We start from the raw sequence: 72,089 nt of genomic DNA, 5'->3' as shown, positions 1-72,089 counted from the left end.
GTTTTGAAAGAGACGAAGTTTTGAACGGTGTCAATAAATTGACCCAAAACGATGCCATTTTACTAAGATCAAAGACAATGTTTTGAAAATGTTGTATTTAATTAATCTATAATGGTGTTTTCATAAACTCCATAAAAGAAACGTTGCAATACCTAACTTTTCCTGTAGTGTTTCATAGATGATATATTTTGAGGGATCCATAAAATGAATGGTTTGAATTATCGAAACGGAACTTGTGATGGGCTCCACAGATTCCTCAAATTCTCTCATATTGAGTTGTGAACATGAAAGAAGGCTAACTCTTAAATTTGTCAAAAACAATTTAATTAACCATCAATTTTGAAAATAAATAGGTTGCCAGTGAATTGAAATAGCCAATGATAAAGTGAATTGATAATTTTTCCTCAAAAATCAAGTATCGGTTGGCCGCGAATTAAAACCACCAAAGATAACTTACATCGATAATTTTTAGGTTTATTGGTGATACATCATATTTTATGGGTGATATGATATTAGATTTAAGGATTAATTTTTTTATTGTGATAAATATATATTGAAAAAGTTGTTAAAAAATTGGCCAAAAAAGTCGTCATTAGTGATAGACAGTGATTGCATTGTGGTATTAAAGTGAATAAATATGTAACATTAGACAAATAGGTGAATAAATAACGTATATATATATATATATATATTGTGTGGGTAATTTTCTGACCGCACTGCCTGCCTAGTAATCAACTGGAGAGCACCGGTAGAATAGATGGCTTCAATAGACCTGTAACAAAAAGAAAAGGCTCCGGCGGTGGTTTTTCCACCCGGGGGCACTCCGACAATCAAGTCAGTATATCTCTCAAAGATAATCAAGTACTAAATTCACAAGCTTGAGTATCAAAAGCATCCTTTAGACCCATGGGGGTGCCTCTCTTTTATAGCCAATACAATCCTAGTCCCAATAGGAGCCTGGCCCTAATGGACTTAGGATTACTGCTAATCTGGGACTCCCAGTAGGATTAGGATAAACTCTCTAAGAGTCTCATCTTTACCCAAACTGAAGTCTTCTCCCAATCTAGGACTCTTGTCCATATCCAGGTTGAGTTCCCTCTTCATTCTAGGACTCTTGTCCTTTATCCGCTTATCTCGGATTTCGATATCTTCGGAGTCAACCTCGGCCTATCCAACATAACCTCGGCATAACTACCACGACATGTGGCACGTCGACTGACACGTCGGCGTCACCATGCCACGTGTTGGTACTCAGAAAATATATCCCCACAACTGTCCCCTAGGTTCTATTACCTCGGCATTCTGAGGTGATGGAACCTATATCGATGTTTCTTTCTGCATACTGGCCCAAAAACTGTTTAGCCGAGATCATTTATTTCAGGCCGACGTGTTTTCTTCGGAGAACAAGAACTTTAAACAAATTCCCTCACGCGCATGAGCTGTCATGCATTTCTTCTCAACCGTTCCCCTTACGTGCTCTATCTTCATTGGCCCGTGTCTATGACGCGCTTGTAAGCCGTCTTTCATCTGTTTGCGCCGTATGACACATACGTTCCTCCAGGCGCAATAAATGCCCTGTTTTGCCGCCGTTTCAAGTTTTTGATAAAACTTTTCTTTCCATCTTCATTTCTTTACTTTTGTATTCGATTTTCTGGCTCTCTCTCTCTCTCTCTAAACTTTCTCAAACACGCCATTGCTCTAGCTCCAAGCTCTGTAACCGTCTTCATTCTTCCATTCCAGCGAAGCTTTCGTCGTCTCGTCTTGTCTGCAACCGTTACCTTACTTCGGTGACTTTCATTCCGACTTCATTTGTTCTGGTAAGCTTCTGTTCCTCTCATTCCCAATTTCTTCTTATGTGCTTTTGTTTACTTACTGTCATTATTGCTTTGTTCAAACCTTTGATTTGCTGAACTATTCATCTGGATGCGTCTATTCCATGATTTTACTCATATCTTGAACATTTGCACTGTTTTAATACTTTTCTTGCCACTGTTCTTGACCTTTTACTTCTGTATTTCTTTCGCTCTTGAGAACCATACCTCTGTTCTTCGTTTTTAAAACGTCATTCTTTGTTTTTTGTTTTTCCTTTCCAGATCTGTGCCTTTGATCTTCATCTTCATAGTTCTTAGGCTTGGGATTTGTTTGTAGAACCTTTAATTTAGGAAAAACTGAAACAAGCCGTGCCAATACTCTTCTAGGTTTTTGCCGAGGTTCCAGTAACCCTTTAAGAATACCTTCTTTCTGAGACCTAGCCCTCTGATTTTAGCCCGACGTTATGGGTATGTGGAGACATAGGGTAGATACCCCGACCAAACTTGAGTACTTCAGGCGGGAGTTCTCAATTCCTGCCGATGTCCATCTGAGGCTGGCTAAAGATAATGACTCTATCATGCCTACCGAAAACACCATGCCTCTCCCTATTGTAGCCTTTACTGAGTGTGGACTTCGGCTTCTACTTAACATTCTTTTTCGCGAGATTCTGTATTATTATAGGTTGAACCCTATGCAACTTGCCATAAACTCTTATCGAGTGATTTTTGGTATTATCGCCTTAGCCAGACAAGAAAACGTTAGAATCACGCTAGCCGACATACAATATTGTTACACCATGTGCCCCCTTAACCTGAAGGAAAAAGTTTACGTCTACTACCTCAAGCCGAGGCCCACTGAATTCAAAATTGTAGCCGACCTTCCAGACTCCAACAAGGGGGCTAGAGATGACTACTTCATTGTCTCTGGAAATTGGGAATTTGCCTCAGACGAAGATGTCCATCTATACCCTCTTCCTCGAACGGTTAAAGAGGGCAAGGGTAAGAGCCCAGTGTTATTTACTTAGTTGTTCCTTTTCAAGTCTTCAATATTTTATATGTTTCTAATGTCTGTTTCTACTTGCAGACGTTCGCAAGCCAACGAAAGACTTTCGCCAATCTTACGTTCTTAGCAAGGATCTGAAAAAGCTCCTGGACTTACCTATCCACAAAAGGAAATCACCTCTCCTTCTGAACTTTATTCCGACATACAAATCCACATTGCCCGACATCCCAAAAAGAAAGAAGAAGAGCCTATCTCCTCCCTCTGTTACCACTCTACAAACAGCATCAACATCTCGGGCTGACCAAGGGTCAACCTCTGATCCAGCCGACCAACCATCAACTTCAGCCCCATACTTAATCCCAATACCAGAAAGAAAACGTCAACGATGACTCGTCAAAACTGCTAAGATGGGTCGCCCGAAGCTTGTTGCCCAAGATCTCCTAGCCGACCTTCCCACGGATGTTAACGCTTAACTGACGCAAACCATGCCCCCACCAAAGCCAAAGAGAGTTAAAAAGGCTGAGCCCAAGGCCAAAGCCACTGAGATTGAGGCTGAGGATGCTCTGGCCATCTCACAATTGGCTGAGAGTAAAAAAACTGCTTTTACTTATGCAAAAAGGTCTGCTAAGGCAAAGCCATCAGAATTCACCCAATCAAAGAAGCCGAGGTCATCGTCTGCGACGACCTCGGGTTCCAGAATACCAAAAGTCCCTTGGAGACCAGAGATTACTCTGGAAGATAAGCCAATCCTAGCCAACGACAGTGCTGATGACATAAACGTCGGCGTGGCCCTAAGTATTGCTCTACTCCTCCCAGGAGATCTTGAGCGAAATGCCAAGATGAGTGAGTATGAGAACTACGCCTTTATGCTGTGACACTTTGTCCAAGTAAGTGCCTTTGTGTTGAAATCTGTTTTCTTTCTTAATTTGTAGAATTTTGTAACAATTTGTGCCTTGTGTTCTTTCAGGCCATCCAACATGCCCACTCCCTCTCCATGCAAGCTTTTGAAACAAGGGATAGGTTGGTCGACATGAAGAGGGAGGTTTCTGCTCTTAAAAAGGAGAGCAAAACTCTTCAGTTAAAAATGAAAAAACTGGAAGACCAGGCTGAGGCTGCCACCAAAGCCCAAACCCTAGCCAAAGAAAAGGCCGAGTCTGCTGAGGCCATCAAAAAAGTTGCCGAGGCCAAGAAGAGAGAGGCTGAGGTCAAAAAGGCCCAGGCTGAGAAAGAGCTTCAGAAGGCTCTGGCCACCAAAGAAGCCGAGATTAAAGAAACTGATGAGAAGGCTTACTCCCAGGGAATGGCCGACGTCACTAAGGAGTACAAACTGCAAGTCAGGCAGGCATGCAACAGGGGCTTCTCCCTTAGTTGGATGGCCCTTGCCAAAAAACTAAACATTCCTGATGTTTCGCCACTGCACAAAGCCGATGCTATTCCTCTGCCGTTCCCCCTTCCTCCTCCATCAAGTCAACCTGGAGGAGAATCTGAATCTGAGTCTGAGGATGCCGATGAGGAAGAGGATGAGGCTTTGGTCAGAAAACCAAAGGATGCTGATGAGGCTAAGTCCCCTCCTCAGAATGAGCAAGTCCTTGACTTGACTCAAGATGAAGAAGGTGATGAGGTTATCCCTGAAGCTGTTCCTGACACTGTTCCAACCGTCATCCCTTCCGAGGTTAAGACTGTCGAACAAACTCTTCAGGAAATTGACACCGAAATAGCAGCAGAGAAGGAGGCCGAGGTTGTATCTGATCTCCAAATCCAACAATCTGGAGGAGAAGACCCTTAGCTTTATGTTCTTCTTTTGCTTACTTGTATTTTGTTTTTATCTTTTTCTGAACAATGTAAGCTTTTGCGTAGCCGATGTGCCTCCCAATTTTGTAAACGTTAACTCAACTTTCCTTTTCTTAATGCTTGAATCTCTGTCTTTTCTTTGATTGCTTCTGCGTGGTTTCTATACTTAGAATATTTTGCATGATTTACATACTTCTTTTCTTCCTTGTGCAATCTTCTCAGGGTTACATACCTCGGGTGCAATAACTACAAGCTTTGCTTCGGCAAGATACTGACCTACAAACTTTTCATAAATTTCAACAGGTGTAAAACATACACTATTCAATGTCAACTTTGCGAATGTTTCTCAATGTTTCAATCAAGTGTTTAGACGATGATCTTAGTCTAACCTACTTGTGAATTGCTACAAATTTCAACAAGTGTTATCATATACTGTAAACTTTTCTCAGGTTATGACAATGATCTACTTGTAAATTGCTACAAATTTCAACAAGTGTTTAAACAATATACTTAGCTTTTACCTCAACCTGTAAATTATTGCAAATTTCAACAGATGATCATATGTCGGCTTAACGTTATCTTGTAAATTGCTACAAATTTCAACAAGTGTTAAGCATCTTCTTTGGTTGGACCAACCTGTAGATTGCTATAAATGTGTAAACTATAACTTCGGTTTCACTTTGACTTGTAAATTGCTACAAATTTCAACAAGTGAAGAGAAACAGTAATCTCGGCTTAACTTCAGCTACAAATTTCAACAAGTGAAGATAAGGAATCAGCTTAATTCCAACTTGTAAATTGCTACAAATTTCAACAAGTGAATTAAGGAATAATCTCAGCTTAACTTTGACTTGTAAATTGCTACAAATTTCAACAAGTGAAAATAAGGAATCAGCTTAATTCCAACTTGTGAATTGCTACAAATTTCAACAAGTGAATTAAGGAATAATCTCGGCTTAACTTCGACTTGTAAATTGCTACAAATTTTAACAAGTGAAGATAAGGAATCAGCTTAATTCCAACTTGTAAATTGCTACAAATTTCAACAAGTGAATTAAGGAATAATCTCTGTCTTCTCTCTGCCCCCAATGTGAACCTGAGTTCTTCTTGGGTTCTCATTATTCATGTCTCAAAAACACCAATATGTAACTTTATCAATCGTATGTGTTTTAAAGAAAAAGGGAAAAGATTTTATTGATGACATCGGCCAATAATTCTGCACATCTAATGATAGAAAAATTTCAAATTACAAGTGTTCCAAGGTCTTGGCAATGCTTTGCCCTCGTTATCTTCAAGCCGATAAGCTCCATTGCCTAATACCGAAGTAATTCTGTAGGGTCCTTCCTAGTTTGGGCCAAGCTTGCCCTCTCTGGGATCTTTCTTGTTGCCGACGACTTTTCTCAAGACTAGGTCGCCAACTTGAAAATCTCTTGGATTGACCTTCTTGTTGTAAGCTCTGGCAAGCTGTTGCTGGTATACTGCGAGCTGAATTGCAGCTTTCTCTCTTCGTTCTTCCAAAAGATCCAGATCTTGGGCTAAGATTATATCATTGGTGCCATTCTTTACTCCCTGGGTTCTGATCCCTGGGATGCCGATCTCCAATGGGATGACTGCTTCTGTGCCATAAGCCATGGCAAAGGGGGATTCCCCTGTTGATCTTCTCGGCGTAGTCCGATATGCCCAAAGTACGTTGGGTAACTCGTCTACCCACTTTCCTTTTGCTGCCTGCAGCCTCTTCTTTATTCCATCCAAAATTACTTTGTTGGATGCTTCTGCTTGCCCATTGCTTTGGGAAAAACTTGGTGTTGAAAAGTAATTCTTGATCTTGAATTTCGCACAAAAGTTCTTGATGAGTTTGCTGTCAAACTGTGTTCCGTTGTCGGCAACTATTGCTCTTGGAATCCCAAATCTGGGGATGATGTTTCTCCATATAAAGTTCTTGACGTCCACATCTCGGATTTTGGTAAGGGGTTCTGCCTCTATCCACTTCGTAAAATAATCTGTTGCTACCAGCAAGTATTTTCTCTGCCCAGTTGCCTGGGGAAGTTGCCCAACAAGGTCCATGCCCCATTGGGCAAATGGCCAAGGGCTGGATACTGGGTTCAGGTCAGCAGCTGGCTGATGTATCAAATGTGCAAACCTTTGGCATTGTTCACACTTCTTCACGTAGGCTTCAGCATCCTTTTGCATGTAGGGCCACCAATACCCCTGGGTAATGGCCCTGTGGGATAATGATCTGCCCCCAGCGTGGCTTCCACAAATTCCTTCATGAATTTCATATAGGAAATCTTCAACCTGCAAAGGGTGTACGCACCTTAAAAGGGGTCCAGTGAAGGACCTTCTGTAGAGGTGTCCATCTGCTGTTAAACAGAATCTTGCCGATTTCAGTCTGACTTTGTGTGCCTCCTTATGATCTTCTGGCAGCTTTCCTTCTTTCAGGAATGCAACAATTGCATCCATCCAGCTTGGCCCCATGTCCACACACATTGCTTCCTGTTTTGTGCTCTTTGGTTCTACGCTCGGGCCCGACATATAGTCGATCATAATTGTCCTTGCTTTTCCAGTCTGCATTGAACTTGCCAGGTGCGCCAACGCGTCGGCGTGGGTGTTGTCATCTCGGATAACTTGGAGTAGTCGGCAGTTTTGAAATAGGGCTGCCAATCTGATGACCTCTTTTGCATATGCCGACATCCTTTCGTCCCTGGCTGCAAATTCACCTGTGGACTGGTTAACAATAAGTTGTGAATCATAAAAAACTATTACCTCATCTGTTTCTGCTGCTGCTGCCAGTTTTAGCCCTGCAATTAATGCTTCGTATTCTGTTTCATTGTTTGAGGCCTTGAACCCCAAACGGATGGACTGTTCTATTATTTCTCCATCTGGAGATATCAGCAGTACTCCTGCCCCCACCCCTTGTCGGTTCGAACTTCCATCGACGAACAATCTGAATGAATCGCTGATGTAGATGCTGCAGGGTCTGAGTTTTTCCTTCCTTTGTTCTTTTGCCCTAGGCTGGGATTCTTTTTGCTTGCTGGGACAATGCTCATCCTGGCTCAACGGAGCCCGATGTTCGATGGTTTCGGGTGTGAATTCTGCCACGAAGTCGGCCAAAACTTGGCCTTTAATTGCTGTTCTTGGCCTGAACTCCAAGTCATATTGGCCTAGGGCTATTGCCCATCTTGCTATCCTTCCTGTTAAGTCTCCTTGTTGCAACAAGGACTTCAGTAGGTGCTCTGTTAGGACCACAATCTTATGCGCCTGAAAGTAATAGTACAACTTCTTTGAAGCCATTACTAAGGCTAGCATTAATTTCTCCAGTGGTAGATACCTTGTTTCTGCACCAGCCAAGGCTTTACTAACATAATAAACAGCCTTTTGCTCCCCTTTTTCTTCTCGGATTAGTACTGCACTTACTGCGTATTCTGAAACTGCCAAGTACAAAAACAGTTCTTCCCCTGGTTCTGGATTGGAAAAAACCGAAGTTGTGGTCAAGTACTTCTTTAGGTCGATTAAAGCGGCTTCGCATTCTTCTGTCCACAGAAAGTCTGTGGATTTTTTCACCAAGTTGAAGAAGGGTCTGCATTTATCTGAGCTTCTACTGATGAACCTGTTTAGGGCTGCGGCCCTTCCAGTAAGCATCTGAACCTGTTTTGCCGACGTCAGGCTCTGAAACTCTAGGATGGCCTTGATTTGGTCTGGGCTGGCCTCAATGCCCTTTCTCGTTACTAGATACCCTAAAAACTTACATGATCCAACTCCAAACGCGCACTTTGATGCGTTGAGTCGGAGCCGGTATGTTTTGAGTATATCAAAGACCTCTTTTAGGTCGGCAAGATGACCCTTAGATTCCTTGGTCTTCACGACCATGTCATCGATGTAGACTTCTACCGTTTTGCCAATCAGGTGCTTGAACATTTTTGTTACTAACCTTTGGTAAGTTGCTCCTGCGTTTTTCAACCCAAAAGGCATTACTTTGTAACAGTACAGGCCTTTAGGGGTGATGAACGCGGTTTTCTCCTCGTCTGAAGGGTACATGGCAATCTGGTGGTACCCCCTGTATGCATCCAGAAAACTCATTCTTTCATGCCCTGAAGTAGCGTCTACGAGCTGGTCAATCTTGGGCAGAGGAAAGCTGTCTTTGGGGCAGGCTTTGTTGAGGCTGGTAAAGTCTACACAAACCCTCCATTTGCCGTTCTTCTTCTTCACCACTACTGTGTTAGATAACCAAGTTGGGTAGTGAATTTCTCAGATGGCCCTGGCCTCCAGAAGTCTATCTACTTCTTCTTCTACTGCTTCGACGTGCATCAACGTCGGTCTTCTGGCTCGTTGAATCACAGGTTTTGTCGACCTGTCGACATTCAGTCTGTGGCAAGTGACCTCGGGGTCAATGCCAGGCATCTCATAAGGTGTCCAGGCGAACACCTCAATGTTGGTTCTTAAAAAATCTTCCAGTTCTCTTTCCTCTTCTTCGGTTAAGCCTGAGCCGAGAAGAAAGAAGCGTTCTTCGTCGCCCTCCTGGACAAGGATTTTCTTTAGTGTCTCTTCACTTTTTTCGGTTGGCTCCTTGCCGACATCATCTAGGACCTCCATGTTCTCGTCTTCAATCTCTGCCTCTTTTGGCTTTCGAATGCTGCAAGTAGTCTTCATTGCTGCCATGGAGCAAGTTTTTGCCTGCAGTTGATCCCCTCTGACTTCTTCAATCCCATGCTCTGTTGGGAACCGTAGTAGTTAATGCAGTGTTGAGGGAACTGCCCCCATTGCATGCAACCATGGTCTTCCCAAGATGATGTTATATGGCGAGGGTGTGTCAATCACCATAAATTCTGTCTTGATCTTTTTAGTACCAGCCTGTACTTCCACGCTTGCTGCGCCCAGTGGCCATGTCGGCGTTCCATTGAAGCCGACCATAGGGTTGCTGGATTGTTCCAGGTCGTCAGGATGAAGGCCCAGCTCCTTGTAACATCTGACGTACATGATGTCACAAGGTCTACCTTGATCTATTAGGATGCGTTTTACTTGGCACTCCCCAACCTGAAGGGATACTACCAAGGCATCATTATGCGGATGCTGGACCGTCTTTAGGTCGGCTTCAGTGAAAGTTATCATCGATCCTTGGCTTTCTTCAAGCCGAGGTCTTTTGTATATGACCTGTTTTACGTGCTGCAGGTGTTTTACTCTTTGGGTTTCTCCCCGAATGTTGTTTTCGTTCACCTTTGAGTGGATGACATTAACCACCTGTGGTCCTCCTGCCTGTGGTTGTTATGCTGGGGGAGGCGGAGCTGCAAGTGCTTGAGGCAATCTTGCCTGTTCTTCTCTTGTCCTGGCTTCATCAATAAGGTCCCTCAGATGGCCTTGCCTTACTAGGTCTTCTAAGTGTGCTTTTAAGGCTCTGCAACCCTGAGTTGGGTGTCCTTCTTCATTGTGGTAAGCACAGCGCCTACCAACGTTTCTTCCCATAAATTCCCCTGGTGTTCTTGCCGGTGCCCTGAAATAGGGTTGATTTCGTATTTGGTCCAGGACTTTATGGATAGGGATTCGGAACACCGTCGTCACTGCCTGTTTACCCTTCAATTCTGTTTCCTGTTTGGTCGGCCTGTTGGTACCTCGGCCTCGTTTCGGCGAGCCGTTTCTCTTCTCCTGCTTTATCTCTTTGTTTCCCGACATATCTTCCTTGACTCTGGCGTACTTCTCGATTCTCGCCATGAGTTCCTCCATGCTTTTTGGCAATGTTTTTGCCAAAGACTTCCGTAGTGAACAGTCATCTTTCAGGCCATTCTTGAAAGACACGACCGCCACTTCTTGGTTGCATTCGGGTATTCGATTGAACACCTCGTAGTACCTCTTCACATAGGCCCTAAGGCCTTCTTCCTTGGTGATTCTTAAAGCCATCAGGGCGTCGACCCTCAAGGGTTGTAGTTTGTTTGTTACAAACCTGGCCACAAACATCTCGGCCAGGCCTTCCCATGTCTTTACGCTTCCCTTTGGTAGTTTATGGAACCAATCAGATGCAATTTCCTCAAAGGATGAGGGAAATACTTTGCAGAGCAACGGCTCGTTCCCACTGTATAATGCCATTGAGTTTAGGTATAGTCCAACATGAAAGTTGGGATCTGACTTACCATCATAAATTTGGAACCTTGGCATACTGAATCTCTTTGGTGCTTCAAATTTGTCCAGTTCCACCGAGAACGGTGTTCTCGGCTTAGCTGGGGATGTCGCCTCGGCTTCAACATTCTGCTGCCTCCTTTTGAGGTAATCCCTCAAGTCTTCCTTACTCCTCCCTGGAGCTCGGCTATCTCTGGACTTCAATCTTTTTGGCACACTACTTTCGGTCTCGTGGTGGGCCCGTTTCGATCTTTCTCCATGGGTTGTGTCAAAGCAGAATGCCTGCCCTTGAACATGCCGATGTTCTTTATGCCCTGGATCCTTCATTCGATGTGTCCTTCGGGACTCTTCTTGCCTCGGCTCCTCTCGTCCGACTTCCCTGGAAGGTCGGTGTGAGTGCCTTCCACTCCTGGTGTGCTGAGGGGCTTCGGGGATTGCTTTCCTTCCTCCCTTCTGGGTGTTAATTGCTGGCATCGGCGTATCTTGCAGCGGGTATGGTGGCTGCATAACATTGTTTTGAATCATGAAGTTGACCACTGACTGTAGGTCTGCCAACTTGTTTGCCAAGTCTTTTACTTCTTCATCTCTCCGTAGGCACCTATCCCTCCATACTTGAAGGTTATCTTCGTTATAATACTTGCTTTGGTCTGTTCGCTTCGAAGTACCACCCTCCTGGCCGACGTCTTTCTCTCCGTGGCCCTGGTCATGATTTTCTGTACTGTGGTTGTCTCCTTCAATGTCAAGATCAAGATCAATTGGTCTGCCACTCCTAGCAGGAGTGTCGCCCCCAATGTTTTCCCTCTGTCCGTCACTGGCCATCTATTCTTCTAAGATTCCCACAGACGGCGCCAAATTGTATGGGTAATTTTCTGACCACACTGCCCGTTTAGTAATCAGCTAGAGAGCACCGGCAGAATAGATGGCTTCAACAGCCTGTAACAAAAAGAAAAGGCTCCAGCGGTGGTTCTTCCACCCGGGGGCACTCCGACGATCAAGTCAGTATATCTCTCAAAGATAATCAAATACTAAACTCACAAGTTTGAGTATCAAAAGCATCCTTTAGACCCATGGGGGTGCCTCTCTTTTATAGCCAATACAATCCTAGTCCCAATAGGAGCCTGGCCCTAATGGACTTAGGATTACTGCTAATCTGGGACTCCCAGTAGGATTAGGATAAACTCTCTAAGAGTCTCATCTTTACCCAAACTGAAGTCTTCTCCTAATCTAGGACTCTTGTCCATATCCAGGTTGAGTTCCCTCTTCATTCTAGGACTCTTGTCCTTTATCCGCTTATCTCGGATTCCGATATCTTCGGAGTCAACCTCGGCCTATCCAAGATAACCTCGGCATAACTACCACGACATGTGGCACGTCGGCTGACACGTCGGCGTCACCATACCACGTGTTGGTACTCAGAAAATATGATATTTGGACAAATAAGCGGATAGTTAGGTGACACGTAGTTAACATTTGGATATATAGGTATGATTTAGACAAATATGTGTGCCTTTTTTTTTCCTTTTTTTTTTAACAAATGTCCTTTTAACTTGAAAAAATTTAAAACTTGTGCTTATTGGCTCAAAAATTTTGAAAATGAATCTGTAACTTGAGTGTCAGTGAATTTTCCTCAAAATCAACTCAATCTATTTTTAGCAGTTAGCTAAAATATGAGGCGAAAGTTTAAAAAGCGTTTTTGAATCACTTTTTGACTTTTTATATAAAAAAATGTAAAAAGAAAAATAGAGAGAATGGAAGGAATTTTTAACTTTTGTATACGATTTTTTGACATCCTAGTTATTTTGGATTTTTTTTTTTTTTTTTACTGAAAGTTATTCTTTCCAAATGCAATCCAAAATAGTCAAAAACTTTAATAAAAAAAAGTTAATTCATTCTCTTTATTTTTTTTGCATGTCTTTTGTAAAAAATAAAAAAAAATCACAAAAAAAAAATAATTCCTAAAAAAAACTTTTAAACCCGAACCCCTCATTCTTTCCAAGATATCCCAATGTGAGAATTTTTTTTTTTTTTTTTTTTTTTGGGGATGTGAAACACATGGTATAACAAACCAATCATTATCTCCCATGTATGTGTATTCAGACACACTATGTGTATCTCGACTTTTCACGCTTCTTTCAGAAGACGAGAAGTCCTACAGTTCGGACTCTACCTGTGGTTTTGAATCTGATTTCACAAGTGCAATCTAAAATAGTAAAAACACAAAAGGAGTCTAAATCCGGCAATTCTTTTTGAAAAATCAATACTTTGAATAAAATGCAAAAAATGGACTACTTTGCCAGATTTCAGAGTCGCCACCTAAATATTTTTGGAAAATTTAGGAAACCCAAGACTCGTGCCAAAGGCCATTAGTCCGTCATCACCAAAATTGTCTTGGCTCGGAAACTTAGGTACGAGAGGGAAAGGTCATGAATTGAGCACTCCCCCGAGTCCGATCAAATATCGGCTTCTACTATTCATGATGTGATTCTTATTTACATTATATGCTCTTGTTTTGCTTATTAGGCTAACTTTACTATGTGGTGCGCACATAAGTATAGACTAATTTTGCAAGAATTTGAACATTTGATTTCATTTTTTATTTGAAATTATTTTGTGAATTTGCCACTCGAAAAAGTGGGCTAAAATGGACATTAATCAAATTATCCCAAGTCAAGCAACTAGCCTTCATCCACAAGCATTCAAACAGTTATATCATTTAAGCGAGTAAAAGCTCACCTAGTACTCCAAACCAAAAAATATGACAAAGTTAGAATAATGCATGATCTTAACTATGCAACGCGACTAATGCAACACATGCAATATGTAATTGTTGGGCTCGGCTACTAATATGGCATATGAATCAATTTGATAGCATGCGGTCTAAGCACATATTCAAAGAAGTATTTAACTAACAATGCAAGTTAAAATGATGTGCCGAGCCCAATACATGCAAGACAATGGATGTAAGGCACGAGAGATGCTAAATGAAACATGATGCCCTAATCTAACCATCATAAGCTAGTAAATAAAATGGAGCAAGACGTGAGGTTAGAAGACATACACATTATTACAGTTGTGCCCTCGCGCAAGCGGGTCCAAATAAACTAACTAGCTAAGCTAATTAACTAGCTATTACAAAACGAATTCACTAATTATTACAAGTCGAATAAACTAACTATGCTAGCTATTTATTACAACATCACAACTAATTAATTATTTTATAACTAATTATTACAGTTTGGAACTAACTAATTAATTACGAAATTCTAATTAGCTAACTAATTAATTACAACATGAAATAAAGTAACTAAATTAACTAATTAGCCTCGGGAAGCAAGGGATGCTCATGCATGCACAGATTTCCACCCGAAAAAGCCACTGTTCTGTTGCCAGATGCCTCTGTTGCACAATAGAACACTTGCATTGCTTTTCACCTCAAAACCAACTATGTTTTGTTTCAAAAGGGCACTGTTGGGTTTTGCAAAGGTGGCCGATAGGCTAGAAGTGGTGGCCTGCTGGCCACAAATGATGGTCAGCTGTCCACGAAAGGTGGCTTGTCAGCCATTGATGCTTGGTTTTTTCTATTGCAACAGAGAGCAAACAAAGCAAGAACAGGATATTCTCAAAGGTTATTTGCACAACTTACCCCTCTTTATCATCAAACAGCTCAAAGGAGTGATAAACTTGATTCATAAACCATCAATCAATGCAATTTCAATGCATGATGGCTTATGAATCAAAGTGTACAAGTTCAATAAATACAACAAATAAGACTCTCAAACCCCTTCCCTATCATGGATTGATCAAGGGAAGTGGTTGACAATGACTCTTGAACAGTCTTCATCACTAATAAGTATAAAATGACTCAAGACTCAAGGGTTCAATTAATAACCGATTGAACCCAAGTTGATTATTATCTTGCTATAGACACCCCATTTTTGACCGACCTTAAAACTCAGACGTCATCATTTGTGCACGCGATGATTGCGCATGTTTGTGCTTGTTTCGAATGCCCGAAGATCTCGGTCGAGTGCCTTGTCATTGAGCCTCTTAACACTTGGTGTTTTGGCCTTGGTTTTTGTGCCAAATCTTGTTACCTTTTGCTTGAGGGAGGGGAAGGGCTGCCGGCCACTTATGGCATCTGTCGGCTACTTTTCTTCCTTATAGGCCACTTGGAGTGGTCCGCTGGCTAGGGGAGGTGGCCAGCCGGCCACCTTAACTGGCCGGCAGCCAATCTTTCTCCTTTTTAGATATTTTCAGATCTTTTGAGCCAGCTGTGGCTCACTGAAACTCATCCTCCATACACGTGTATGGAGGGATGAAGCAAGCCTTTTGCTTGCCTCCTCTATATAAGGGGAGCTCTCTCCCCCAATTTGAGGGTTCAGAATTTTCAGAGCAAAAAATATCCCTCTCTCTCTAGAATTCTCACTCACTCTCTATATGTGTGCTATATTAAGCCTTAAAGTGTGTTTTCTTCATACATTTGCACTAAGACACCTAGTCAAACACCTTCACTTTGGGGTTGAGGTCCTTAAAAGCTTGATTTGAGGTCTTGGAATTAATTTTGGCTCAGAATTCTTGCCATCTTGTTGTTGTCTTCAATGGTAAGCTTCTTCCCCTTTAAGCTTGTTTATTGTATACTAGTTTAAGCCACCTTTGCATGCTTATTTTGGCCTAGTTATCAACTACAAAAAAAAAAAAAAAAAAAAAAAAAAAAAAAAAAATCTATTTTTAAGTGTTAAAGATGGTTGTTTGAGGCCCTGTGGGAGTTAGGGGTGTTTCACTCCCTTGTATGCCTTATTTGCTAAGCTTTTGGGTCATCCTTTAAAGCTTTTGGAACCATCTCATTTTGGCCCTTTAACCACTAAATTCCAAAGGAATTTCAGTGGTGGAAAGTTGATTTTGTGGCCCAAAATAGGAGGGGGTGGTCCCCTCTCCTCTTGTCTTGCTTGCATGTTTTGTTGGCCTACCAAATGAGCATGTATTTCTACTTCTTTCTGGCTTTGTTCAAGAATATTTTTGTGACTTTTTAGACCTTTCATAACTCTGTTTTTGGCTTGTTTGATCATTGGTTGCTCACATCTTACACCTCTAGTGCAATCTTGCTTGTTAGCATAGTATGCTTCATGAGTTAGTCCATTGATCTAGTATGTTTTAGCTCTGTCTCAGCATGTTTTTACTCATGTTTTACCCTTTTTTTTGGCATGCTTGAGCTCTGTCCAGAGTTGGTTTGGTTGTTTAGGCTATATATTGCATGCTTCTTGTATAGTGCTCTTTACTAGCCTTGTGCTTTAGGCCTTCTAGCATACCTTATTTGTGAAGTTTGTATGATATGACATCATTTAACATATAATTTCAGAGCATATAGCATTCTCATACTCTCATGTATATCACTCTTTAATTGTGTTTAAGATTTGTGCCTTATGCCTTGTTGATGAGCCAATGCATGAACATCATTTTCTTGCCTTTCATGTTATCATTTTAGAGCATTTTGGCCATTGTTTTGGCATGCATGAGGCCTGTTTAGGGCTGGTTTGGTCCATTGAGCATTGTATTGCATGTTTCTAGTGTTGTGTGTTTCACTAGTTTCAATGTTTAAGACCCTTAACATGTCTTGCGTGCATTGTTTACATGATTGAGTCTTGTGCATACAGCTTTAGCATTGAAAGATAAGCATGTTGTTTGCATTGTATTGTGTTTGGATCGGATGTTAATCCAAACACAAGAAATGTGGCGCGTTTCATACTCATAAGTGATGAAACGTGTTATGTTTCTCGGTCGCCGACACCCTTGATCATGCATGATAGGGTGGAGGCTCTTCAAGTCTTGTTTGTGCATTCACTAACATTGTATAAACTTGGCTCTTCGACCATCATGCATTGAGATGCGTGATTGGTGGCTTGAGAGCCAAGTACTACGCTCCTTTAAGCTTGAGAAATGATCAGGAGAGTAGTTGCACACACATTTCCTTCCAAATGCATTGTTGTGCCTTTGTTGTTCTCTGTTGCAGCAAAATTGAAATTCTGGAAGGAGAGGTGGCCGGCCGGCCACTTACACCAGCCTACCGACCACTTGCACTGGCTGGCTGGCTAGTTGAGGTAGCCTACCGACCAGTTGAGGTGGCCGGCCGGCCACTTGTAGCAAAATTGTCCAAAATGCTCCTATTTTGGGGCAGATGTAACCTGGAAGTGTGTAAGATGTTCTGAGATTACCGCGAGTGCAAACAGAGACAACTCATGGCAAGGTAATGCATTTTCGAGCGAAGCAAACCGAACATACATGTCTCCCTCCCCTCGAGGCCATTTTAACTGCTTTGTTTAGCTAGTTAATGTATTGGTTTTGTAATTAATTAGTTAATGTGCTTAGCTAATTTAATTCATCTCTGTATTATTCTAATTAGCTTAGCCTAGCTAGTTTCAATTCGGTCTGTAACAATTAATTAGCTAGATTAGTTAATTAGTTTGTTTGTAATAGTTAGCTTAATTAGCGTAGCTAGTTGGCTTGTTTATTCGGACCCTCCGTCGAGACGGCAAATGTTGTAATAAGCGTGCGTGTGTGTGTGCATGTCTTCCAACCCCATTTCTTTCTCCCTTTTACTTATCAACTTTTGATGGTTAGTTTAGAGCATATTTTTAGCATACCTTATACTTGCATGCGTGCATCATTCATTTGTCTTGCATGCAGCGGGGCTCAGCGCATCATTCAAACTGTATTGTATTTCAATACCTATTCGAATACATGTATCAAGTGTTGCATTCATATGCCATTTTAGATAGTCAGGCATATCTCATTGCATTTTGCAGGTGTTGCATTACGCATTTTGTATAGTTAGGATCATGCATATTTCTAACTAGCTTCTGTTTTAGCTTGGAGTATACTGTAAGTGTTTACGCTTTAGCATACTGCATGAGATGTGTATGTTGCCAAGTTAGCATGCTTGCCATGAGGCTATTTGCTTAAATGCTAAACTGCATGAATGCCTGTGGACATGGATGGAACTAAGAGAACACTATGGGGAGCCATGGCCCCCATGTTTCTGTGAAAAATACTGTTTGTCACAACACTTTAAAAATATATATGTCATTTTATACATAAAATGGCCCCCTAGTATAAGAAAATGCATATCTTATTATTCTCCCATCTTGCCTTCTTTTTCTATTTTGCACTAAAAAAAATTTCTTCATTCTATTAGAAATTGCTTCTATGGTACTTAATTTTTTTTTCTATATATATCATATTGTACATACATGTGTGTTTGCGTATTTGGTGATTTTTTTTTTTCCGGCCCCTCCGATAATAAAATCCTGGTTTCGTCCCTGCCTGTGGATGAAGGCTTTGTTGCTTGAATTAGGATAATTCGATAAATGTGAGTTTTAAGCCCACTTGAGGGTGACAAATCCGCACTTTAGCCTACTTGTGAGTAGCACTTTCAAACCATGTTCGAAAAACAAACATGAATTGAGTTGTTCCAATTCTCGTGATTGAGTCTATACTTGTATGATGTGCGCATCACATAGTAAGTTAGCTAATAATCGGAACAAGAACAAATGTGTCTTTAAAACAACATATCATGTTTAGTAGAGACCAATCCTTTGATCGGGCGAGTGGAGGTGCTCATTTCAGGACCTTCCCCTCTCGTACCCAAGTTCCCGAGCCGAGGCAATTTTGGTGATGAAGGACACGTGGCCTTGGGCACGAGTCAGGGTTTCCTAAATTTTTCAAAACAAAATATTTAGGCGACGACTCTGAAATCTGGCAAAGCAGTCTATGTTTAGCGCTTTTTTATTCAAAATTGATTTTTCAAAACCAATTGTCGGATTTGAACTCTTTGGTGATTTATCAGTCTTACATTGCACTTTGTGAGATTAGATTCAGAACCGTGACAGGAATCCAAACTGTAGTAGCTAGAACCCAAATCGCACCCTCTCTGAAAAGGGAGGGACGCGCGAAGAGAGTTCGGGGCGGTCTACACTTGCATCACTTTTAGTCCCAATTTTATTAATTCATTTTAATTACCAACCATGCTTTAATCAATTGAATCCAAAAGTGAGCTTTAAGTCCTCTAATGGAAAGAAGTACCAAACTAAGTGTTGTTTTAGGCATGAGAGAAGTGTCATGCCATTGGTAATGAATCCCCAAACGGATTAAACCATTAAACACAACAACCTCAATCTCAAGCTTAAACAAACAATTGGTTTGAAACAACTTTCAAAGCAAAGAAAAAAGCCAAGAAAGAAAAGATGCTGCAGAAGTGATTAGAGGTGAAAATAAGTATGGAAAGTTATAAACAAATGTTATCAACTCAATTAGGTTGGTGGCTAAGGCCTAAACCACCAAACCTATGAAGACGATTACACTACAAGCATGTAATATAAAGCATAAATGACACAACCAGCCCAAAACAGTCCTAAAACAGTCCAAAACAATGCTGGAATTAAGCTAACAATAGCTAAAATAATAAGCTAAAACATAGAGCAAGTCAAGCTAGTAAACAAGCACAAGGAGGGGAGGCTACCCCTCCCATTTTTGGGACCTCAAAACAACATTTTTAGCCTCTGAAAAATTCTAAAATTCAATGGTAAAAGCTCAAAAAAAGTTGAGAAAAGAATGGGAAACACAAGGGCAAAAACTTAAAGAGCAAGGTTCAAAGAAGGGTGGTTAACCTCTCCACCTTTAGTAGCTTTAGACCACAAGTTTCAACCCATAAAAACAGTCCAAAAATAGTTCAAAAATAGCAAGAAAATTGTAAGAACCTGAATTTTTAGACAATTAATTAGTTTATTAATAATAATATTAAGTCAATCAATAGTGATTATTAAACTATTAAATTATAATGTTAATAGCACCATAATTAATTCCAATATTAAATTCTTTTAAATAAAATTATTTATCTTGCTGTGATTAAATTTCTGTATCAAAATACAGTTGTGAAAACTAAATGGATCAAATTAATAGTAAATAAAATAGTTAGAGTTTAATAGGAAGAAAACCATCCAGTTAAAAAATAAATAAATAAATAAATAAAGAAGTTATATATATATATATATATATATATATATATATATACTAATATTGTATTGGCATCAATTTCAATTCTATTTATATATATATATATATATATATATAAAAAGGAGATCAAATTGCAAGAAAAGTGGCTGACTGCCACTTCTTTTCCTCTGTTGCTTTAACGCATGCAAGGCATGCTTGTTTCCCAAGTTCACACCATGCATCCCTCAGAAAACAAGCATGGCATAGGATGGAATTCCAAGCCAATAGAATTTTTTTTTGCTAAAGAAAGGAAATAATAAAATAAAACAAAAAGGTTGCTCCCATATTCCCTACATAAAGGACCTCACCATCAGCCATATACACACACACGGCTGTGAGAGAAAAGAAAGAGTGGAGAAAAAGAGAGTAGAAAAGAGAAGAGAAAGAAAGGAAAAAAAAAAAAGAGAGAGAGAGAGGGTACTTGGTGAATACCAATTTCAACTCAGTTTGAGAAGTGTTAGCAAAAGCTCCTGAGGTAAGAATACATCATCTCTATCCTCCCTTAGATACCTCTAAGTGAATTTATATAATTTATATATGCAAGACTAAGCATGGTTAAGTCATAAATAGCAAAATAGTACCATGCATGTTTAAGGCTTTGATAGGATGAGGGTTTCTTTATGTTGTAATTTCATATTCCTTCTTGCAAACATAGATATATGGCTTAGCTACTGTTTTTGTTGAAATAATCTTGCAAGAGAGTAAAATGAGATGAAAATGGCTTCCCTTTACTTGAAACTTAGATTCTTCCTCACTGTTTCAGACTTTATTGGGTGAAAAGAGGGCTCTAATAAATTAAAAATAATTGATGTTAAAAATCTGTGTATACTGGAAGCATATATAGATGTTATACACTGTGTAAAATTTTTATAAAATCATTGGTCACCATCTTCTTATCGAAACAAATATTTTCCCTAAGCATCGCTTACAATAAAGCAGTGGCTTCAAACAGGTCCCATTTTCTCTAAAACTAGTATTTTTCTGCACAACCACTTGGAAAAGTTATATTTTTAAGTTACCTTTCAAATGCCACTGGTTTCATAATTTTTTATTAGTATTGAGAGAGAAACGCCAATTTTTTCAAAATGTGACAGAATCTGTCCAGTTTTCTTATAAAAATTATTGACCATCTTCGACTGGTTTTCAGTCTTTACACTCTCCTGGAAATATGTTCTAAACTCAAAAATTTAGCAAACCGTTCTGACCATGCCTCTTTTCGACACCGTTTGAGGACCCTTTTTATTTTTCGAACACAGAACACCTGTGCTGGAGGTGAATGTCACTCACTGTCCTAGAAAACCAGTTTTCTTCCAAAAATTATTTCTCCATTTTAAAATCGTTTTTAGCCCTAGTATTCTCTCGAAATACTTTCTTAACTCGATGAAATAGCACCAGTTAAAATATTATAATGGTTGAACATCGTTTGGTATGGGTTTCATATTTTTTTGTTTGACCATACAGTGCTGAAAGGAGAAGTATGTGAATTCTTAAGAAATCTTGTGATGACTCCTAAGACACTCTATCACATTTATTTTGGTTGCCATATATGATTGTGTTGTGCTATATAAACATTATACCACTGTGATTCTCAAACTAAAACTCGCATATGCATAAAAAAATAATGTGAATTCGACGAAGTAAAAAAATATGAAATTGAACCGATGATACATTAAAGATTTAAAAGTGATGGGTCGAGCCCGGTTTAGAATCTTGCGCAAGTGAGTTGCAAACCCTAACATGGCACGAGAATATATTTTGGTTCTCATCGGTGTAGGCGATATAAGGTTGGTGGTGCGGGTGTCACAACATAGACCGTTCCCTTGGAGCAGACCGTGATGTCACAACTCAGGTACGTAACCCTGGGGCGTGGGCATCATTGGTAATTACAGCAAGTAACATTTGAATATTTGACTAAGGGAGAGTTAGAATTGCCCGTGACCATTGCTTAGCGGTTGAGTGGGAAATAGTGCTCCGCAGGGAGTTACTTAAACTTACCTGTTAAACTAAATCTACGTGAACTAAAAAAAAAAAAAAGGTTGGCATTTTTCCTTATTATGAAATACTCTTTCCGCTTGCCATTGTATTTATTGTATATTGTTAATATTTTAACCATAGCATTCCGGTTATGTTTGTTAAATGCTACTTGCTATTCTATTATTACACAATATTTATTGTTTGTGAGAATTATTATCGGGGTGAGTATTTTCGGGTTGTAATATCTTATTGAGCTCGTCACTCATTGGCATTTCCATTGCCCTGGCGTTTTATGCCAAGTATCGAAGAAACCAAATGAGGCGCCGAGGCCTTGCAAGGCGACATCCAACCTTGGTCAGCTTGAAGAATGCCCAAGATTCCATGAACCATTTTCCTAGTTTTTTTTTTTTTATTTGTGTTTTTTTTTTTTTATTTATTCTAAGACTAAGTTTTAAGTTTATTTGGAGTTGTAACTTAAGAGCTTTTAATTTGTGGGATATTAGTTAATAGATTTTGGTAAAACTTGGTGGCGACAATTTAAGAAAATTAAATTTTAAGTTCCAAATCTTATTATAATGTCCTTAAATTTTGGGACGTCACAAAAATATAAGAGAGAAGTAGTGTAGAGATGCTCAAAATTATACCTCTTGAAGCAAGTTTACTCTTTTGTTCACAAACCACAAAGCTTACACTCTTAAGGGCTGAAATTTGGACTCAATAATCTTAGCAAAGAGAACTCCAATATTGGTTTAGGAAGTGTTTGGGTAAGGTATGTGTGTTGCAAGATAGAGATAGAGAGAGAATTTCAAGTTTTGGGACTTTTGGAAATTTTTGTAACCTAAAAACATGAGGGAAGGTCAAGTATATATAGAAAAAATAGCCTTTCAGTTGAAAATATCTATATACAAACAGCTGGAGCTTTTGGGAGACAACTGGCACAAAATATCTGGGCTTTTCACAAGTGGCCTGCAGGCCAGAAGTGGTGGCCGGCCGTCCACAAATAGTGGTCTGCCGGCCACAAAAATCTGCTTTCAGGCTCGATTTCAAATGGGAATATCTCCCTCATCCGAACCTGGTTTTAGGTCATTCTTGAGTCTAAATTGAAGCCCCGGAAGTCTAATTTCCAATGGTAGTAGCCTCACATCTAAATTCTAAGTATGAAAAGAGATATGCCTATTTTAGTGAAGGTTGCTCATTTTTGTTCTAACCGAATTGATGCCTAACTTCAAACAGCCATATCTCCTTCATCCGGAATCCGACTTAGGAGATTCTTGAGTCTAAATTGAAGCTCAGGAAGTCCATTTACAAATGGTGGTGGCCTTACAACTAAAGTCTAAGTATGCAAAGAGATAGGCCTGATTTAGTGAAGGTTGCTCAGTTCTCTCTTAACGATTTCATGCTCAACCATTTCCCCAACTAGTTTCTTCCCTCCACTCCTATTTTCTTCAGCTCCAAACCTTTAAATAAGATTTTTTAAAGATTTTTAAAAGAGTTCACCTCTCTTTCATTTATTTCCACTTTGTCCTTACTCGGTTTACCAAAAAGTGCAACTTTTAAACGAAATACGAGCCGCGGAATATCATAGAAACATTTTCAAAAATATTTTGAAAGAGAGGGTTTTGAGGTCTAAAATAGTTTTGGTCCAAAATGGAGTGTAAGATTGGGATTTAGAAGTTGTTCTTGCTGAAGAAATCGAACGTTTGTGCAGCATATCTTTTATCATCGAGTGATCAACCTGAGACACCCAAGTCTTAAGGGCGGTCAAAAATGGAGTGTCTACACTATGCATATGTGTCAATTAGTGAAATGAGTTGGATAAGGTACTTACAATTAGGCCATGTTTGATTGGGGGTTTAGAAAGAGAGATTGGATTAGTAACTCTTGGACTCTACCTATACTATTTTTGTTTGTAAAGGAATGTTATACCATTCATTTTAGTGACATGATAAAACAAACCAATCATTATTTCCCATGTACGTGTATTTAGACCCACTATGCATATGTATTAGTTGGTGAAATGAGTTGGATAAAATAGTTACAATTAAGCTATGTTTGATTGGGGGCTTGGAAAAGGGAATTGAATTAGTAATTCGTGAACTTTACCTATATCATGTTTGTTTATAGATGAGTCAATGGTATGGAATTACGAATCCTACGGGACTATCAATCCTCTCTCATAGTGAAATTAGCATTCTTATGAGACAGGTCGGATTGCTAGTCCACTCCCATGAATTGATGGCTAAAAGACTATTTTGCCTCTCATTTTACAAAATCCATAAAGTTATCTTCTATGTGATAAGGGTTTTTATGTATTTTGTACATTTAATTCCAACTAACTAATATAGTCACATCAGTATGCAAATAAACACACTTTATCGTATATCTCTAATTTAATATTACCACGCTAATAATCTCATCATTCAATCATATCGTACTCATAATCCCATCCGACCTTATCCACTAAAAAAGTGAGGCATAACATAGTGAGATTCACTTTTCTATGTGAGATATTATAATTGGACGGTGATACCATATAGCATTAAAGTTGGGTAAATTACATTTTGTACCCTCGCGCTTTGCACAAAATCTCACTTTAGCTCCACACATGAAATTGTGATAGTATTCAATTAAAACAATAACAAATTGTGAATGATTAAGGAGATGAATTAGGATTTTGTCGAAATTGGAATCACGAAACTCTATTTTTTACAATAATAATCTTCTATCTATTTTTCTTCCTTTCTCTGCTATATTTTTTATTTCAAATGTTCTATTTTCTTATTTCTTCGTCCCTATTTTCAACGTATGAACTTTTATATATATATACATACATTATATAGCTCTTATATGTTTATCACGTGGGACAAACTGTACATTAGTGAAAAATGAGTTGCCTTCATTTTATAATCAAATATTTGTTACACGATTGGTTTTCATTAAAAACTTAAATAATGAAGTAACATAAATGAGATATTGCCACTTGATTAAAAAATATAAAAATTAACTATCATAATTTCATATGTAAAAACTAAAATAAAATATAGGGTAAATTACAAATACACTGCTTGGGGTTTGCTTAAAATAAAGATCGCTCCATGTGGTTTAAAAAATTACAAATACTCATTTATTAGAATTTTTTATTTAACAGAATTAATTAAAAAAATGAAATTCATAATTGTTCTACTATACAATAATAATATTACTTACATTATTCGTTGAAACATATTTTTAACATCATTAAAAATTGTTAATTGACTTGATGATTTATTAATAAAAAGAGCGATTTGTTATGAAATTAAAAATCTCAATAAGTTGAATGTAATTTTCAAAATTATAACAAGCGATTCGTATTTTAATTAAATATCAAAGAATATATTTATAATTTATCTTAAAATATAATATAAAATACAGAGATACGAAATGTAATTCACCGAATAAAGTTTTTTTCTCGCAAATGTGACCTTGATTTCCCCACCACCGGGACTCTATGGGGAGTGTAAAACTACCCTCCTCACTTAATGATTTGTTTGGGATGTAAGTTGAGGTTTTAATTTTTTTTGTTATTTTAATTTGAGATTTTTTAGTGTTTTTTACTCTTATAAAAGAAAAAATAAATGATTATGGTTAGATATTTATTTTATTTAATTAAAATAATTTATTCTATTTTATATGACTGTTTTAACTTAAATAGACATCCCAACGGGGCTTAAGCTGAACCTAGCTGTCAGCCCCTTCCAGATTCATTACTCCCTACGTCAGCAACTACGTAACCAAAATAGTTTATGGTCAAGTTTAGCATGATTGAAAAAAGACAAAAAGTTAAAAAGTCATTATCCTATTTAAGTCACATCATTTTATTTAAGTTACATCATCTCTCTAACACATCACTTCAAATTCAATCCAAACCCAACTCATATTTCATAAAAAGTCAAAAAATACAGTTATTTAGTCTTTCCAAATTAGGCCTAAGTAATCAATCGGTGTGTGGAGCCCGCAAACAAGTCCAGGTTCAACCGTTGACTACTGACGCCAACAAAGTTAAAAACCCATGGACGAGGTTTGATTGTTTGTTCCTTTCCCAACTTTTGACTTTTCATGCACACGTGGATGGCAGTTACGTAAATTCCGATCTCAATCGCAGCCCATTCGTGTTGTCAAGTCCTAAAAAACAAACACACACACAACACATATATATTAATTATAATTAACAATAATATCATCAAATTCAACACACGTGGTCGGGAAAAAAAATAAAACACATCACATCAACAACATATGCCTATGCCCTTCCGAGTAGATCGCGAAATATTTTCTCTGTTTGGTTACTAAGAAAGTTCATTTCCCCGGCAACCAAACAGCCCGCATTACTAGTTAGTCGTCTTTGAGAAACACCTAATTTTACGGGTTTTTTTTTTTATTAATTTCTGGTTTTTGGTTCTTGGCATCATGATGACACTTGAGAGAGATTTTATTTCTTGAATGATCACCAAGAAAAAGGTGGGTTAAAATTTTCTGGTACATTGAATCTGGACTGGATTTGGGTGTCCCCTCCTTTCTCTGATCTTCTTCAAGGATTGGGGATCTCATCATTATTTTATTCTACAAACTCCTGGACCATCAGGTGTGTTACCAGATTTGATGTTTCTCTCTCTTTCTCATTCTAAAATTGAATTGTAGGTATACATACATATGAAGTGTATGATGATGACCCTATACTAGAATAATTTGAATGGACACCTTTCTTGTAGGTGGTAGTGTACCATCCACTATCAATGGCATTCATGAGGCTAATGAGATTGTGGACCTTATTTTTGGTTCTTTGTTCTCCAAAAAGGACATTGTAAAATACCCACTTCTACAAAAAGTTGCTTGGATTTCTTGGTTTTGATTAATATTGTTTTTTTAATCAATTTTAATCAAAATCAAGAAATGTAGGAGATTGCTTTACTTTTTATATGCTCTGTTTTTATTCTTTTGTATTAGTTAATTAGAATTAGGATAGTAAACGGGCCAAGCAGCCTTGTTTAAGATTGATTTGTTTTTTTTATTGACTTTAAATTGGGTTTAAATTTGACTTGTTTAGTATTTGACTAGCAATTTTTATTCAAGCTGATAATGAGTAGGTTCGAGGAGTTTGATTTTTTTTTTTTTTTTTTATAATACATATAAACTTATCTATCCAATAATACCTTGTTCAAGCTTAACTTGTAAATTTAACAAGTTGTAAACTCTATTCAAGTTTGACTTGTTTATATAGTGAGCCGGTCTCGTTGAGTTTTTATTGAGCCGAATATAAGTCAAGTCAAGTAGTTTGGCTTGTTGGACAATGTAGGTGGAACAAAGCATAATATCTTAGGCCCATTTCCTAATAGCTTGGTAGCATGATATACATTGTTGGGCTCATTTCCTAGTAACTTGATAGCTTGATATACATTGTTGAAGTCATTTTCTAATAGCATAGGGTTAAGGGTTGAAGTCTCTCAGGTAACATTTGATATTTTGTCCCCGTTTGGTTTCTCCCTCTTTGTTTGGTTATTTGTTTCTCCTTTTGTTTGGTTCTCTATTTGTCTCTCTATGTGCAAGATAGGGTGTTAGACCATCTCCAATAGTTATTCAAAACTATCATCAAATTTAAATTTGATGAAAAATTGCTTCTTTTCTTGCTCCAACGGTTTCATCAAATACCTATCAAATTCAGGATTTCACTTTTCTTTAATCAAATTGAGGACCAATGTGTTTTCATCAAATCACTGTTCATTGCCATTAAATTTTCACTATCAGATGTCCTCCGGATGACCACCTCAAGGCAAAAATTTGAGAAAAAATTACACTGGCCGGTCGACCGGTGGTTTGATGAAACCACAAAATCCTCCGTTAGAGCACTTGATATCAAAGGAAGCTTTTACTTAAATTTGGTGAAAAAATTGGTACACCATTAGAGATGCCCTTGGATAGCTTCATATATATTATTGAACTCATTTCCTAGGAGCTTAGGTGCTAGGCTAGTTGTTTATGTATTAATTTTATCAGTTAATTATGATCTATTTGACTGATGGAGTCAAGTTGGCTTTTACAGTTGTTAATTAGGTCTTTTAATTCCATTTTGGGTTTATAAAAATCTTCATTACTTCATTTTTAATTTACCTTGAATGCTGTTTTTTTGGCTGTACATTACAGTATCATGCCAAAATTGTAATGTCAATTTATACTAGATATAGCAATACATTTCTTTTCTCATAGTTTACTTATTGCAGCTGAATTTTTTATTTTGATTTTAATCATGTAAAATAATACATTCTTATCACTGATAATAACCGAAGCTACTCTCTCCTTTTCTCAAGAAAGATGAAATATGTTCTAAATTATTTAGTCAGTCTGTTGTGTTTCGTTTTCTTCGTTTTTGTTTTTGTTTTCGTGTTTTTGGAAATCAAAACAATGAAAACTTAAAGAAAACACCCATCATTTTCATATCTATTTCATTGTTATGCAAAAAAAAAAATTAATGTTTCCTAGAAAAAAGTAGGTTGTTTTAAAAAAAAAATCCCGAAAATAGTTATAAAAAAACAATTTACTCAACAAGTTTATTGTTTCTTTGTCCTAAAGGGCGGCTTTGCCCAATGCTACGCGCATAAGTTCGAGTCATGGAAACAGTCTTCTTCAGAAAATGAGGATAAAACTACGTATATTAATCTCACCTGATATTTCACATAAGACATCAGTGAATACTGGGAAGAAAAAGAAAAAAAAAAAGAAGCTCTTTGTGGTGGCCTCTTGTGATACACAGAAGTTGCTCCCCACTTTTTCGACTTTATTGGCTCAGAATTTTTAAAAGAGAGTTAAAAAGACTTTCTTTTGAACTTTTTATGATAGTAATAAGAAGCACTAATCAAAACAACAGAAAGGAGAAAAGGCTGCTATGTGACCTCAATTTTCCGCCTTCTGTCACCTTTCCTCTCAAAGTCAACACCTCCTCAAACTCTATTACCCCTAATTGGTTTTGTTTTTATTCAAATTTTGTTATCATTTTTCATGTTTTCGGAAAACAAAACATTGAATTCTTTGAAAACACCAATTATTTTCATTTCATAAATTCGAAAATAACTTTTTGGTATTTGTTAAAAAGTGTTTTGCTAAACAGTTTTCATAAACAACTCATTTTTATATGTTTTGCTCAAAAGCACAATTATGGAAGAGATGATCTACTGCTTACATCCATCACTACTTGTTGAATAATCCACGGTTGGGTTAGTCACAATTTTAAAATTTGCCTAAATTTGTCAACTCTGTGTATATTACAAGTAAAAGAGATCCACATTCATGCCTTATTTGCTGTTGTTGAGAGCCTCTCTTTCAGTTGGATAGTTTGACCTGTAACTTGCTTGAGAACTATATAAGAGCTTCCCAAGTGATTGTATTCTTCAAGAAAGAGTTGTGCACTTGAAACATTACTTGCCTTCCCTCCTTAGCTTGCTTCCATTCACTTTGTCATGGTTAGCTCTAATTTTCCTAACTATATTATCCTTCCTACTTTCAGAATCCAATTATAATCAATTTCGAATATGGTTTTCCTCTCTCAAAAAATAAAAAATGTAAAAATAAAGTGGATGTGATTATGTGCATTTGACATTGGAACTTGAAATTTTGGAGTTTGTTAGCCTCATTTTGCATGTAGAAAATATCACAGTTAATCTTTGTGGTGTACTACATTATAAAATCAGCAATTTTTTTTTTTGTTGTTTTTAAATTTTATTTTGTGTTGCAGTTGAATTGAATAGTCCTTTTCAATGGCTCATAACGCGGATAAGGAACTGGAAACAAAAGAGATGGCCACTAGAAGCTTGTCGTCCGCACAATGTCAGGTGCAGAACTCAACATACATTCACAAAGTGGGGGTTCCCCCAAAGCAAAAGTTTTTCAACGAGTTCACAAGCGCTGTGAAAGAGACGTTCTTTGCGGATGATCCTCTACGTCACTTCAAGGATCAAACCAAGTCTCGGAAAATCATCCTTGGCATGCAAGCGGTCTTCCCCATTCTTGAGTGGGCGCAAAGTTACAATTTATCAAAATTTAGAGGGGATCTTATTGCTGGGTTAACCATTGCAAGTCTCTGCATTCCTCAGGTAAATTAGATACTACCAGAAACATGAATGTAACAGAAAACTCAACTGTTTGGTGTCATTTTCAAAATATGTTTTCAGAAAAATACTAACATGAAAAGAGTAAACAATTGAAAGTGATGAGTGTTTTTGAAATTTTCATTATTTTTTTCACCAAATTAGTTTTTAGTATTTTTTAGAAAACAAATTCTGAAACGAATAATATATATATATATATATTCTCATATTTAGACATTTCTAACAATTCTTCTAACTTGTAAAACAGGATATCGGGTATTCCAAGCTTGCAAATTTGCAACCCCAATATGGGTTGTGTAAGTACTTATCAAGAAACCCGCTTGCCTTGCTATAACATGTTTGATGTTTTGTGAGATTTTTAATTGAATTTTTTTCTCATTTGCCCCTAAAATGTCTCAGACTCGAGTTTTGTTCCACCATTGATTTATGCCTTTATGGGTAGTTCACGAGATATAGCAATAGGACCGGTGGCTGTTGTGTCTCTCCTGTTGGGTACTTTGCTTCAGAATGAGATCGATCCTACTAAAAATGCAGCTGAATATCTGCGTCTTGCATTTACAGCTACATTTTTCGCTGGGATCACCCAAGCAGCCCTTGGATTTCTCAGGTGATAACGACATAAACAGTTTGTTCATGTTCTTGCTTTGAGCTCATTTGAAGTTTTTTATTATTGTTATCATATTATGATGGTGGTTTGGATTTTGTTTCAGATTGGGGTTTTTAATTGACTTCCTATCCCATGCTGCTGTTGTTGGTTTTATGGCCGGTGCTGCCATTACAATTGCACTGCAACAACTTAAAGGTTTTCTTGGCATCAAGAAATTCACCAAGAAAACCGATATTATTTCTGTGATGCATTCAGTTTTTGGCTCAGCCCATCATGGAGTAAGTCTCTCTCTTTCTCTCTCTCTCTCTCTCTCCAAGGTACTAAATCTTTTATCACAACATTGGCAGTGGAACTGGCAGACTATACTCATTGGAGCTACCTTTTTGGCTTTCCTTCTATTTGCTAAGTACATTGTAAGAGTCCCCAACTTGTTTTTTTTATTATTATTATAAAAAAAATTATTTATAATTGTAGGATCAAAAAGTATTTCTAGATTCTCACATTCTCACATGATTTGACGAGCAGGGGAAGAAGAACAAGAAATTGTTCTGGGTACCTGCAATCGCTCCACTCATCTCTGTCATCCTATCCACCTTTTTTGTGTTCATAACTCATGCGGAAAAGCAAGGTGTTCAAATTGTAAGTATATATTTCTATATTGTGACCTTTTGAACAAATAGTTTGTTGTCATAATTTTTTTTTAATACTTTTATTGATGACTTCAGGTGAACCATATAGAAAAAGGAATCAATCCTGTATCCGTGAATCAAATATATTTCACTGGTGACAATCTCCTTAAAGGGTTTAGGATTGGTGTTGTGACTGGCGTGATAGCGTTAACGGTGAGCCAATTTCACGTCCACATTGTTATCATGAGAAATTTTGATTTTCATTTCTCTGTACCTAAGTAGTTTTAATTTTAATTTCTTTTTGGTTGGGATTAGGAAGCAGTAGCGATTGGAAGGACTTTTGCAGCCATGAAGGACTATCAACTCGATGGGAACAAAGAAATGGTTGCAATAGGAGTGATGAATATTGTTGGCTCGATGACCTCATGCTATGTTGCAACAGGTGAGAAGTGAGCATGGAAATTAGACAATATGTACTTGTGAAAAATTAAATTACATTGAATCCAGAACTATTATCGATTGATGAGTATATAATAATGATTGTAATTTTTGTAGGTTCCTTCTCTCGCTCGGCAGTGAATTACATGTCTGGCTGCCAAACTGCAGTTTCTAACATCGTAATGTCTTTTATTGTATTCCTAACCTTGAAATTCATTACACCACTTTTTAAGTACACCCCAAATGCCATTCTTTCGTCGATCATTATATCCGCTGTCATTGGCCTAATTGACTTCAAGGCTGCAATTTTGATATGGAAGATTGATAAATTTGACTTCATTGCTTGCATGGGAGCCTTTTTTGGTGTGGTTTTCGCCTCTGTTGAGATAGGTCTCTTGGTTGCAGTAAGTTTTGAGACAGTGAAATTGATCATTTGTAAATTCTAGTAATCAACTAAAAGGCGATTCACCTAATTGATGTGTTTGTTGTTTGTCATGATAGGTCTCAATATCCTTTGCTAAAATCCTCTTACAAGTCACAAGGCCACGGACAGCGATTCTTGGGAGGATTCCTATGACAAATGTTTACCGGAACATACAACAATATCCGGAAGCAACTAAGGTTCCGGGTGTTTTGATTGTGAGAGTTGATTCTGCAATCTACTTTTCGAACTCCAACTATATCAAGGAAAGGTAATGGTGCTTCTTTACTCTCTTTTTTCTCTCCAAACTTATTGGAAGAAAACAATACGAACCTTGAAAATTTCCTACAATTATCAAGTTATACTCAGTTTGAAGGGATAATTAACCACAATTATTGATTGCACATAAAATTTATGAAATGCTATCATTGTTGAAGATGCTTTTGTTGCTTCACCTTAAAAGAGCTTGCATTTAGTTACAGTTGTAGTAGATTTAATCTAATATTTAACTTCTATGCAGGATATTGAGATGGTTGACTGATGAGGAAGAGCTATTGAAAGCTGCATATCTACCAAAAATCCAATTCTTGATCGTTGAGATGTCACGTAAGTACTATTGTTTTACTTGAGCCTCAAACCCTATATGTTTGATCGATTTAAACTGACTCATGATGTTTTTTGTTCATTTCAGCCGTTATTGACATCGACACCAGTGGCATCCAGGCCTTAGAAGAGTTACATCAGAGTCTCCATAAGAGAGATGTTCAGGTAATTGAATTCCTAAAAATGTATTCGATATGCACTTTATAGCATGTTCTTGAAGTTACCTTACAAAAGTCACTCTTCTTGTTGCACAGCTTGTGTTGGCAAATCCGGGGCAAGTGGTGCTTGACAAGCTACACACGTCCAATTTTGCAAGTTTGATCGGTGAGGACAAGATCTTCCTCACGGTAGCAGACGCTGTTGTGACCTGTTCACCAAAATCTGAGGATGAGGTTTGAGATGTGAAATGGAAAGGGCAAGAACTGTACAAGAGAAAATGCGGGTAAGAAAACTAAAAAAATGGAGCATAGGCATATATATAATGTGAAAGAAGAGGAGGGTTGGGTCAAGTTGAGTAGTGGCTGGTGGGGTTTGACATAAAAGTTGTTGAAGAGTGGAGTGTAGAGATCATAATCCACAAGAAAAAGGGTAACAATGCATATCTTCATAGAGCTTATGTCATTTTCCAAAAACAATATGTAACTTAAAGGAGATATGTCCAACTTCACCTGTGTGTATGTTTTGTTGTTTCTTGTTTTCATACACCAGATGCAAGTTCAAAAGTGATGGTGTAACAACAGATGAGATAATTGATGACAAAGGGTTATTGGGAAGTTGTGGAAGGAATACTTTTAGTTTGTGTGTTTAGATTATTAGTTTTTAACTTGTCAGAAACTGCACCATAGTGCAAATTTAATTTATTTTCTTATTTTACAAATTATTCAAAAATTGGGACACACAATGTGAATTTGCACTTAGAAGTATCTGCTACTACTGCTTGTTCAAACGATGAGTGTGCCGAACTCCCAGGCACCTGCACTTCCTTCTAGACAGCACACCGTTAATGCTTGTTTGGCTAGAGGGCACTTTAATACTTAAATCTGCGACTAGTGTGTGAAAAGAACAATACCAAAGACAGTGAACGCAAGAGCCGGAGTATTAGAGTGCCCTCTAATTGAAAAAGTATTGACGGTCGCTTATCACTTGTTCAAACGATATCACAATTAAGTATGCATACATATTCATTCCCTGTACACTTGCCATAATTTTTGAGGACTGATTTTTTCAATCTTTTGGACCTTGGTTCCGTAGTAGCCAGTCAAAAAGATTGAGAAATAGAACCATCTGATTTGATTCGTTCTCAATAGCCCTGAGATGATCATATTAGGGTGATCCTTTTGTCGACGGATGCTCCTATTATACTCGTAGTCTTTGAAGGATGAGAACCAACTATGTAGCATCTACATCGAGAATTCAAATATTGTATACGTCATTAGTCCGATCCTTTGTAGGAGTTTGTAGGAACTACCCGTAATAACGAACTTGCAAAATAGATCTGTTTATCATAGTGATCTGATATTCTACAACTACATATTTCTCCTTTGATTTTAATACTAAGGCCAAGTTTGGCAAGTCCATAAAAAGTCAAAAAGTCAAAAAGTTACTCAAAAATTTAAAAAGTTATCACTATTTACCAAAATTCAAAAATTACGGCTGCACAATTTTCAATCTTAATTTTTCCCTACACACTAATTTATACAATTTTTTAATACACATTTTTTCATAAAAAGTCAAAAAGTTAACTCAAACACCCACATTTTTTTTCTCAAGTTTTTTAGTCCAAAAAAATAAAAAGTACACTTATTTAGGACACCCAAACAACCTCTAACAAAAAGATAAGATTGTTGGACTAGATGAACCCCTAATTATAATTAGAAATGGAGTGTGCTGTGGGACATATGTTAGCATCAGCTTTCCATGAACTTTGCTAATGATGGATTGATATAAAAGAGAACAAAAACTGATGATGTGTTATTGAATTTTTTTTTTTTTGGATAAGACTCACGCTAATTGCAGTTTTATAAGTTATCTTTACGAGTGAAACTGTGAATTAAAGGTTGAAGGTGGGTTTGTCGGGCTTTATTGAATCGTTGATTTGTTGTTCCCCACAAAATTTTTCTCAGACTTGAGTCCATGAAAAGGATTCACACAAAATAAACTCTTATATAGGGACTATTCTATACAATTTTGATGTGATTAGGCCCACAAAGGTCATAGCCCACTATGAACAACCCAATCACATTACTTAGAGCCCAACACATAACTCAACTGACGAGATCCTGAACAACTGGAAGCCAACATGGCACGAAGAACTAATGATATTCAGACATGTGGCAGGCAAAGGACAAGCCACATCAGCAGATAAAGATCTGCAAAGTTACTGCCACTGCACATCGCAATTAATGCAATCCATCACAGCATTTATTACGACAACACCTCTCCATCGGAACAAAACCCCCTCACCCTGAACAAGGTAAGCTACAGCATAGACTTTCGGCCAAGGTGGCAGGTCGGAAGGGATGGCAAAATGATTACCAAAGGATATAAGCAGACGTTGAAGACAGAAAGAAAGTTAAGTTTTCTATCTCCAATTCATATCTCCACATTTCACTTCTCTCTCTCTCTAACTTGCTCGTCGGAGGGTTCGTTGGGGGACTCCCCGTTCCCCGTTGAACTCCTGTGCAGGTTCTTAAGTGGCCTTGGCCATCCAGATATCGATTGGAGAAGCGTGGACCAGTTCGACCCATTCCCTCTGGAACCCGTTGTATCGTAACTGTATTATCAATTGGCGCCATCTGTGGGAAGGCTTTGCTCCTCGCGCCAGTTGTGTTCACTGTCGCCGGAGACCCTATTCCAATAACCCTTTCTCATTATCCATCGAAGTGTATGGTCACGACTAGATCCATGGCTTCTCACCAAAATGTTGCCGACCACCAAGCCGACCCCCCCAATCCAAACAACCCATCACAATATTTCATCGAGCTTACCAACAGCATTAACTGCATGGCCGAGCAAAACCAAGCCATGATCAATGCCCTACTCCAAAGAAACCTTCCTATGCCCCCTCCACCGCCTCCTGATATTCCTCCCAACTACGAACAAGCCCCGAGCCATACTATCCCGCAACCTAATCCGCCCAACAGAGAAGGCTTACAACCCCCTCTCCTAGGTATAAACCTGTCACCCCGGGGCCCACAACCATCGATCCCAGCACCAATCCTTGAAGGAGAGGCCAGCAGCGTCCAGCCCCCGTTGCCCTCCAGAGGTGACCACATCCCTCTCTGGGACGCGGAACTCCGAGCCATGAAGCTCCAACTCCAAGGGGTCATGCAGAACAGCTAACATAAACCCTCTATCATAGCAAACTCACCATTTGTCGCCTCCATTCGCGACAAACCTCTACCCCCCAAGTTCAATATGCCCACCATCGACTCTTTTGACAGTACGACGGACCCAGTCGACCATCTGGAGACCTACAGAACTCTCATGATCCTCCATGCATTCCCTGACGAGATCATGTGTCGAGCTTTTCCCGTGACACTGAAGGAGTCAGCTCGGCTGTAGTTTAGCCAGTTACCAGCAGACTCCGTCTCCACTTTCCAGCATCTCAGTGACTCCTTCCTCAGCCATTTTATTGGAGCCCAGCACCAACGACGCCCGGCAACCCAACTCCTCAACATTTGACAGACCGAGGGGGAGTCACTACGCAGTTTTGCTACCCACTTCAACTATGAATGGCAACGGGGCGGGACGGGGCCGGGGATCACCCTCCCCGTCCCCGATCCCCGATGGCCAAAACTTCCTCATCAACAGATCAAAAAACAACATCACCACCACCAGATCAAAAAATCAATAACAGATAAAAAAAATAAATAAATAACAAATTTGTTTTGTTATGGTATTTCGTACAAACCCTCTACACAAAAAAAAAAATCGTTCAACAAAAAATAAAAAAATTCACTTACAGATTTGTTACAGAGATCTGTATTCGTTCAAAAAAAAAATTTGCATACACAAACAGATCTGTATTCGTTCAAAAAAAATTTTAAAAAAAAAATTTGTATACATACATACACATACAAACCCAATACACATATGTTAATGGTATTTCCAAACCCTCTACACAAAACCAAACCCTAGGGCATGAGGCTGAGGTTTGGTTTGGTTAATGGTATTTCATACAAACCCTCCACACAAAATCTGTTTCAAAACAAGATCTGTATCGGTGGAGGACGATCGGGGGAGGAGGACGACGGATGAGGACAATTGGCGTCGGAGGACGACGAACGACGGAGGAGGACGACGGAGTAGGCGATTGGCGTCGCGGAGAGGTGCGAGAGTGAGAGTAGAAGAGAGAGGAGAGAGAGAGAGGAAGATAAAAGGGAGAAGAAGAGGCTGCGGTTTGGTTCAACCAAACCCTATATATGTTATATATATATACCCTATATATGTTATATATATAAGGGCAAAACAGTAATTTTTTATCGGGGAAAACGGGGCGAGGATCTGGGCGGGGATCGGGATCGGGGTCGGGGTGGGGCCGGGGCTGAAACATGTATCCCAGTCCCCGGCCCGTATATCATCGGGGATTTAATTTTTAATACCACCCCCGGCCCGTCGGGGGTATTTTTCGGGGAATCACCACTCAATTCGGGGTCGGGGGATCGGTTCCCCGTCGGGCCGGGTTCCGATTGCCATCTCTAGCTTCAACACCGAGGCCCTGGAAGTAGCGAAAAATGATGACAAGGTCATCCTCACTGCTTTCATGGCCAGTCTACGGTCGTCCGACTTCCTGTTCTCCCTCTCTAAAAACCCCCCGACCCCCATGGCAACCCTACTCTCCAAAGCCCAAAAATACATGAATGCTGAGGATTTCCTAGCCGCCCGGCAAGATCCAATAACCAAAAACCCGACCCCCAGAGAAAATAGAAAAGACTCAGAACCAAGAAACATCCAGTATAATAGCCAAACACCATATTATACCGACCGACCCCCCCGAGCCGACCGGTCAGCACCAGTCCGACTGCCCGGTCGGTTCGAGCGGTACACACCCCTTAATTCCCCCATGGAACAAGTCCTCAATCAGATCCAGCGGGACTACCCCCTTAAATGGCTCCAACCTTCACGAACCCCTTCTAATCAGAAAGACCAGTCCAAATATTGCCGCTTTCACCAGGACCATGGCCATAACACCGATGAGTGCGTTAACCTCAAAGATCAGGTCGAGACCCTCATATGCCAGGGACGTCTTAGCCGGTTCACGGACACCCGCCCTCAGCAGAGGCAAAGAACTGAACCCCTCAGAAACAACCGCCGGCGCACCCCCCCTCGGCAGCCAGCCCAACCTAACCAAGGCCATGATCACCCTCCACAGCAACCTCGGCCGCCAGGCAACCCCCCTCTACCTGTTAGAGAAATCAGAGTCATTTTAGGCGGCCTTGCTTGCAGGGGACCATCCCGCTCGGCTCAGAGGGCAGAACTCAAAATGATAAGGCAGGGCTCAGACAAAGCAGTTGCCACGGTCGGTCGACCCTCCAAACAGCCTAAGCAGTGGGCCGAGCCTATCACCTTCACAGACGCCGACTGTACAGGCATCGGCTACCCTCATGATGACCCTCTCGTCATTTCTTCCCTCCTCTCTAACTACAAGGTCAAACGAGTTCTCATCGACAACGGCAGTTCTTCAGACATCATCTTTCTCAACTGCTTTCGCCAGCTCAAAATTGAGGAGGAAAGTCTGTCTCCTCTCCAAACCCCTTTGGTCGGTTTCACTGGCGACCGGGTCACCTCCATCAGCTCCATCGATCTTCCCATCACAATCGGTGAGTACCCACAACAGACTACAAAGTTGCTCACTTTCTTTGTTGTCGACTGCCCATCCGCCTACAACATCATCCTTGGCCGCACTGCCCTAAATGCCTTCCAAGCTATCACATCCACTTATCACCTTGCCGTTAAGTTTCCCACCAATCTCGGGGCCGGGACTGTAAGGGGAGAGCAGACCGTGGCCAGGGAATGCTATGTTGCCTCACTAAAAGAAGTCAAGCTGAAGGAAGCCATGATCATTGAAGGACTTGACGTTCGGGATGAGGACGAGCTGGTCAGAAGGGAGCCTGTGGAGGAGCTCGTTGAAGTTCCCATCGACCCTACCGACCCGGCAAAAACGGCCAAAATCGGTAGCCAATTGTCCCCCCAAGCAAAGACTGACCTTACTGCCCTTCTAATTGAGCACAACGATGTATTTGCCTGGACCCACTCAGACATGTTGGGCATTGACCCCTCATTCATAACCCATCGCCTCAGCATTGAACCCCATTTCCAACCTTACCGCCAGAAGCAGCGCATTTTCCATTTGGAGCGCAATACACTCATTGTCGCAAAAGTCGACAAGCTCCTTGAGGCACAATTCATCAAAAACGTAGACTACCCTAGATGGTTGTCAAACGTGGTCCTGGTCTGCAAGAACAATGGTAAATGGAGACTCTGTGTCGACTACTCAGACCTCAACCGAGCGTGCCCCAAAGACAGTTATCCTCTTCCCCGCATAGATCTGCTAGTCGACGCTACAGCCGGTCACCAAATGCTCAGCTTCATGGATGCCTTCTCTGGATATAACCAAATTCTGATGCACCCATCTAATCAGGAACACACCTCCTTCATTACTGACCGAGGCACCTACCATTACCAAGTGATGCCATTTGGACTGAAAAATGCTGGGGCCACCTACCAACGGTTGGTCAGCGCCGTTTTCCATCATCAGATCGGTCAAAACATGGAAATATATGTCGATGACATGCTAGTCAAGAGCAAACTCTCCGCTGACCATCTGACCGACCTGCGAGAGACCTTCGCCACCCTACGGAAGTACCAAATGAAGCTCAACCCGGAGAAGTGCGCCTTCGGCGTAGGATCTGGGAAGTTCTTGGGTTTCATGGTTAGTCAGCGGGGCATTGAAGCTAACCCTGAAAAGATCAAGGCCTTGATTGAAATGCAGTCACCTAGAACGGTTAAGGAAGTTCAGAGACTCACTAGCCGAGTTGCCGCCCTCAACCGCTTCATTTCCTACGCAACGGATAAGTGCCTCCCCTTCTTCAAAGTTCTTCGACAAACTTTTAAATGGACGGCCGAGTCCAAAGAGGCCTTTCAGCAGTTGAAGCAGTGCATGGCCAACCCCCCCTCCTTTCTTAGGCAATCACTAGCGAACCCCTCTTCCTCTACTTAGTCGTTTCAAGCACCGCAGTCAGTGCAGCTCTTATCAGGGAAGACGACTCTGTTCAACAGCCGGTCTACTACATCAGTCGGGCCCTCAGGGGCGCTGAGCAGAATTACCCACTATTAGAAAAATTGTCCTTGGCCTTGGTCACCGCCTCTAGACGACTCCGTCCTTACTTCCAAGCCCATTCCATAGTGGTCCTCACCGACCAACCTTTGAAGAAGGTAATGCAGCAACCAGGGCTCTCTGGCAGACTCATGCAATGGTCGGTGGAACTCAGCCAGTTTGACATCTCCTACCGACCTCGAACAGCAATTAAAGGACAGGCTGTCGCTGATTTTATCTTGGAGTTCACTAATCCTACCCCAACCACGGCCACTCCACCCCCACCAACCCCTACCGAGCCAGAGAACCCTTATTCTTGAACTCTCAATGTCGACAGATCATCCCGCAGAGAAGGCAATGGGGCTAGCCTCATCCTCACTGCCCCTGAGGGTGGTTATTTCAAATGTGCTCTCTGTTTCTTGTTCGATGCCAATAACAATGAAGCCGAATATGAGGCATTGATAGCAGGGCTCCGCCTAGCCAGGGACATTGGTGTCAGCCACATCCGGGTGTTCAGTGACTCCCAGCTCATTGTCGGACAAATTACGGGAGAATTCGATGCAAAGGAGGACACAATGCGGGCTTACAGGGATATTGCCCTTCCCCTTGTTCGCCTCTTCAATACCTTCCACATCCAGCACATTCCTCGAGTGGAAAACTCAAAGGCAGACGAGATGGCTCAGTTGGCTTCTGCAGACCAGTCTGACCTCAGTCATGGTGTCCGTCTCGAGTACCTAGCCCACCCTGCCATTTCTCTCCGATCAGCAAGAAGTGTAGTTCCTCTAGAATGAGCCCATCCCTTGGGCGTCGGACATCTTTCTATTTTTGACAACGGGGGAACTTCCAGATGACCAACAACAAGTCGCCAAAGTTAAGGCCCGGTCGTCTAATTACATTCTTGTCAGTGGTGTCTTGTACAAACGTGGTTTTTCACGCCTGTATCTGCGATGCCTCAGTCCAGCTCAAGCAACCTATGTGATGCGAGAAATTCATAAGGATATTTGCGATAATCATTCAGGCGGTCGGTCCCTAGCCCACAAAATACTTCGCACTGGATATTTCTGGCCTACTCTCAACTAAGATGCAACCGATTTCGTGCTCAAATGTGATAAATGTCAACGCTTCGCCAACATCTCTCATGTTCCTCCCACCGAGTTGATCACACTTTGCAGCCCTTATCCGTTCGCCAAATGGGGGATCGATTTAGTTGGTCCACTTCCCACCGGCCGAGGCCAGAACAAGTTCGCGATTGTCGCCATTGATTCTTCACCAAGAGGGTAGAAGCAGAGCCCCTTGCCACCGTCACCGAACGGAACACAACCAAATTCATTTGGCAGTCGATCGTATGCAGGTTTGGCATCCCTCCAACCATCGTCTCCGACAATGGCAAACAATTCGACAATGCCAAGTACAGGAAGTTCTGTGCAGACCTCCAGATCCAATCTTGTTTCTCCTCCCCAGGTCATCCCCAAGCCAATGGCCAAGTCGAGGTCACCAACCGTTCTCTTCTTAAGATCATCAAAACTAAGCTAGAAGCTGCTAAAGGACTTTGGGCTGAGGAATTACCGAATGTACTCTGGGCTTACCGTACTACCGCTCGGACTCCCACTGGGGAGACCCCCTTTTGTTTAACGTACGGCGCTGAGGCGGTCATCCCAGTGGAAGTCGGTCTGCCTACCCTAAGGGTTTTACACCCAAACCCAGAACTGGCTGAAGAGCTCCGTCGGGCAAACCTTGACCTAATTGAAGAGCTCAAAGAAACCACTGCTGTCAGACTGGCCTCCTACCAACAGAAAATGATAACACACTACAACCACAGGGTCCGACCAAGGAAGTTCGCCGTAGGGGACCTTGTCTTACGCAAAGCAACCCTCGCCACCAAGAATCCGGCTGAGGGCAAGCTGGCAGCTAAATGGGAAGGACCTTACGTTGTTAAAGCCAGACCTCGCCCAGGCACTTACCGACTTCAAGACATAGAAGGTCGAGACCTTCCCCATCCTTGGAATGCTGAGCATTTGAAGCGCTATTTTCAATAAAACTTGTATTTTTTTGTATTGTCCAATTGATGTATGCTCTTTCTGACAATCTGCACACCTGAATGTTCTCATTTTCTCCACATATGGTGTAAATTTATGATCCAACGGGCTACACTTTGTATAACAGCAAACTTATATCTCAACTATTTGTGGTATTCCAATAACGCTTTGATTGCAACCTCAGCCAGACTGAGCATGAAGAGCTCGGCCAAACCGAGTCACAAAAAGTCTCAGCCAGACTGAGCATGAAGAGCTCGGCCAGACCGAGTCATAAAAAGCCTCAGCTAGACTGAGCATAACAAGCCTCGGCTAGACTGAGCATAAAGAGTTCGGCCAGACTGAGTCACTTAAAGCCCCAACCAGGCCGAAGCCACCATTGCAACTTCATGATCATAAGCATAGTGGCCATATTTTCTCACTTTCACTCTGCGTTGAATTTTTCTTACAAGTTAAAATTCACTCTGCATTGAGTTTTCTCACTTTCACTCTACGTGGAATTTTTCTTACAAGTTAAAATTCACTTTGCATTGAGTTTTCTCACTTTCACTCTGCGTCGAATTTTTCTTACAAGTTAAAATTCACTCTGCATTGAGTTTTCTCACTTTCACGCTGCGTCGAATTTTTCTTACAAGTTAAAATTCACTTTACATTGAGTTTTCCTTACATTTTACACTTCACAATAATTTATGCATTTCAGATGCATAAGCAAAAATAATGGACTGAAAACACAGAGGGTCCTGCCCTCAATAACTTCTGCCTCAGTCCTGCCCCCAGCGGTCGTTCTCAACGAGCCCGCCCCCCTAGATACCTCTCTCGCTACGCTGCTGGCGACTGCGGCATCGATCGCCATCTAAAATTCAGCAGACCCCTTGAATTGTTCTATTGCTGCGACATACAAATCGGGGTATGCTGCCCTTTCAGAGGCTGCCTTGGTCCTCTCTTCCTCCAACTCCTTCTGCAGGCTCGCCCTCTCCTCCATTGCCTTAGCACGCTCGTCTTCCAGGTCCTTCTACAGCCCAACAATCTTCACGTCTGCTTCATCATTTTCTTTGATTTGCTGGGCACGCAGTTCTTCATTGCTGGTCATAGCCTCTTCATGCCGGTTAATGGCGACCTCGTAGGCCCTTTGAGCCTCCCCAAGCTTCTTCTGCTCGCCAGTCAGCTGGAACTCGAGCGACACAACCTGGCGGCGTTCGTCTTCTAGCTCCAACTTGACTACAATCAGCTCAACTTGGGCTCGGTCGGCAACATTGCGGTGAACAATGGCCAACACTTGCATCTTTTTAGCTTTTTCAGTTTCCTGCCAACCTCTGGAGCATGCGCTTCGCGCAACCTTCTTTCACCATGCACTCTCCCTTGTGAAGTTTGCAAGTTGAGCCTTGGCCTCATCCGACTTGACCTTTGTACCCGCCGCCTTTCTCAGCAGAGCCCCAGCTAAGGTGGTTACCTCAATTTGGGCAGTGTATAACCCCCTTAGTAGCTCAGCCTCATCGAACCTGGCCACTGAGCGGACGGCTGCCTCATCCACTATCCTCACAAGGCGATCTGCAGCTGCCTTGGCTGGGCCTTCTTCTCTCTCCAGCCACCCAGACACCGCGCGGGCGTGGTAGATAGCAGTCGTCAGCCTGACCCCCCCTCCTTGGGGCGCAGGACCCCTCTGGGGCTGTTCTTCTACCCTTGGCTCAGGGTCAGTTGCTCCACCCTCTACTTGAACTTCTTGGGCGATCTCCACCACTACTGGGACGACCTCCACGACCTCTGAGGCGACCTCCACCATTCCTGAGGCAACCACCCTTCCTGGGGCCTCCCCCACTCCCTCATCCTCTGCCTCCTGGGCCATAGGGGTCTCCTCTGCCGTCATCTCCTTCCTCCTCTTTAAGGCAGGCTCCCCCTCACTTCTCCTCACCTTTCTTTTATTCTTCCCCACACTACCCATCTCCTTGGCCCTCTGTTTCAAAGGATCAATCGGGGGCAGTCGTGGCTCAGATTCGCCCAAGTCTTTTTCCTCCAACAATTTTGGGCGCGGTCGGATCCTCTCCCCCGCGATCGGCTTATACGGTCGGTCTTCCTGCGACTCCTTGAACTTACTGGCTTTGGCAAGGATGGCCATATCCTCAACCTCTTGCGCTTTCCTCCTCGCCTCTAGTTTAGCCCGTCCCAGGTCTCCAACGCTCGGTTGAGGGCCCAATCCCGCTGCAAATAAGGCTAAAGGTTGAACGAGCTTGTCCCACCTGACTCCCTCCTTCTTCCTCCATGCCTTCACCTTTTTTATCCTCTCCTCTGCTGCCGCCCCCAGTTTTGGCTCCATAGATTTGGTGGGCACTCTCCACACCGTACGCATCCCAACTCCTCCATTCGCAGACACGTATAACCACCGCGGCCTCCAATCCTTAATGGATGACGGCAGCCCTGTCACCAGACCCCTCCCTGCTGCCGCCTGCAACGTCACCCAAGTCTCTTGCTGTCCTGAGGCCTTATAACACGCGAAAAATTCGTCCACCGTCATCGCCGCCCCTTCAGTCATCTTCGGCCACACGCTTGCACAGGCTAACACAATCTTCTACGCGTTGGGCATTAGTTGTCCCGGCGCTACCTCCAACCGGTTTAGGACATCAACCACCACCTACGGAAGTGGCAGCCTCAGCCCTCCTTTCAATGCTTCATCGTACAGGGCAAACTCCCTCGACCGGGCGTCGGATGGACTCTCCGTTGACGAAGGCAACAGTAACTCTATTTCAGCGAGAACCTGGTATTTTTCGCACATAGCCTCCAAGTCCGCCGCAGTAACCGTTGATTTGTCAACCTTCGTATGCCAATGATCTGGTTCCGCTTGGCTGATTGGCTTCGGAGCCGCTATCATGGTGGAAGAATGGGATTGTACCACTGACTCCCTTACCCTCTCCACTTGTCTCTCTGTCCGGTACTGCTCTGCCAGCTCTACCGCATCGTCATCTCCAAACGGATCAACCCTGGCGGTTCTAGTTTCTTCTTGAGCCATCTCTGTGGTGTGCCTGCGAATAGCTTCGGAAGCGGATGTAAGAAAATTCAAGAAATGTTGCAGAGGTGTATCGTCAACAACAAAGGAGTTAACACTTGGAATGTTTTGATTTTTTACAAAGAAGTAGGTAAATCGAATAATACCAAAAGCCCAAGGCTTGCCCGTATTCCAAGGGTCACAATTAATTTTCGCCAGTTTGAAAACTTTTCAAAACATCTGCCAAAACTGTCTTTTCAACACCCATCATGACCTATCGTTTCATTTCTAGCCCAACTCTAATCTTCCTTCCCACGAGATGCTGTCACGTGTACGATTACGATTCACTGTCACCTCCTTTTACCTTGTCTTTTCCACTTCAAGTCATCACGTGTCACGCCGCCTTTTGAGCCTCGCGCCCCCCCACCTCAACCTTTATGGTCGGTCCTCCTCATGGTCGGCCCTCCTACTCGGCCACCCTTCGCGGTCGGTCCTCCTCATGGTTGGCCCTCCCACTCGGCCACCCTTCGCAGTCGGTCCTCCTCATTGTCGGCCCATCCACTCGGCCACCCTTCGCGATCGGTCCTCCTCATTGTCGGCCCTCACACTCGGCCACCCTTCGCGGTCGGTCCTCCTCATTGTCGGCCCTTCCACTCGGCCACCCTTCGCGGTCGGTCCTCTTAATCTTCTCCATTAGTATTCCCTTCGTTGGGCTAAAGCTGCACTTGGGAATGAGGGACTACTGACGCGGTTAGGCCTACAAAGGTTATAGCCCACTATGAACAACCCAAGCCCATCACTTAGAGCTCAACACATAACCCAACTGACGAGATCCTGAACAGTTGGAAGCCAACATGGCACGAAGAACCAATGATATTCAGACATGTGACAGGCAAAGGTCATGCCACATCAGCAGACAAAGATCTGCAAAGTTATTGCCACTGCACATCACCATTAATGCAGTCCATCACAGCATTTATTATGACAACACCTCTCCGTCGGAACAGAACCCCCTCACCCTGAACAAGGTAAGCTACAGCATAGACTTTCAGCCAAGGTGGCAGGTCGGAAGGGACGGCAAAATGATTACCAAAGGATATAAGCAGACGTTGAAGACATGAAGAAAGTTAAGTTTTCTATCTCCAATTCATATCTCCATATTTCACTTCTCTCTCTTTCTCTAACTTGCTCGTCGGAGGGTTCGCTGGGGGATTTCCCGTTCCCCGTTGAACTCTTGTGCAGGTTCTCAGGTGGGCTTGGCCATCTAGATATCAATTGGAGAAGCGTGGACCAGTCCGACCCATTCCCTCTGGAACCCGTTGTATCGTAACTGTATTATCAAATTTAAATGAACCGTTTTAATCACAATGTAAATAAGTGTTGGGTAAATTACATTGACACCCCTTGAGATTTATATTTATTATAGTTTCTCCTCACCTTTTGAAAATTACATCCCCTCCTTGAAATTTAAAGTTTCATTACAGATTGTTCCCTCCAACAATTTAATTTTTTTAAATACCAATTTTGCCCTCACTGGATAATTACATTGACATCTCTCACAATTTAGAAATTACAATCCCCTCCTCCAAGGAGGTTTAAAGTAGTATTACCAATTGTCCCCTCGGTTAGTATTAGTTGAAAAAAAAAATTAATTGAAAAAAAATTTTGTTAGTCAAATTTTTAAATTTCTGTTTAAAAACCAACGTAAGATAAAAATTACATTGATACCCTCTTGAAGTTTATGTTTATTACACTCGAAAGATAAAAAATATATAAAAATGATAATTATTTTTTATTTTTATTTCTTAACCAAACTAATTTTTTATTTTTAAATTTTTTTTCTAAAAATCAAACCGTACATAGCTTAAGAATCTTTTGATAAGTCATTTCTTATGTTGGTAACTTATTTAATTATTTATTAATTTTACGATATTTTTACCATCTAAGGCCTGTTTGGTAACCATTTCATTTTCAGTTTTCAATATATATTTACAAAAATTGAAAAAACTGTCATAAAAACTTATTTGATAATTTTTTTAGTTTATAAATGGTTGTATTAGTTTGCAAATTTGAAAAAAAACCGTAAATTCAAAAAATGAATTTACGTTTGTTTTTAAACATAAATTTAAAAATTTGACTAATAATTTTTTTTTCAATTATTTTTTTTTAAAATAATTTTTTCCCAATGAATTTTTTTTTTCAACTAATACTAACCGAGAGGGCAATTGGTAATGCTACTTTAAACCTTAAGGAGGGGATTGTAATTTCTAAAATGTGAAAGGTGTCAATGTAATTTACCCAGTGAGGGCAAAATTAGTATTTAAAAAAATTAAATTGTTGGAGGGAACAATCTCTAATGAAACTTTAAACCTCAGGGAAGGGGATGTAATTTCCAATAGGTAAGGAAAGAACTGTAATAAACATAAATTTCAGGGAGTGTCAATGTAATTTACCCATAAGTGTTTGTCGAGAACAAGAATGATGATATGTACATTTTTTCTATTGAAACATTTTGAATTATAAAATGCGTAATTTTATTTTTAATCCACCCCAAGTCCATCTCAACAATTCAAATTGTTCATCTTATGAGTTTTGTCGAACATATTATTTATATAAAAAATTAAATTAACTGAGTATTGATAGCTACATGAATAGTATTTTTATCTTAAAAAAATAGACTAAGAATTTTAAAATCATAAAATCTACCTATTTTTTTTCCATAAATAAATATGTTCAAATTAAATGATTTTCAATATTCGATTAAAATTTTAAAATGAATAATGTGCTCAACTAATCTCGCAAAATGAACTATTCATATGGTGGACATGGGTCAAACTTTTAAAATGAATAATGTGCTCAACCAATCTCGCAAAACGAACTATTCACACGGTGGACATGGGTCAATATTTTCCTCCCAACCAAACACAGCACTGCCCATTTTTTTCATTCAGGCCACGCTCCTCCTAACGAGTGTGGGGGGTTTATCTTCTGAGCCAAAGAAAAATCAGGGTAACAGCAATGGCTCTTCTACCATCCTTTCGCCATCTCCTCAACAATGTCTTCTGGGCTTCTTCGAGACCAACAACAACCATGGCCTCATTGTTTCCCCAATTCTCAATCCACACCTCAAAAAAACTCTCTCTCCTCTTCTCTCCCACCCCCAATTCCAAAACCCTAGCAAAACCCCATCTCTCCCCTCAAGGTCCTCTCTCTCTCTCTCTACATATCTTTGTGTGTGTACAAGCTCACATATATGTTTTTGTCATTGTAATTGCAGAGAAAACACTGGTACTGACGAAAGATGAGAGATTGGGACAGAGTGCTGTGAATTCGGACCATGTTGCTGCGAGTTCAAGCACGATTGCAGCCATTGTCACTTCCTTGGGAGGTCCGCCCGGTGCGGTGGGGATTGTCCGGCTGTCTGGTCCGTCGGCGGTGGCTATTGTTGGCCGCGTGTTTCGTTCTGCGAAGAAGAAGGGGAAGCGCTCGGGTTGGCGGCCCACGAGCCATGTTGTGGAGTACGGCGTGGTTTCGGACTGCCATGGGAATGTCATTGATGAGGTACATTTTGGAATTTCCTACTGTTTCTTTAGAGATTCGAGGTTTTTCTTAGCAAAAGAATCAAATGCAAAAAGAGTATGTTGGAAAAATTGATCATTTTTGAATTGTGATGTCTTGTTTGTTTTTGAATGTAGGAATTGGAGCATTCATAGGGTTTGTTGGAGAACCCATTAGCTGTACAATGGATATCTGTGATGTTGAACTTTAAGGTCACCTTTGGTTGCCCGATTAATTTACGGGATTGAATACCATGGGATTGTGATTGGAATTGGTGGGAATAATAATACCACCATACTATTAGTTGTCTTACGTTTTGTTAGGGTGAGATAAATGATAAGCAAAAAAATTATTTCTAACCGTCTGTCAAGGGAGGGAGATATGTGGAACACTGTGGGGTGGAGGTATTACTTGTGCTCCATATGTGATAAGAATCCCATGTACACAATCTGAAAAAAATAAATAAAAAATAAAACCAAACAATGGATTAGCCGACATGAGGAGCTCAATCATATGTCAGCCAACCCACTAAAATCCTCCATTTAATCCCCAAACAAACTTGCTCTAAATGGCTATGCCTTTGGGGTTCCATTAGTTGTGTCATATATATCTTATGATACTTGAATATTGTTGAAAGGACACATTCAAGGTTTTGATCTAATTTTGGAATTGTGTTATTTAAGTTCTCATTGTTTGGGTCCCAGAAGGTCAGAATATATTAGAGCAGTTTGCTGAAGCATTAAATGTGGTGTTTATTATTGTGATTTAGTTTTTAATGTTTTTTTTTGGGTTTCCTCCTGTCTTAGGTATTGGTGGTACCCATGTTGGCTCCAAGATCTTACACGAGAGAAGATGTGGTTGAGCTACAATGTCATGGGAGTGAAGTGTGCATGCGCCGTGTATTGAGAGCTTGTTTAGAAGGTGGGGCAAGGCTTGCTGAACCAGGTCAGTTTCTTGATTTATCTTTTATTAGGACAACTGGCATTGCCATAATAAATGAGGGTTTTTCTATTTTGTTCACCTTATGATGTCATTAATGTATGACATGAATGTCTGTGTGTGTATATTGAAGACAATTGATACATAATAGCAATAAATTAGTTAGGGAGTTGGAGTGATACTAAGTTGTCAGCTAGCCTTCCGGTAATTTGGTAGGTGGTTGTATTGTATGAAACACTTGGGATGGACTGGATTGCTTTTGTTGCTCTAATTCAAAGGAAGAGAACGCAGAGGGAGTAGCATGTTTTGCTATTATTACTCTTTTTGTTGTTCTTGTCCTCAATAAAGAAGTCAGAAGAAACACAAAAATCAAAGACCTTGGTTGGTGTTTTTTCTGTATTTTAATTGTGTAGCTTGTCTTGGGCTTATGACCAAAAGAAACTAAAAGAACACAAGGGAGTTGGAACGAAACTTTCGAGCATTAGTGGTGAATTTTGCTCGAAAGTCAAGAGCAAATTTTCAAACTGTCAGCACTGGGCCCCCATATTTAGTATTCTATGAGTCCAGGTGGTTCACAAAATGCTGCAATCTGTGACTAAGGTAGTCAATATCATCATTGTCAAATTTATGAATTTTCAACTCATTTGAGGTACCTATCTATATGAAGTTTGAGAATTGTAGATAAAATTATAAAATAGCTAATATAAGATACAAATGTCACTAGATGGTTACTACATGTTGATTTGGTATGTGAATTTGTTGGATGTTTGACTTTTTTTAGAATTTAATGATTATTTTTTAAACTGTGGTTAACTTGCATAAGTTTTTGCATTTAATTCTCAATTTTTATCTCTTAGTGGATCTGGTCTAAAAAGAGAGCTTGCATATGGACCCTGGCTTTCTAGTTTTGAATTTGAGTGCAAATTAGATGAGTGATGATGTTGTTTGTGAAGCATGAATTCCATAGAAATTATACTTTGTGATTGGTCCATTTGGGTTACATCCAAGCTAGTTAATCCAGACTTAAGCTCAGTATAGATCTTAAATTATAACTGTGGCACATACATATATATGTATGTAAATTACATCCGGGCACGTGTGGGCGCGCACACACACAGATCTACATGTCAAATAAAATATGTTTTTATTTTCTACCAGGAGAGTTCACCCTCCGTGCCTTTTTAAATGGTCGCTTAGACCTCTCCCAAGCTGAAAATGTAGGAAAACTTATTTCAGCTCAGTCTGTTGCTGCTGCGGATGCTGCTTTAGCCGGAATACAGGCACGTCTTCTTTTCAGGACTGATTCTGTTGGCCTTTTTCTTCCAGCGAATTATACATTGCTTCTTTGATTAACTAAAGAGTTCTTAACATTTGCTGTATTCTCAATATTTAAACCTTAGTTGAAGTCATTGTAAATAATCCTGCATAACTTATTTGCTATGACAGGGTGGCTTCTCTTCTTTAGTTAAATCACTTAGAGCTCAGTGTATTGAGTTGCTTACTGAGATTGAAGCTCGTTTAGATTTTGATGATGAGATGCCACCACTAAACTTGAACTTAATTAAGGAAAAAATACATGCCATGTCGGGTGATGTGGAGAATGCATTGGAAACTGCCAATTATGACAAGCTCTTGCAATCTGGATTACAGGTATTATTTGAAACAGAAATCACTGGTATGCTTCTTTTCATGCTTAAAAGAATAAACTCTCTGCATTTCTCATAGTTGGCATGGATCCTCTCATAACTTCCTTTTCACCACCAGATCCTCATCTTTCTTCATTATTAATATGTTTGTGAATGATGCTTCACAGAATTCCTTACTAGAGTAAATTCTTCTTATTTATGCTTAAGGTTGCTGCACAGGTGTTTTTGTACCTCATTCTTTTTCTGTGTGGCATGATTTGGAATAATCATCTACACACATATTGCACTCTGATTAGGCCATTTTTATGTTTTTGGCAGAGTGTGAAGAAAGATGTCATTAATGTTTTCGTTTCCGCATTAGTGCAAATGTGAACTTTTTGTGATGTTCTTTTTGATAAAAATTTGCAGATAGCAATTGTTGGTCGGCCTAATGTTGGGAAGTCAAGCCTCCTTAATGCATGGAGCAAAGTACGTTTCAACAAATTGTTTCTGGCACTACTTATGTTTTGCTCACGTGACAGCTGAGGAGTGTCACTGCATTAGTATCTGTACATTCATTCTTCATCTATAGTTTTTTTACCTCTTAATTCTTTATTCCTGGGACAATGTTGATATGCATTTAGAGATATGTTTAGGTTGGTGAGCTGCTCCATAGTCTTGATCTTAGTGTCATTTATGTTAGTATCCTCCAAAAAAAAAAAAATTATTAGAGGGAGGGAGAGAATCAGCTGTCAAACTTCTGTACCTAGGTTTATCTTCTTTGATGGTATATGAAATTTATCATTGAAGAATTATAGTTCAGAATATTTCATCATCACAAAGAACATTCTATATCTTCTTTGACAAGAGTATGCAATAAGATGTGGGCTGCCATTTGAAATTTATCATTGAAGAATTATGGTTCATGTATAGTATGTTCTTTGTGATGATGAGATATTGATACTGGTAAGTATTCTGAATAGGTCTAGATGAACACTATATTTGACTGAATGTGGGTTTATTGTTTACCATCCTTTTCCTCTTTTACTCTTTATAAGCTTTGGCTTTAACACTGACCATGCGAACAATTATAATTGCAGCTCTGCAGCTTTACATCTTATTGAGTACCTTAATTACCTTGTAGCATGCAGAGTGAGAGAGCAATAGTTACTGATATTGCTGGAACCACGCGGGATGTCGTAGAAGCCAGTATTTCAGTTCGTGGTATCCCTATCACCCTTCTTGATACAGCAGGTATCAGGCAAACAGAGGATGTTGTGGAGAAGATCGGTATGGCTATCCTCTTTGCATTATCTTTATGGTTAGGACTTGTATGAGTTGATGTATAGAAACAAGATTAAGGCGAACACGTCAAACCTTCAACTAAGATTTCATTTTTGAGCTTGCCGCTCAAAAAATTTTAATTTGGTTTTCGTAATCATATTTTATTTTGTGGGCATGTCGACTTCCTATGCAATGGAAATTGATTTGGTTGATTATGCTTACATCAAATTTTTTTAGAATTGCTCTTTGATGTGAGCATATTATGGAAATATTTCAATTAGATTGCTTGTATATTTTAGATTGATTGATTGTATTGGGTTATTCTTATTTCCTATTTTAGATTAGGTTTAGGTTTGCTATATATATCGGTTGTAATCTTTGTATTAGACACAATTGAATATACAGTTTCATTCAAAAAACTTACATGGTATCAAAGCCGTTCTCTGATCCGAAACCCTAGAGCCGTCACCGTTGCTCTCTTGTTTGTATTCGTGCTTTCTTCTCTCAAGCTCATTCTGGTTCAACTTAGGTGTGTGACCCATCACTCATCTGTTCGTGACCCATCTGCCCGTGATTGTGCCTTGTCGCAGTCGACCCATCTGGATTTCCTCTTTGTTCATGCTATCTGGTAGTCGCACCCATTTAGTGGTTCGACTCGTCTAGTTGTTGACTCATTGCAGCTCGTCTTCTCTCTCTGGTTTTATTTCATGGTCGACCCATCTGGTTTCTACATGAACATCAGCATCGCAACTCTCTCTATTTGCCTCTGGTTTGCGATTATGTTCACACTCATACGCCTTCGACTTTGACTTCGGATTCTGGTTCTCCTTCAGTCTCTCTTTGGTTTCATCTCTCAGAATCTACTCTATTCCTCAACTTCGATCACCTTCAGCTTCGATCTCCATCGGTGGTTTATACTTAATACTTTATTTTCAAATTTATTCTCCTTCGATGGTTTATACTTAATACCTTATTTTCAAATTTATTACATTGTAACCCGCAGGTTTCTCGTTATTACCCTTTGCTCCCTGGTTGCCCATTTTGGATTTATTACACTTCAACCTCTCAAACTTCTGGTTATTACGATGTCTCTAGCTTTTGATGAGTGTGCCTTCTGCCATCAGAGGGGTCATTGGAAGTATCATTGTCCCAATAAGGGATGTTTGTTTGCTTTGCCTGTGTCTGCCTCGTTTTCTCGGTAATTTCCAATCAAGTTCTATGCTCCTCCTCTGAGTACCGTTCGGCCTCCCGCCGGTTCTATTGCATCTGCTCCGGCTCCTAATCCTGACTTGGCTTCCTTGACTGCTCAGATTAGTCAGCTTTAGCATACATTGTCTACCTTCCAGCCATCCCTGTCTATCTTTATTGTTTTCTTTCTTCATTCAGGTTTGCTTGGGTCTTCTTCAGGTATTTCTTCGTCTGTCTAGCTTTTTGACTCTGGTGCCTCTCATCATATGACTCCTCATCTCTTCTTACTTCAACATTGTACTTCTCCTCCCTTTCCATTACTATCAATGCTGTTAATGGGTCTCGTATATCTGTTATATCTGTTGGGTCTGTCCTATCATCTGCTATGTTTGTTGTCTCTATTCCATCTGTCTTTTATGTTCCTCAGTTATCTGTCAGTTTATTATCTATCAATCAGCTTGATGCCTCTGGTTTTGATGTTATCTTTTCCTTTTCTATCTGTTCCGTGCAGGATCGGATGTCTAAGCAGCAGATTAGGACTAGCCGTAGAGTTAGGGACCTCTATGTGGTAGAGAGCTTGCATTTGCCTTTGACAACTTCTCTAACTGCCTTTTCCTTTTTTCAGTTTGATTCTCTATCCAGTCCTTTCTACTTGTGACATTCTAGATTAGGGTATTTGTCTGCTAACCGCTTACGGTCTTTAGCTCAATCAGGTATCTTGGGTAAAATTTCTCCTAATGAACTTACTAAATGTCGGGGGTGTAAACTTGCCAAGATGACAACCTTATCTTTTTGTAAAAGCACTTTTATATCTGATACACCATTTTCTTTAGTTCATACTAATGTTTGGGGCCCTTCTCCTGCTCTTACCAAAGGGAGTTCTACATACTATGTGTCATTTGTTGATGACTGCACCCGTTACATCTGGGTTTATCTTATAACTCATTAGTCTAACTTCTACCAGATATACCATACTTTCTAGTCCATGGTCACTACACAGTTTAGGTCTACTATTAAATTATTGCGGTCTGACTTGGGCGGGGAATACTTTAAAACCGAATTCTGTGAATATTTGGCCAAATTAGGAATCATTCACCAAACTTCTTGTACTGATTAACCTGCCCAAAATGGTTGAGCTGAGTGTAAACACCGTTATCTCCTTGAGACAGTTAGGTCTCTTCTTCTCTCTACCTCTGTTCTGGCTCCGTTTTGGGGTGAGGCAGTTCTTACTGCTGCTTTTCTTCTCAACCGTATGCCTACTCCCCTTCTTTCTGTTCAGTCTCCTTATGAGGCTTTGTTTTCTCAACAACTTATTTACTCCCTCCTTCGTATGTTTAGGTCTACTTATTTTGTCCTTTTACTCCGTAAAGATAGGATCAAACTTAGTGTCCGGTCTGTCTTATGTGTTTTTTTGGGTTATAGTCTCACTTAGAAAGATTATCGTTGTTATGACCCTATTTCCCGTCGCCTTTATATCTCTCGCCATGTTGCCTTTCTCGAACGTCTACCTTACTTTCAGCTTCCTCCTTTCACCACCCCAGTTTCCAAAAAGGATTTGGTTCATATTGATCCGTTTCCTTCTAAGGCCCCGTCTGATGAGTACATCTCAACAATTCCTCCTGAGCTTGTTCCATCTTCTCCTTTTGCTTCATCTCTGGTTGCTTCTCCTCCTTCGGTTTCTTCTCCTCCTCTGTTGTTAGTTTATTCTCGTCACACGACTCCTCCTCCACCGGTTGTCTCTACCTCTGCTGCTGATCCCCCTGCTTCAGACGACTCTGATCTTGCTGAATATCGATATCCTACTAGAGCACGTCATCCTCCAAACAGATTGGGTTGGTCTAATACATGTTTTTCTGCTTCATATCATACTTTTTTGTCTGCTATTCACTTTTTTTCAGAATCTTAGTTTCACAAGGAGGCCTGTCAGGATCTTCATTGGGTTCAAGCTATGGAGGATGAGTTGTCTGCTCTACAGAAAACTAGTACTTGGGAGTTGGTTCATTTGCCTGCTGGTAAGAATCTAGTTGGTTGCAAATGGGTCTACAAAGTCAAGACTCATTCTGATAATTCTCTTAAACACTACAAAGTTCGTCTGGTTGCCAAAGGTTTCTCATAGGAGTATAATATTGATTATGAGGAGACTTCTGCACCTGTTGCCAAGATGACTACTGCCTATGCTTTGATCTCTGTCGCTGTTGTTTGTTCTTGGCCTCTTTATCAGATGGATGTTAAGAATGATTTTCTTAATGGTCATCTCACCGAGGAAGTTTACATACGTCCTCCTTCTGGCTTTCACCATTCCTTTGGACAGGTTTGTCACCTTCGGTGTGCTCTGTATGGTCTGAAACAGTCTCCTCGTGTTTGGTATGATCGCTTTCAGATTGCTGTTACTGAGTTTTGATTTCATCCTTGTGCCCAGGACTCTGCTTTATTTCTTCTCTACACCTTTGTTGGATTTGTTGCCTTATTACTATATGTGGATGATATGATCATCACTGGCTTTGACTCTTTTGCTATCTCTGAGGTCAAACAGTATCTTTTCCGCACCTCTGAAATGAAGGATCTGGTCCCCTTGCGGTATTTTCTTGATATTGAGGTAGCTTCTTCCCCCAAGGGCTACTTTTTATCTCAGGTCAAGTATGTCAATGAGGTTTTCATCGTGCCGGTCTTACTGATGCTAAGATTTCTGATACCCCTATTGAGCTTAATGTGAAACTCACCACTGCTGATGGTGTTCTTTTAGATGATCCTACTTTATATCGTTAGCTCGTGGGTTGCTTAGTCTATCTGATGGTTACTCCCCCTAATCTTGCCTATGCTGTTCATGTGGTTAGTCAGTTAGTTTCTGCTTCTCGTTCTACACATTGGGCTACTTTGGTTCGGATTCTTCATTATCTTCAGGGTACTATATTTCGGGGTTTACTGTTGTCTTCTACTTTCTCTTTGGACTTGGTGGCTTATATTGATTCTGATTGGGCTGGTGATGTCACTGATCGCAAGTCCACTTTTGGCTTCTGCATGTTTCTTGGTGATTCCTTGATTTCTTGGAAGAGCAAGAAACAGACTGTTGTTGCGCGTTTCACTGCCGAGGTTGAGTATCGTGCTATGACTCATGCCACTGCTGAGATTGTTTGGCTTCGTTGTCTCTTGATTGATTTGGGTGTCCCTCGGTCTTCTCCGATCTCCCTTTACTGTGACAATCGCAGTGCTATTCAGATTGCACATAACACTATCTTTCATGAGCGGACGAAGCACATTAAGATTGATTGTCATTTTGTACGTCAGCATCTGCAGTCTGGCTCCATCTCGCTTCCTTTCGTTTTTTCGGCCTTGCAACTTGCTGATTTCTTAACAAAGACTCACACCACTATCCGCTTTCAGTTTCTTCTTGGCAAACTCTCGGTATTTTCTGCTAAAACACTTTGAGTTTGAGCGGGGGTGTGAGCATATTATGGAAATATATCAATTAGATTGCTTGTATATTTTAGATTGATTGATTGTATAAGGTTATTCTTATTTCCCATTTTAGATTAGGTTTAAGTTTGCTATATATATCGGTTGTAATATTTGTATTAGACACAATTGAATATACAGTTTCATTCAGAAAACTTACATTCAGTATGTTTTGAAATAGTTTGATCACATGATCAAAATAAGGGAAGGCAAGTGTATCTTTAGAAAACATCATTTCAAAGATTGTTTTGGGTGATTATAAGCATACCATGATATGCTTTCCAAAAGAACTAAAATAAATCAGGCATACTCTAACAAAATGAAATTGTGTATTTTTTTTTTTTTTTTGTGGTAGCCGGATTGGAAAAGAAAGATTCATATAGCCGATCCCATTTGATGGGACTTAAGATTTGGTTTGGTTTGGTTTGGTTTGGTTTGGTTTAGAGGGATACCCTAGGTTTCGAGTATTTTTTTTCTTTATATATGTATCCTTGATGAGGTAAGTTTTGGCCCATTCAAATCAAGTTGTATATGTAGTCAAAGCACTTGGGAATGAAATTTTGAGGATATATCTGAACACTAGCTTGTGTATTAATTCTGTTAGAATATTAGTTCATGCAAGGTTGAAATAAATAGCTGTGGATAAAGTCAGTAAAAGAGATGACTTGAGCAGGGTAAGTTCATGAAGCATTTGGGAATAGAAAAATGAGGATATATCCCAACAATGGATTGTAATTTAATTTTGTTAGAATAGGTCAGTATAAAAAAGAGATGACTTAAACAAGATAAGTTCCTGAAGCACTTGGGAATAAAAAAAAATGCAGATATATCTAAACTGTCTTGTATTTTGATTCTGTTAGAATGCTAGTTTATACAAAGTTGAGATAAATAACTGTGGATTAGCAAGTCACTCTAAACTTAAACAAGGTAAGTTCATGGTCTGCCATAAATATTTAAATTGTTTAGAATGTCTTATTAAGTTGAAAAGTAAAAGATATAAAATGATTTCATGAAAACGATTTGACTACTCCCCTGCCAGATTAGATGACCATTGCTTTTGGTATGATCTAAATAAGCTTGTGCTATTCATAGATGTGAGGCCTATGGTTGCAGCTTGTGCCTGAGTGCGTTGACAAAGTTTAGACTTGCACCCTATTTATGGTTTTTTCTTTTACCTCTTTCTGAGTTTTTGTTATGCTTCTTTTGTTATTTTGACTGTAGAGAAGATATACAAGTCCTTGATATGCTATTTTGTTTATATACAGGTGTGGAGAGATCTGAAGCAGTTGCTATGGGTGCAGATGTCATCATTTTTACTGTAAGTGCTCCCGATGGGTGGACCGTGGAAGATGCGAACCTTTTTGATAGGATCCAATCCAATAAGGTTTTACAAGTTAACCAATCTCTCTCCTCACTCTAAATGTTGTGTTTAAACCAATTAATAGCTGAACATCATTAATTGGCTTTGTTTGGTCCGTATCTCAAATCATGTTGCTTCGTGTCTTTTTCCCTTCATTGTCTTTGTTCATCTAATTTTTTTTTATATTTACTATACTTTTGATTTGTTCAAAGTATAAGAAAGGAGTATCACTGCTGTTAGTTTCATTTCATTGCTTAGTTTCATTACTCTATCAAATAAAGTTACTGTGAGGGTTTACAGTGTTTTTTGTTTTCTTGTTAAAATTACAGTTTGCAATTGGTTCTTCTTCCCCCATGATCCTTGTAGTCAACAAAATAGACTGTGCTCCATCTGCATGCTCCGAGTGGAATACTCATGGAAACTCTTTCAATAAGCTCATTTTTACTTGTGCTGTTTCTGGACGAGGACTACCAGATTTGGAAATGGCTATATTAGAGATAGTGGGTCTTAACAGGATTCCTTCTGGGGGACGCAAATGGACTGTGAACCAGGTTAGCTGCTTTCATGGTGAATTCAGCTGTGTTAATTATTTTTGTTTCCCTTTTCAATTGTTTCCCCTCTCCTGTGAAGCATGGACACGGACATGGGACATGACACGGACACGTGGACACACAAATTTTTAAAAAGTGGGGACACGACATTCTAGGGACATGCTCAATATATATCATTTTTTTTTTATTTATTATATGTAAAATTAAAAATATGTATTATTTTTATTTATTTATATTATTTATTTATTTACTTTAATATCAAATATCATTCCCAATTTAATTTTTTTTCTGCAAATAAACATAATGTATTCTATGTGTTAATGTTTAGCAAACAAGAATATTAAAAAATATAGAAAAAAATAAAGAGCGGAAAAAAGTTTCTTTTATTACTAAAAAAAGGTAAAAAAAAAAGGAGAAATAAAGAATAAAAGAGAGAGAGAGAGAGAGAGAGAGAGAGAGAGAGAGAGTAACACGAAGAGAGGGAGAGAGAGTCGAACAAAAAAGAAGATAGAGCGTCGAACAAGAGAGACGAACAGAGAGAGAGAGATACGAAAGAAACAAAGAACAGAGAGCACCGAACAGGGAGAGAGAGAGTCGAAAACACCACAGATTGGAAGAACATACCTCGATCTAGGGCTTCAACATGTTCTTCACCCTTTCTCTTTCTCTCTCTTTATCTTCAATGGGTTAGGGTTTCTCTCTCTGTCTCCTAGGTTAGGGTTTCTCTCTGTCTTCAACGTGTCCAAGAGTGTCCGGGTGCAAAAATTCAAAAAAAAAAAAAAAGGGGGACACGTTAGGTAGAGTGTCCAACACGTGTCCATCATGTATCCGATGTGTGTCTATGTCTGACACCCATACATTGCCTCCGGAGAGGTGTCCATGCTTCATAGCCTGTCTCCCATTGCCTTAGTGATTGTCCTCAGTCAAGAAGTTGTGTTGATGAGTTATTGAATGAAAGGATGGCAATATGCTTTTGGATAAAGCATATCTGCGAGAGCACCTTTTCCTGGTTAACCACAGTTAATGGCTTTTCTGGAAATGTCTTGGACCCATCCATGATATTTTGTCCAACTGTTTTACTTATTTCCCTTGATTACCATTGCATTGCTGGAAATGTTTGGTTCCCATTAGTGGATGGTAGTAGTGCAACTTGTGTGGAGGATCCTACCTGGCATGATCAATGAGTTTGTTCCGGCCAGAGTCTTGAGTACTATTTGATCCCAAGTTTGAGAAATCTCAACTCAGTTCATTGGCAGGTTGGGGTTTAGCCTTTGACAACTAGATTACATGGATTCAAGTAAGAGTGTCGGGTGCCGGTGTGTATCTGAAGATCAGACTCATTAAACCTTAAATTTACGGGTACCTGGACTTGGCAAAAACAAGTTATATTTTTAATCTATTATACAAGATAAAATATTGTTATATGTTACATATAATGTCAAAAAGATATTTATTGTAAGTATACAACAATATGTATATAAAATAACTATGTTAAATACAAATATACGTGTCCAATGAAAAGTATCTACACATATACTGTCCAAGTGTCGAGTGTCCGACACGGATATTTGATTTATTTTGAATAGTCCGTGTAACATCGCCATTCACATTTACCAGGCTATTGTAGTATATTTTACTAGTTTATGGAAAAAAAAATCTAATTCATGATCAAGAATTTAAATCCAAGGTAACCTTTACAAGTTATTATCATATGTTAAAAATTGAAGTGTATATTTGTACCTCTAAAGAAGAGTTAAATGTCTGAAAATTCTGAACAACTTCCACAGTTAAAAGGTCGGGTGCCAAATATTTGTTCCTAGTCGGATGCTGAGAATAGTCTATGGTACTTTTGTACTATTCAGGATTACTTTCCTGGTAGGATGTTTATTATACTTGTGAATTCTTGGTTTTTCATGTCTAGGATGTCCGCTGGGAACTAGATAAAATTCTTGAGGCATGTCAGCTATGTTACACGGACTCGGGTACAGGTATCGGGTGCGGGTGCGGGTGCGTATCTAGGGGTTGGACACTTCAAAATTAAAAATTAAGGATACGTGGATATGTATCCAAATTTGGATACGGGTATGGGGATACGTTAAATAGTTTTTTAAAAAAAAATATATTTATTATAATGCGGAGACAAGACACGACAATTTCTAAAAAATGGAGATACGGACACGACAAGGGACACGGCAAATTTTTAAATTTTTTTATAAATATTTTTATTTTAATATACATTAATTATTTTATTTATTTATTCTATTTTTTAAATAATGTGTTTCAATTAATTTTTTATTTTATTTTGTTTTACATACATGTATTTATTATTTTATTAATATATATAAGTATTTATTATCTTATAAATATATTATATGATATATAATAATTATTATGTAATATATAATAATAATAGTTATTAGTATTTATTATTCAGTTCCGTAACTATTATTATTATTATTTATAGATAGATACGAATAGAGATATGAATCAAGAGACAGAGGAACGATAGAGACAGAGGGAGAGAAAAGCGAAGCCATCGATCGCGATCGCGAGGGAGAGAGAGAAGGCGAGAGAGAGAGAGAGAGGCTTTTCGAAGTCGTCTGGGTGTTCGGCTGTTCGATCGACTGATGGAGCTTCGATCTTTGACTGGATCGAAAGGATGGAGCTTGGATTGGAGGTCTTCGATCTTCGACTGGATGGAGCTTCGACCAGGCTCTCTTTTGCTCTCACCTCTTTCATTTCTTTTGCTGTCTGTAAAGAGCGTGTCCGAGAGAGGATAGGCGAATCCGACACAGATCCCACACCCGCACCCGTGTCGTATCGCGTCGACACGGGTACTTCGCCCCAAAGTGCCGAGTCCATGTAACACAGCATGTTAGTATCATCAGAGTTTTGAGGTAGCTCTTGATTTGGAAATGTACATCCTTTACCAAGGAAGTGTTGCTATTCTAAACAGTACTAAACATTCCACCATGTTTTGTTCTTTTTTCTTTAACCTGTTTATCCTTCTTGGAGTGGGGTTGAGTGCCTACTTCGACCTAACTCCTGAGTTGCACCATAGTGTTTAATCCAAGAGGGAATGCCAGGAATCTTTCTGGTTGTTTTTTTGGTGTATCTACTTCAGAGCCAGAGATGTTATTGGACTTGCTAATCATATTCCTCTGTTGGTATCCCAAATGAGGGCCTTTCTTGTAACAATTTTGTCTTGTTTGTAAGTTTGATTGATTTTTATGCATATCATGATTTGATTTATGATTCTGATTGACTTATTGATGTATCAATAAACTATCAGAGCTGGATTGATTTTGATGCATATCATGATTTGATTTATGATTCTGATTAACTTATTGATGTGTGGATAAACTTTTCAGAGACAATGTGAGCAACTTGTTCGAACCAAGGAAGCCCTTGTGAGATTGAAATCGTCGATAGAGGAGGAAATACCTCTGGACTTTTGGACAATTGATTTAAGGGAAGCTGCACTGGCCCTTGCGCAGATAAGTGGAGAAGATATCTCGGAGGAAGTTTTGTCTAACATATTTGGCAAATTCTGTATTGGTAAATAGTTTTTGTAGCAGATAAGTCTGTTTTAAAATATTTCTTGAATATGCAAATGGCAAAGCATAAAAACCCTTCCATTTCTTAGTGTAATTGCCATAAAATGTATAGGGAGTGTTTGAAATGTGCATGTACATGGTCTTCATAACTATGTATTGTTGCATGGAGTATTAGGTTTCCCTCACATCCATTGTGGTGATAATGAAGAGCATGTTTCTGTATTGGCATTGAAAGATAGAATGAACAGAGAAAATCGAATGTGAAAGTTATAGTCTTTGCATATTATGGTGGCTTTGCAAGTTTGATGTTGAATTTGTAGGCACATGCAATTTCCTAGGGATATGAGACTCTAGTTTAGGACTGCTGATTATAGAGCTTAATGAAATGTCTATGGAAATCATGAGTGACCTCATGTGTCCACACAAAGTGGCCCAAATGCGGGACTTGGGGATTCATACCAATGGAAAAAAGGTATACTATTCATCATTTGATCCCTTGGTGTTCACACCGGGAAGAGTTTATGGGCATTGACTCTCTAGGCGTTGGCATTCATGCCTGGACGTAGCAATGTCTCAGTTGGAGTGGCACTGTAATCGATGTGGATGGTAGCACCCATGTTTTCTTTGTTGCTGTGGATGTTGATTTTTCATCGGCTCATTTAGCTTTCTATTTTATATTTTAGTTGGGTTGCTATGGGTTGAACAAGGAAATCAAAAAATTCACAAATTGAATCGGTCCAGATTATCTGGTAAGTTTGGTTTAGTTTTTTTAATTTGTGATTCGGTCTTGATTTGGAGAATTGGGGAATTGGTCTTTGTGGATTGGTTTTGGATTTAAGTCTATGGTTCCGGATTTGAACTAAACCAAACCGTATAACTTAAATTATATATGTTTATTTGCTAAATATTTGTGTTCGGTTAAGCTAATGGTGGAATGGTGTGAATGTTTATATTTTGAAAGTTTATGTTTTGAAAAATTATGATAGATTAATGTTGAACAAAAATATTTGGGAAAATTATTGAAAACTCCCATTTTGGAGAGTTGTAGTCTACCAAGTCCCATTTTAAAATTAATAGACATCCAAGTCCTATTTTTTTGGTAATGTGATCCCAAGGATCTCATTATGTAATTATGGAATGATTTTTCTGACGTTCAAGTCCTTTTCCCAAACGTTACATACACCCACATTATTCAAACATAATATCACCAAACCCAAAACAGTAAGTTCATGGGCAAAACTGTCCACCCCTAAATAATGGGACCTTTAGGTATATAAAATTAAATATGGGACTGATTATATTACAATCCCACCTTCTAGGATTTATGGGTCAATTTCCCAAAATATTTTTGGTTAACCGGTGAATATTATGAGTAATTTGTTTGATGGGCATCTTATTAGGAAAATTTGGCTATAAACTCCTTTTACCTTCCTTTCATTATTAAAAGGACTAAGAAAAAAATTATACTCTCTAAACCCCCTCATAATTATAAAATCTTGCATAAAGGACAAAATTTATTATTTAAATATTTTAGTAGACTATCATACCCTCAACTAAATTTTCCCACCTTTTCCACCCACTCTCTGCCCACATTCTCTGTCTTTCTCCTCCCTCTCTCCCTTCTCTAACTCATTCAAGCTTCAGATCTGGAAGCTTCAGACCTCGCTAACGCTGCCAGCGTCCGATTCTCTTCCGACGCTCCCTCTGGAATCGAGCTTTGATTCAACAGGTTAACGAGAATCACCAGTCGAAGATGCCTGACAATCTCGTCAAGAACGTTGCCTTAATTCGAGAGATCAACAGCAATATATCCAAAGTCATATCTCTCTACTCCGATCTTTTCATTGATTTCTCTAACATCATTCAGCAACGACGTGCGATCAACAATGACGACCACGTGGAGAAGAGTGTTGGTGGAGTTGTTTGGTTATACATATTTTTTTAAACGCAGATTTGAGTTTTGAATATATGTATATATATATATTTGTGTGTATGAGTGTTGTTGAACACATGTATTCTTTTCATTGAGATTTGTGATTGTTGATCGAGTTTTAGAAATTTTTCTTCTCAATTAGATATGTTGATTTGTTGATTAATTTGTTTTGTTTTTGTTTGTTTGTTTGTTTGGCTTTTTTTTTTTTTTTTTTTTTTGATTTTTTTTTTGTTGTTTTTTATCTAATTTCATTTGACAGAACCAGAGTAAAATTTTACTCTGGTTCTATTGCTCTGTTTTTTGTTTCAGATAATGAGAGTAAAATTTTACTCTTGTTCTACTGCTCTATTTTTTGTTTGAGAGAATTAGAGTAAAATTTTACTCTGGTGTTAGAATGACAGTAAAATTTTACTATTAAGAGGTGGTCATTGCCAAACACTTCAGCCGCCACAAACACTGCCTTCGTTTTTTTACTTTTGTGCAGAGTAACATTTTAATTTTAACTTTAGAGTCTCACAGTTTACTCATTTTTCAGAATAAAATTTTACTTTTATATAGAGTAAAATTTTACTTTTGTGTAGAGTCTAACATTTTACTAGTTTTTCAGAGTAAAATTTTACTTTTATACAGAGTAAAATTTTACTTTTAACTTCAGAGTCTCACAGTTTATTCGTTTTTCAGAGTAAAATTTTACTTTTATACAGAGTAAAATTTTACTTTTGTGTAGAGTCTAATATTTTACTAGTTTTTCAGAGTAAAATTTTACTTTTATACAGTGTAACATTTTATGCTGCTTCCGCCTTCATGGTATCAGAGCCAAGTGATGTTGTATCCTGTTTCTAACTGTTTAGCTACTTCTGGTCAATCGTCTTCCTTGTTTGTTTAATTAATCCTGTTTTTCGATATCTTAATCACCCACAAGATCAGTCTGTTCTACCCACCTAGTTTAAGTCACCCACTTCTTCCCAGTCTTGTGAACGTCCTTCGGTTTAGGCACAGTCAGACTTTGGGGTTTAAAGATAGGGTATGTATGTATACTAGGTATGTGGTAAATTGACAAGAATAGGGTATGTATTAAGCTATCTGTAAAACTGGTTAATTAAACCAAAACAATGAATCGATTATTTAGAAGTAACTCATCAGTCAGTTCTAGGTCAACGACCTTGCCTTCCATACCTAATCCAGGAATCTTAATTAATGAAGAAGATGTTGAAATACAAAATGATTCAATTAACTCTGGATGGAATATTCCAAAACTGCCTATTAAAGAGATTTATCAAACTTCTTTTCTACAGAATGTTTTTAAAGTTACTCTCCATGTTAAAACTATTGAACAAGTATATGCTCTCGAAAAACCAAGAGAAACCTGTCAGTTATTTGATAAAAAATTAATCAAACGACATTTAGATCGTGGTTACAATTTTATGCATATTGGTTTAATTCAAATTGGTGTCAATCCATTAACTATGATAGGACAAAATACTTCTGTTTTACTCTGTTTAAGAGATGCCCGTTTTCTTAATTATAATGCTAGTTTAATGGGAATGATGGAAACTGGTCTTAATAAAGGTCCCGTACATTTTAACTGTTTTCCTGATTTTACATTAAGTTTACGAGATCCACATATTCTCAAGGCATTAACATTAAACATTCAATTACATGGCGAATATACTGAAATGTTAGATTCTTCCCATAATATTGCTTTGATTTATCGTGTTCATTATAAATGTATGCAAACTAATTTAAATGTTCATGCTCTACATAAAAGTCCCAAAGATAAAACTTTACTAATCCAAAGCAGTAGTACTAATGAATCAAACATTAACATTCCTCACATGATTGAATGGAAAGATATTAATTTACCTGATCAATGGGTTACTGTCAATGAAAATTACAAACATAATCAACAACAATCTTCGATCCAAGATATTAAACATATCCAGCAAAATACTGATGGATCCGTTAATATTAAATTTAATCGCAGTCAGTCTTCTAGACATAGTACATCTAGTGTCCCTTCTGAAATATCAACTGAAGACGAAATATTTAACACTCCGTTATTTCGAAAAAATAGTCAAATCCATTTTGGTCCTACTAATCCAATTTCCAAAAATAAATTAAAAGGAATTGATAATTCTACAACTTCTCAAATCAGTAAACCTGTTTATACTACTACCTCACATTTTCCTGAAGAAGAAATAGCTTCAAATAATTCCCCAACTCAAACTGATTTCGAAGAATTCATACCACCTGTCAATCCTCAACTAATGACAATCAAAAAAGATTTTACTCCTGATTTAGATAAACTACTTATTGACTTTAGATCCAATGATAATAGGACTAAGAGACATGCCTATCGTGCTAAATATGATTCTGCTCAACAATCTCGCATAACTAGAAAATGGTATGATTTTATGGTTCAATATGGTTTTGAATTATCTTTCTTTGATTATATGGATCAATATTATAAAAAGATTAATACAATCACCAAACATAAGTGGAAAACTTCTCCTAATACTTCTGTGAGCTCTAATCATCCTCCTTTAGAAAATATAATTATTGATCACCAAGGTTCTGAAGTCCCAGCCTCTCCTTTTAAGTTACCTGGTACTGATCCTGAAATCAAAAAAGTTATTGAACAAAATAATTATACTAATCAATGTTTAAAAACAATTGGTAAACAATTAGATAAATTAGAAATTAATCTCGAAGAACAACAATCAACGAAACCTTTTAAAATCCTTGAGCAACCTTTGCTTAATCTTTCTAATCATCGTTCGAAACGAACCAGCCTAGTTACTAATGATCAATCTACTGTCAAAGCTATCGAACAATTATTTACTAAATTAACTCCTAATGATACTTCTACATCTAAGGATAAAGGTCTTACTGTTTTGAATCAACAACCTATTACTAATACTATATCTGATCAATCTGAAACTGACACTACTGATAATGAAATAAATCAATTAGCTCAACAATTTCAATCTTCTCATCTGAATAAAATCCACTATCCCAAAATTAATCCTCACAATACCAAAAACTGGTATTCTAAACCAACTCCTGTCGACCTCCAATTTGAAGAGACAAATATTAATAATCAATTTTCTGTTTCTGCCAAAAAATTATACGAATGGAATATTGATGGTCTCAGTGAAGATCAAATCCTTCAAAAATTAAATCATTTATCTATGGTCGCCAATAGTTATCTCAGTAATTATCCTCAATACTCTCAACCTAAAGTTGTTTCCTTACTTACCTCTGGTTTTACTGGTATGCTCAAATCTTGGTGGGAAAAATATCTCACTGAAACAGACCGTGACTCTGTTATTTATGCTAATCAAACTGATGAAAATGGCCTCCCTCTTTTTGATGAATCTATAGGATGTTGTCACCCTGATGGAATTAATCAATTAATATATACAATCGTTCGGCACTTTATTGGTACCCCTACCAATATTTATTCTCGCATCCATGATCAATTAAGTAATCTCAACTGTCCAACCTTAAGTGATTTTAGATGGTATAAAGATGTCTTTACCTCTCGCGTCATGTTAAGAGAAGACTGCACTAAATCATTTTGGAAAGAAAAATTTATTAATGGATTACCTAGTTTATTTGCCCATAAAATTAGAGATGTTCTTAGCCAACCTACTGGTGTTATTGAATATGATAATCTCACGTATGGTGATATAATTAGCACTATTCAAAAAGAAGGTTTAAAAATGTGTATTGACCTCAAACTTACTCAAAAAGCTAATAAAGATAAACATAAAGCTAAGTATGAATTAGGAAATTTCTGTGAACAATATGGTTTACCTCCTGTTGCACCCTCTCGTAGGAAATCACACAAATACTCCAAACATAAATCATCATACAAACATTCCAAAAAATATAAATATAAGAAGAACTATACACCTTCCAAATCCACTGATAAATTCTATACTAAACCCAAAAAGAAATATTATAAATCCCAAGTCCATCCAAAATCTAAATCAACTAAAGATGTTACTTGTTATAATTGTGGACAAAAAGGACATTATTCAAATAAATGTAAAGACAAACAAAAATTAAAAGACAGAGTTAACCAACTCCAACTTGATGATAATTCCAAGAATCAATTATATGAAATCTTTCAATTAAATCAAACTATTAGTAGTTCTTCTTCTGATCATCCAGATACTTCATCTGACTCCCAATCACCTAGTGATGATTCTGATAATGATATTAAAATAGGTTGTAATGATGTTTGTTGTAAACCAATTAAACAAATTACCGTTCTCACCAAAACTACTCAAGAAGAATCCGCTCTAATCGATCTAATTAGTAAATTAGATGATCCCAAGTTAAAACAAAAATATACTGATAAATTAAAATCCTTATTAATCCATTCAGATACCAAACCAAAGTTTGATAAACCAATAATCAGTCTATCTAAAACTTTAGAAAGATTTAAAAATAAACAAAAAGAAATTACATTACAAGATTTACAACAAGAAATCAATCAGATTAAACAGACAATCAAAGACTTGCAATGTAAAGATAAAACACTCGAAGATGAAATTATTGCTCTCAAAATTGATAAAAGTTTAGATAATTTCCAAACTAATGAGCACCAATCTCCACATGAATCTGAACATGAATCGGATCCTGCTCATCCTGATAATCTGATATTTGACAACCGATCACACCCCTCTCAATCCAACAATCCTGAAGAAAAACGATTAAGTTTAATCAACAAACTTTACATTCAAAAATGGTATTCTAAAATCAAAATAATTGTTAATGATTTTGCATTAGAATTAATTGCTTTAATTGATACCGGTGCTGATTTAAATTGCATACAAGAAGGATTACTTCCTACTACATATTATGAAAAATGTCAAGAAAAACTAACCTCTGCTAATGGTACTAAAATGCATATCAAATATAAACTACCAAAAGTACATGTTTGCCAAGATAATGTATGTTTTAAAACCTCTTTTGTTCTAGTTACTAATATGACTGATAAAATTATTTTAGGATCTCCATTTATCTACTTATTATATCCTTTTACTACATCTAGTACAGGCATAACTACACATGTTTTAGGACAACCTGTTACATTCAAATTTTTATCTCCTCCTGAACTATTACACTTAAACCAATTAAAAGATTGTTCTGTTTCTCATCAAATTAACCGCCTAACTCGACATTTAAAATTTCTTAAAGAAGAAATAAACCACAAACGCATTGACCAACAATTAACTAATCCCGTTCTTGTTTCTCAAATTAATGATTTTAAATTAAAACTTGAATCCACTGTTTGTTCTACTTTACCTACTGCTTTCTGGCATAGGAAAAAACATGTCGTTACTTTACCTTATATTAAGAATTTCAATGAATCACAAATTCCTACTAAATCTCGACCTATTCAAATGAATCATGAATTACTTGAAATGTGTAAGAACGAAATTAATGAATTATTGAGAAATCGCATAATTAGCCCAAGTAAATCACCTTGGTCCTGTCCTGCTTTCTATGTTAATAAAAATGCTGAATTAGAACGAGGTGTCCCTCGGCTTGTTATTAATTACAAACCATTAAATTCTGTTTTGGAATGGATTAGGTATCCTATTCCTAATAAAAAAGATTTAATTAAACGACTTAGTCAAGCTGTTATTTTTATTAAGTTCGATTTAAAAAGTGGTTTTTGGAAAATCCAAATTCATCCTAAAGATCGATATAAAACTGCATTCAACACACCCTTTGGTCAATATGAATGGAATGTCATGCCATTCGGTTTAAAAAATGCTCCTAGTGAATTTCAACACATCATGAATGACATATTTAACCCATTTAGTCATTTTTCAATTGTTTACATTGATGACATCTTAATCTTTTCAAAATCCATTAGTGAACATTGGAAACATTTAACTGCATTCTTTTACACAATTAAAAGTCATGGTCTTGTTATTTCTGCTCCTAAAATTAAATTATTTCAAACAAAAGTTCGCTTTTTAGGATACGATATTCATCATAATACTATTTTACCCATTAGTCGATCCATTGAATTTGCATCCAAATTTCCTGATGAAATTCTTGATAAAACTCAATTACAAAGGTTCTTAGGTTCCCTCAATTACATTGCTGAATTTTATCAAGACCTTAGGAAAACTTGTCAACCTTTATTTGATAGGTTAAAGGATAATCCTCCTCCTTGGTCTTCTGTTCATACTTCTATTGTCCAACAAGTCAAACAATATGTCAAGTCCCTTCCTTGTCTTGGTATTTCCACTGAAAATTCATTCAAAATTATTCAAACTGATGCCTCCGATATTGGCTATGGTGGCATTTTACTTCAGCAGCTTACTCCTCAATCATCTGAACAAATTGTTCGTTTTCATTCTGGTGTCTGGAATAAAGCACAATTCAATTATAGTACTATTAAAAAAGAAATTTTATCTACTGTTTTATGTATTCAAAAATTTCAAGATGATATTTTAAATCAAAAATTTTTACTTCGTGTTGATTGCAAATCTGCTAAATTTATTTTAGAAAAAGATGTTCAAAATCTTGCTAGTAAACAGATTTTTGCCCGTTGGCAAGCTATTTTAAGTATTTTTGATTTTGATATTACCTATATACCTGGTTGTCAAAATTCCCTGCCTGATTTTCTTACCCGGGAATTTTTACAGGGGGGTAAGGGATGACTGCACCATTTATCGCTTACCATAAAACCCGCATTACCCATTTCAAAACCTTAATTAAACAACTTACCCATCGTATTCACCGCCTCAAATTAGCTAGACCCACTACTAAAAGAGCCCAATACATCAATTACCAACAGATTCAAGCTCGCCGTAATTTACTTGCTCACAACTACAATTGTTTACATCATCACCAAGATTATCTTGATCTCCTTTCTGGTTGCTAATCACTGTTTATTATTTCACAGATGTCTCGTCCAAGGCCTCCTTCCAAGGCTTTGGCCTCCTCTTCCACTAAACCAAATCAACTTATTGTCCCTCCTCCTTTGGAGTCAGTTACCCCCTCTTATTCACTCGACCTCATTAACCGTTACCAAACCCTTGGTACTATTCATCGTCCTGATTATTCATCTGCATTGGCTTCTGATCCTTTTGTATCTAGCCAATCAGTTTCAGTAACTCCATTCCCAGTCAACCCTGTTAAAACATCTAGATCTGAATACACCAATTCACATGTTACTAACCTGTTCTATAAAGAACCCAGTCACCCACGAAATCAAACCATTAATGACATTGCTAAATTCCATTTTGGCTCTGGATGCCATTTCACCCTTTCCCATCCAGAAAAAACCCTAGCCTACTACAAAGATATTCTAATCAATCACCATTCCATTTTGATCAAACCAATTCAAGACCGCACCTATGCCTATAAGGTCTTATATCATTCACTCTATATTCACAACATTGTTTCCATGGCTGAATGGGGCAATCCTAATCAGCTTCGTGATTTACCCGGCCATTCTATTCAATATAATTACCATGATTACGTTGATGCATGGTTCAAGATTTTCTTGTACCAAAATGAAACTTTTAGTCATTCTTGGTTCATCTCCTTTGATCAGAAATTCAAATCTGAATTACCCACCTGGTTTCTGCGATGGTGGACTCACTATGGCGCCATTTCAGATATCCTCCCTGATGATCTCAGTCACACAATTCATTATTTTGCCTCTGTTTACCCATTTTCTACTCACCAACGGCAATTTCCCTTATTACTCATAT

At 38.9% G+C, this 72,089-nt stretch overlaps 2 protein-coding genes across 11 annotated transcripts; both read left to right on the top strand.

Moving 5' to 3' along the window:
• The first annotated feature begins 26,012 nt into the window (after positions 1–26,012).
• On the top strand, positions 26,013–33,338 carry LOC114306529 (sulfate transporter 1.3). 6 transcript variants are annotated; one of them, XM_028251795.2, is made up of 14 exons: positions 26,013–26,350; positions 29,492–29,849; positions 30,112–30,160; positions 30,264–30,471; positions 30,575–30,749; positions 30,819–30,884; positions 30,997–31,110; positions 31,197–31,313; positions 31,416–31,542; positions 31,656–31,942; positions 32,040–32,230; positions 32,480–32,565; positions 32,651–32,727; positions 32,817–33,338. In XM_028251795.2, the coding sequence occupies exons 2-14, from the start codon at positions 29,514–29,516 to the stop codon at positions 32,958–32,960; spliced, it is 1,977 nt and encodes a 658-aa protein (XP_028107596.2). In that variant the 5' UTR covers positions 26,013–26,350; positions 29,492–29,513; the 3' UTR covers positions 32,961–33,338. The 6 variants fall into 6 exon arrangements, with proteins under 6 accessions (XP_028107596.2, XP_082730471.1, XP_028107598.2 ...); XM_028251797.2 differs by lacking the exon at positions 26,013–26,350 and adding an exon at positions 27,093–27,213; XM_028251796.2 differs by lacking the exon at positions 26,013–26,350 and adding an exon at positions 28,746–29,219.
• A 14,427-nt stretch (positions 33,339–47,765) lies between these two features.
• Positions 47,766–62,691, top strand: LOC114306528 (tRNA modification GTPase). Of its 5 annotated transcripts, none has more exons than XM_082874343.1 (11): positions 47,769–47,899; positions 48,168–48,451; positions 48,586–48,660; positions 49,255–49,393; positions 50,546–50,667; positions 50,834–51,037; positions 51,442–51,501; positions 52,164–52,302; positions 58,203–58,330; positions 58,627–58,848; positions 62,220–62,691. In XM_082874343.1, the coding sequence occupies exons 3-11, from the start codon at positions 48,646–48,648 to the stop codon at positions 62,412–62,414; spliced, it is 1,224 nt and encodes a 407-aa protein (XP_082730469.1). In that variant the 5' UTR covers positions 47,769–47,899; positions 48,168–48,451; positions 48,586–48,645; the 3' UTR covers positions 62,415–62,691. The 5 variants fall into 5 exon arrangements, with proteins under 5 accessions (XP_028107592.1, XP_028107591.1, XP_082730469.1 ...); XM_082874344.1 differs by having other exon boundaries at positions 47,829–48,092; positions 58,203–58,321; XM_082874342.1 differs by having other exon boundaries at positions 47,829–48,092.
• Positions 62,692–72,089: the final 9,398 nt, after the last annotated feature.

The sequence above is a fragment of the Camellia sinensis genome, chromosome 6, assembly GCF_055761805.1.
Source record: "Camellia sinensis isolate YWXY chromosome 6, ASM5576180v1, whole genome shotgun sequence".
Lineage (NCBI taxonomy): Eukaryota > Viridiplantae > Streptophyta > Magnoliopsida > Ericales > Theaceae > Camellia > Camellia sinensis.
This window is presented reverse-complemented; position numbering and strand designations above follow the sequence as displayed.

Coding starts and splice junctions, on each gene's coding strand:
- LOC114306529 (XM_082874345.1), top strand. CDS start 29,514: ATGGCTCATAACGCGGATAAGGAACTGGAAACAAAAGAGATGGCCACT. Junction 30,161..30,263: donor GCAACCCCAATATGGGTTGT/GTAAGTACTTAT, acceptor AAAATGTCTCAG/ACTCGAGTTTTGTTCCACCA. Junction 32,728..32,816: donor TCCATAAGAGAGATGTTCAG/GTAATTGAATTC, acceptor CTTGTTGCACAG/CTTGTGTTGGCAAATCCGGG.
- LOC114306528 (XM_028251790.2), top strand. CDS start 47,909: ATGGCTCTTCTACCATCCTTTCGCCATCTCCTCAACAATGTCTTCTGG. Junction 48,452..49,254: donor ATGGGAATGTCATTGATGAG/GTACATTTTGGA, acceptor CTCCTGTCTTAG/GTATTGGTGGTACCCATGTT. Junction 51,502..52,163: donor TCCTTAATGCATGGAGCAAA/GTACGTTTCAAC, acceptor TGTAGCATGCAG/AGTGAGAGAGCAATAGTTAC.